General features: G+C 41.0%; 1 protein-coding gene across 1 annotated transcript; it reads right to left on the bottom strand.

Moving 5' to 3' along the window:
* Nucleotides 1-35,487: 35,487 nt before the first annotated feature.
* On the bottom strand, nucleotides 35,488-56,025 carry uqcc1 (ubiquinol-cytochrome c reductase complex assembly factor 1). The gene is made up of 9 exons (XM_071521643.1): nucleotides 55,837-56,025; nucleotides 54,104-54,211; nucleotides 52,124-52,231; nucleotides 48,844-48,916; nucleotides 46,041-46,098; nucleotides 45,480-45,588; nucleotides 40,662-40,739; nucleotides 40,240-40,353; nucleotides 35,488-35,820 (listed from the first exon to the last, which is right to left on the bottom strand). The coding sequence occupies exons 1-9, from the start codon at nucleotides 55,909-55,911 to the stop codon at nucleotides 35,686-35,688; spliced, it is 858 nt and encodes a 285-aa protein (XP_071377744.1). The 5' UTR covers nucleotides 55,912-56,025; the 3' UTR covers nucleotides 35,488-35,685.
* Between the last annotated feature and the right edge of the window lie 16,064 nt (nucleotides 56,026-72,089).

The raw sequence follows: 72,089 nt of genomic DNA on the forward strand, positions 1-72,089 counted from the left end.
GATGAACACAAATGTTCACAAAATCCTATTTTTAAACTGATAATAATTTAAAAAAAATTATAATAATCATTTGTTATCATACTGCCAAGCAATATACTGTATAAGCAGTAGCCAAACAAACTGCTAAGGGAAACACAAGTTCCAGTATGAGTGGTGATTTTCTGGTTTTCTGCGCATTAATATTTAAATTCATTGTTATTTGGTCACCGATGGTTTTAGTATTTTACAGTCACTTTAAATGTGATTCAGCCAATGAGAACAAAGAACTGGAGTTATCCTGTTTTATAATTAATCTTCTGATTTGTGGTATATTCAAGCCATTTTTCAGCGCTATGAATCAAGAAATGGTTAAATAGGTACTGTAAACAGTGTATACTGTAAATATATACTACACTGTATACTGTAAATATGTATTTTTACTATAATAAACTTAAATTTTTATCTTGCCAATATTACAAGCAACCAGCCAAACCTCCTAGACAACAGATATAACAAACATGTAGGTGTCCCTATAATTCACAACAGAAAAGGGCTAGGTAAAGAAATATAAATATTGTGAATTTGCTCTATTGATGTCAGAGAAAGAGAGGGCATTTGAAGGAGGAATGGGAAAGAGAGAGTAACAGAGAAGAGCTCGTCCTCTGCTCTGTCTCTGCTCCCCAGAGCAACATGACAAAGTTAATAGACGAGTGGAACATGTATCTGATCTTGTCTGTCCTGAATTATTCTCTAGGTTAATAATAATGAGTGCTAGGGTCAAAGGATCACAGCGTCTTGACAACATGTGTAACAAATCTTCCTGTGTCCCTGGAGAGAGTCAAGCAGTTTGTTTTCATAAGATCAGGTGCAAGTAGGAGGAAGGCACCTGATATCCTTAATGGCTGTAAACATCCGCGAGGATTGCTAGTTAAAGCGTGACTTAATATTTACCTAACAGGGTGAGGTGCAGCTACTCAGATCCAATGCTAAAACTAATGTTTGACATAATCATCCTGCTGTGTTTGAATAGCAATTAGTCTTTGAGCGGCATGAAGGCTGCCATTTATTGCCATTTATTTATTGTATTTCCAAGTCATGAGGAGGGTGGAAAACAAAAGCAGACACACTCGATTGGCAGGTCCTCCTGAACTTAATGAGGCTAATATCTACCTACAATGGCATCGTCATACACGGTGAACCAAGCCTTTAGTTGGTGTTGTGCCCACTCAGAAATGTTGGCCAGGGTTGCTTTCAGGTGACGTGAGAGCTTATGACAATTTTTCTTCCCTGAATTTCCTGCAATTCTAATTCTAATTCCCTACCACAGAAAATGAGCCATGAGCAAGACACTGAACCCCTACCTGCTCACTCACTGTCAGTTAGGAGAGGTGATTCTTGTTTATTTATTTATTATTTAAACTTTTTTCTGGCAACATCTTTGTTCATTTGCTCATTGCTGTGGTGTTTCTGCACTGCGCTTCACAGAGATCACCTGTCAATCAAACAGTGTGGGCGGGACTGTGACGTCTTTTTCGTAGAATTTTCAGTTGATGCAGTTTGAGTTTCTCTTTTCTTTGTCTGTTCAGCCATGCTAACTACCCGGTTCTTCTTCTTCTGTTTATTCCAAACAAACCGCTATTGCTGCTGCTGGAAACACAAAACGCATCACTTCCTGTAAGACAAAGGATTTTTCCCGGGAAAGACCTAGCCTACCAGACACCAGGTGTTTACATTCGTTTCAGAAAATGTAAAAGCTTTCATGAACTGGATATAGGTTGAATTACAATTGTGTTATATAAATTGTCGATAGAGAGTAGCAAAACAGATATGTATTTATATGAAAATGTCACAAATTATTACTTTAATTTCCTTAAATGAACATAAATGTGACGATTCATCTCCATGCATTTGAACAGTGGCAATGTGCTGTAAGTCTCCAGTCAATGTTGTATGGGTCCAATGCACTTTCCCTTGATTCAACCTCTTTAATGTCTGTATCATTACCCAAAATTGTACTATGCTCAGTTTAAACAAAACAAAGTAAATTAAATAAAAAAAAAATGTTCCTGTTATTAATTTCCTCCTGTGTGCAGGTGTAAAGGTCACATGTCTGAGGTGAATCAGCCTCTTCACTTCAGTCACTAAGTACTCGCCATTATGGAAATTTCCGGTCTGATATGCATAACCTACAGTCATGACTGGCGGGCTGAAACTCATTAGTCACTGCTGCACAGGTCATGTGAGGCGTATCAGGGGCGGAGCTTACCGTTCATGCATGGTTCGCTGTCAACCCAACCATGTGATAGGTGTAATAGATCCAAAATAACTTTTCAGCATGAAATCACAGTTAGAATTCACAACTATTATGCTTCAGAAAATGCATAGATGATTCCCAGTGAGCTGTCAAAACAACATGAGTGTTTAGTGTTTTACCAATTCACATTATGTAAAGAAGGAGCCTCAATATCACAGCAACAACATCAATTTTTTTTCCAAGTCTGCCAAACTGCATGCACCAACCCTACAAATTGATTTTTCTTGATGTCATCTTTGCAAATTTGTCAATGCCTGTGTTGATAAAAGTTATAAGAGTGAATTGGCAACGGAAATGACTTTATGAGTAATTTTTTACCAATATTACTACATTACAAGGGATTCTCCATATTGTTGGCCATGAGTCACCCATGCAGCACCCAGAGGCACCCATTCAAATTCTGCTGCTGGTGAATAAGTGGGAAATCACCAACATGAGGGGGAAAAGGGTGAAACAGAGAGAGAGAGAGAGAGAGAGAGAGAGAGAGAGAGAGAGAGAGAGAGATGAAGGCAGAAACAGAGAAAGAGATGAGAGTGAGAGAAATACTAAGATGAGAACAGGCAGAAAAAAAAACAGAAATACTGGAATGCAAGTGACAGATACTATAGACAGAGAAAAAGGAAGAGTGAGAGAGGACAAGTTGACGTTAATGGCAGTAATAAAGATGACAGCAGCAGAAGTGGAAGGACTGGTTTCAAACTTCCCAACCAGTGAGGCCTGTTAAGTCTGTTCAAGACCCCAGTCACAAACATGAAGACTATATCCAAAGCATCTTGCATTACCATGAGTGCATACATGTTTCAGCGAGGGAGGTCCCAGTGGAAATCAAACCCCTAATCCTGGCAGTATTATTGCCATGTTTATACCCATTATGCTACAGTCAGTGTTTACTCCCTGCCTATACCAATAGTGCTACTATTTTTGTGCAATAATTCAACTGCAATAATTCAACTGTGCAATACTTATTAATTATTTAATTATTTACACTGGTGTATGTATATATTGGAGTATGATGCATATTGTACAGAATTCTTATTTCTCTTATTTCTATATTATTATTATTATTTTTATTCTCATTGTTATATATTGTAGTATAATGCACATATTTTACATATTTCTTACTTTCGTATTTCTATTTTTCTTATAATTTCTTATAATTTCTCTACGCTTGTATATATTCACTTCTACAATGTGAGCAGCTGCAATGTAACCCAATTTCCCCTCGGGGATCAATAAAGTATTTCTGATTCTGATTCTGATACTAGTAGGCTGAACAGCCAAAGTAAACACCTGAAGAAACTAGATACAAAGTTCACTTGAAAGCATCCATTTTCAAGTCATGACTAAAACCAGATGAAGCTTTATGTTTATTTATTTTATTTATTATTATTATTTATTAGCTTGTATTTAGGTAGACTAAGGCAGAAGAACAGAGATAAGATGGAGATAATACGTGAGAGAAATACTGAGATGAAAACAGGCGGAAAAAAAAAAGAAATACTGGGTGCTAGAGTCACACTCGGGTTGGGAAACTCTACCCAAAGAAGCATGTTCAGCCCAGCTATGTCCTTATGTTGGGAGTGGCACAAATATTTATCAATTTACAGATTCCCCACTGAAAAACATTAAAAATGAAGCTATAGTAACTAGCTTACTAGTTAACTAGCTAGTAAACTAGCTAAGGTCCTTTGTAGTTGTTCCTGAGACTGCTAGCTAATCTGATAACTGTTAGGTCTATCTGAAGTCCTCACCTGCGTCGTCTTCCGAGTAGCGTTTTCCAGCCCGAGTTTTCAAAATGGCCACCGTGGGATCGGTGAGAAAGAGAGAGCTGATGTTAATGTAGGGTGACCAGCGTCTCCGTTTTCCAGGGACAGTACCTGGATTTGATGCTTTGTCCCCAGATTTCTTTACTTCTCCTAGAAATTACTAAGGGGCCGTATCATTTCCGTCTTTGTATTTGTAATTTATGAATCACATGGCATCGATTTGGACGGTACTAGAATTTGACGAAGCAGTTCGCTGAAAAACAGTAGATTATTAACATTGATCACACAGGATTGAAATCGCTGATTCACTCCAGTTATCAGACGACCTAGTAGCCTAATATTGTCAGTGATTTTCTCCGGCTATCCTGGTAAAATGACTGGCTTAAATTATCTACCCACTGTATTGTATGAGAAAACTCACACAATTACCGACTTGTGCACTGGCATCTGTATTACATTAGATCTGGTCACTTTATGTTAATGGTAGTAATAAAGATAAGGATGCTTATTTTCCTTCAATAAATTATCTTTCTATTAGTCGTTACAAAGGAATTTAGCAACATCATGTCGTTTCCTCTGTCTTGGAAGTTACTCGTGTGTAATCAAAAGAACAGCGCTCCTTATCCAAAAGAAGAGCTAACACAACAAAGCAACACAAAATGACTCATTCTCTCCAATGTGTTCTGTTTTCACTTGCTTAATGGAATTTAAAAAATATAGTCTTCAATAAAAAAACAGGTCTTAACAGTTCTTACTCTGCCACAAAGACATTTTTCATGAACCAAGTTTGCAAACTGGTTTTTAAGTAGTTGCAGGGCTGTGGTTCCTAAATTAGGTCAACTATTAGAAGGTGGAGTCAAGTGTTTGAGCAACTTAATAACTGAATAGTTTGGCATGGGACCACTGTTCTTGTAAGAAAGATCAATTAACATGTCAGACTTTCTCTTTGTCTTGCTACATTGTTTGAACACATTTCGGCCGCTCAAAGAATTTGCCTTTTACAGTGACCTCGTTCCAGTGTATTAATCTGTTTGCGTAAAGGTAAGCACACAATAGCATTGTGTAAGTACTTAGACTTACACAGTACTATCTACTATAGACCCAGTGCAATGTCTTTAATTCAGTCAGAAAAAGCTTGTTATGGATTTGTAATGCGAGCAGTGGCATTGTTTCTGTTTTTCATGGTCCATGTAGTTTGTTGTAACAGCTTTATTGTCCCTTTCTTCAGGCCACTGGTTCTCAATCAGGAAAATAATCAAATCAGGGACTAATTTACGGGTGGAGTGCCACGTGAATACATTTAACTACCTGGCAGGATAGAAAACCAGCAGTTCTTCAGGCCCCAAGGACCAGGATAGCGAACCACAGCTCTTTGCTCTGCCAGCTCTCAGTAGGCTGCGGGGTGTGGCCTTGTCGGCTGGCATAGCACCGCCCAATATTTTGGAACATCATCAAATACTTTAAATGCCAACCGTCCAACTCCATGCCAAACAGAAGAGCCAAGGATTATCATCACAGAGGTCTCGCTCCCTTCTTCCTTTTGTCTCTGCCTTATTCACGTACCCAAACACACAGATCTGATCCCTCCCGCCAAAAATAACAATCTGGGTGTTTCTCATCGTTGACACCGGGAAGTAGACTGGATTTCTAAAAATGTGTGACTCTGTTGACCGGAGGGAACCAGAGGGATCGTTTCTCAAACAATTAAATTTCCACAGCGCTGACTGACATATTTTGAGTAATTTTACATTAACATGCACTTTGTTAAACAATACCATGAGACTAGGAAATATGACTCTCATTGCACTGGACCTTTAATGAAAAAATCTGCCTAATATGTAATGCAAGTTTATAGTTAAAATATAATGTAAGTTTTAACATAAGTATTAACAATTACGTCTATACACTTTGTACTTACATTATGCTCTTACACGCTTGTAAGTGCAGCTATATGAAGTAGGGGGATTTTTATTTGGTACTTCCATAATATTATTCTGGAGTTATAATACTTTCTCATTGGTTAATACACTGTAGCCGCACTTGTGGCTTTATTTACATTGTGAGATATTTGCTTTAAGTAATTTATTTTCACTCTGAAACATATTGTCTGAGCTTTTCATACAAAAGCTGTACATAAAATGAGTTTGAAATATATTTTGAGACTAGAACATTTTTTTCATCTGTAATGGTTGTAAACACAATAAAAAAAAATTCATACATATGTGAACACTAATGTGGCATCATCCATTCAAACAAGCACCGTCACATATTGAAATAGGATGGTTCTACTTGTGTTTTGGATGGATGTGATTATATACAAAGTGTGAATGATGTAAATGATGTTAAATGACTGAATATATATTTAATGTTTTCCCTTTCAAACATTTTCAAAGCAGCTCAGATCCTCCGGGGCTCATGTCACACCGTGTTAAACTCACTCCAAAGCTGCTGCATCAGCACATTTTCTCCTGCTGTGCAGTACAAGTAGCTACAGGTTAACCAGTTAGAGATGTTTACCAGTGACTTGGCCCACTTATTTTTTAACACTTTTATAGCTTCCCTGAGTGTATGTGAGTGAGTGAGTGAGTGTGTTTGTGTGTGTCAGAGAGAGAGAGAGAGAGAGAGAATATATATGTGTGTAAAGAAGGGAAACAGAATACGATGTACTGTAAAATAGAGAGAAGAGAGAAATAATGTGTATGTGTAAGAGAGACAGAGAAACGTGTGTGTTCTTGTATTGCTATACTTATGAGGACCAAGTATCCTAACAAGGATAGAAACATGGGGAAAATCCTCCAAAGTGAGGACATTTTGCCGCTCATCACTTCTTAAAGGGGCGATTTTAGGGTTAGGGCTTGGGGTTGAGATTAGAATTAGGATTAGGTTGAGATTAGGCACGTAGTGGAGAGGGTTAACGGTTAGGGGTTAGGGAATGAATGTTGTCAGTGAAGGTCCTCGCATGTATAGCAATAAAAACAAATGCTTGTGTGACACTGCTGGTGGAGCAGCATCCTCCTTTGCTAACTGACAGATCAGGTTAAACCTGCCACCGTTGACCCCTCTCTCTCTCTCTCTCTCTCTCTCTCTCTCTCTCTCTCTCTCTCTCTCACACAGACAGACACACACACACACACAAATGCCTCTCTCTCTTCTCTGTCTCCCTTTGTCTCTCCCCCCTCCCTACTTCCCTCTTTCTATCCCTCTCTCTCTTTGGGAAGTAGCTGTGCAATGTAACTCTATTCTCCTGCTAAATGGGTACATTGTAGTGTGTGTGTGTGTGTGTGTGTGTGTGTGTGTGTGTGTGTGTGTGTAAAAGACACAGAAGCGCTTGCGCAAGAGTGTGTGTGTGTGACTTTGTGCCTGTGTACAGGTATTTGGGACCTGCGCTCACACCCTAGCTCAACAACATCCACAAAGACGTCATGGTGAAGTCAATAGCCGTTATGTAATGAACATCAATCTAGTGAGACTCTGTGATGGAAGTGGTATCAGGCTTTAAGTGTTGGGAACATGAGAGGCCGGCCTGTGCGCTGAATGGCTGCATTTCATAAAGGAAACACTGATCTCTGTCCTTTGTCGGCTGGAAACAGGAAACAATTACGGCCTGTGAACGCAGTGGAGAGATATTTGAAATCTCTTTGTTGGAAATAAAGAGGGTCGCCTTTTCAAGTGAGGATGATACAGTTTGTAACAACCGCTCCGTTTAAAAGAAATGGGACAATGAGCGTCACTTAATCTAGTATTGAGTCTTATAATAACACTTGTTTCTAATGCAAAAAAAACCAACTAATTTCAAGACTTCTTCAAATGTCAAGTCAAATGTAATTTTCTTGATACTAGAGGAGTGATCTGCCTTGTTTCAAGGTATTGACACTTAAAGATAATCCTGAAACCACTGAAACTGCACTGGAAACAAGTGGAATTATTTCACCTCACTGGCAGAATATTTCACTTGTTTGAATACTGTTTTAAGCCTGAATATGACACTAAAAGACTTGATATTTTTTGCAGTGTAGGTAATGTTGCCTTCAGCGATGGCTTACTAAAACAGAATTAAACAAATATCAAGGAAACAAAATCAGTACATAAAGTAAATCCTGTCTGGACAGGATTAGTTTTCGAGGAAGTCAGGTGATTTTCACTGTTGAAATTCAGTGATATTTTTTTTCAGTGGTAGTGGCAGTTGCAGGACAAATAGCCTACTGTTTTTCAACAAACTCTTATATCCTTTGTCAACTTTAAAGCTGTGTGGATCAATAGTAAATTAATAGAAAATTAACAATACATTGCATTGCAGTCTTTACAGTAAAATGTAAAGAACTACAATATCCACAATGCCCTGTAATAATAATCCCATTTGGATGAGGCTTAGATCAGCAAAATGTAAAAAAAACAATGTTCATGTACCAAGGTGCAAGTACTAATATAAGAACTATGTCAAGCTTTTTTGTATATAACTGCCACAATAAAAAGGTCATTCATGATCATAACAGTGCAGCATTTTATTCAAGTTTTGGTCTTTTGCAGAAACCTTGATTCAGCAAAAACTTGACACACATGCATTCTTGACTTTTTACCAATAGTTTAGCTTGGCCTCTGGGTTGTGAAATATTACAAATGCATGGGAGGCAATGATATCTGACAGTTATGGATAAAATGTTTATGTCATAAAATAGGCATTCGCGGTTTCCGGAAACAACAGCATACTGTCTGGCCGTCTTTTTTGAGACAATGGAGAAAATGAAAGCAAAAAGAGACGTAAGAAGGAGAGTCCGTGTGGGATTTCACCTGGGGCATTCAGCCCTCTGGTTCCCACACTGAGGGTCACGGCTCCATCTCTCTGGGGAAATGTCACTCCTGAAGCCAAACATTAGATCTGTCTCGGATAAATCAAAGACAACTTATTCATGGAGGAGCTGAGACGCTGTATAGATCTTAACTCCTATTGTGGAGCATTGAAAGTATTCAGAGGGTCTTGGACAGTTCTTGACATGTTTTATCCCTGATGTTTAACCAGCGATGTTGACTGAGAGCACAGTCACAGTGACAGTAACGGCCTGGAGGAGCGGTTACAGAGGGGGAGGGTCACACACTCACACACTCACACTTGGGAACTGACATTTTCATTGACACTGTCCGTTCACACATCGAGTGAATCAGTTGATCGGTCGATTGCTCTACTCTGATCAAATGTGAGCGGTGATTGCATCTATGTATTGGTATCACGCAGCTACAAAGTTTTGAACAGGTAAATCAGGTATTTTCCGCAGCTTTGCCTTTCACAATGTTGCATCGTTTTAATGACTTAACATAGCTGCCTAATTAGTTAAGTGTTAATTAGGTAGCTTTAATCGAAAATAAACAGAAAAAAAAATCTATAAAATGATTCAGAGCTTAACATCCACCCCAAATACTGGATGCAGCCATTTTCCAAGCATCTGTTTGAGATGTTTTATTCCTGTAGTCAATTTCAAATAAAACTTGTAGAGAACTGGGAAGCTTTAAATGGCTGGAACCAACTTCTTGTCCACTTGCCAGGCGGAACTATCGTTCATGAAACAAAACCACATCGGTAGGGAAACAAGGAAGTTTGGAAATCATATTGGCTGTTGCAGATGACCGCGAAAAGTTCAGCCATGGCCAACTTTTCTCAGCTGAAAACTTGTTGATCGGCCAAGTTTCCCTGTTGGATCTGCTCCATAGGAAATGAATGGACTTCTGGTGACTTGTTGATCATGTTGCTTGCAGTGTGAACCGACAGTCTATTACTGTTGAACACTGAACAGAGCAGCTGCTTTGAACTGTTGAGCCTCCGGTCATAAGGTGCCTCTCTACCCTTCAGGCTGCTGATCATTCTGTTTGGGCCCTTTTGGGTTCAGGGTTCAGGACTGATTCGATTTTCCTGGCTGTCACTCATTCAGTGCATTTACTTGCAAATATTCCAATATTATCCAGGAGACTATTCTGTTCAAGAGTTGGCACCTGTTGACACCAGTTTCTGTTGACAATAGCTAGGATAAACTCATATCCTGACTATTACAATTATCTGAGATTTGAATATTTATGTTATATGTCAGCACTATAGGCAGGATACTGAGGCATATAAAAAGTGATCTTCAGGCAAAAAAGGATTTAAAAGTCCTGTATGACGGCCCAGATAAATGGTGGAGGACATAAACCTTAAAGTTAAGATTGAATAGTAAACTGGTCAAAATAACATCTGCTGTCTTCAATTCAATTCAGTAAAATCAATAAAGTGTTTGCTTTGAAGCAGCTCTATGGTTAGGGTTAGCTTCTATAAGTTGACATTTTGTTTGAACGCAGCAATTGAAATCCCGATGCAGGGTGAACATGAATGAGTAAGACAATATATCAAAATGTCTTCACGACTTGTTCTGCTATTTGCTTTCAACACTTTCCTCACCCACAGTCCTGACAGAGTGGCAGTGATGAAGTGCCGCTGGTTTTCAGTCAAAGGGCGCAGCTCATCCCACCGAGTGTGACTCTCAAGTACTGTCAAAAGACAATCTGTTCTCAGTGGTAAAAGAAAGGTTGAAATTAAAATAAACCTCACAATAGATCCCTTGTCAGGACAGCAGGACTCAACAGTGGACTTGTGATTTTTGAATAAATCCGACAATGTGGCTACTGTAACACCCACAGGAAATGTGTGAGTGACTCAGGAGATTGACACAGCAAAGCTTCTCAGAGTTGCTCATTACTGTAAATACATTAGCATGAAAAAATTAATTAGCATAACTGAGAGAAATTTAATTCTCCTACTGCTATGTTGGAAGTGGAGACAGATGTAGAGAAATAGAGGCAAGGCAAGGCAAGGCAATTTTATTTATATAGCACCATTCAGACACAGGGCAATTCAAAGTGCTTTACAAAGGCATAGAAATACATTGAAAATAGGACATTAAGATGACATTAAGATTGCATTTAAAGGACATTAAAAGCAAGAAGAAGTTAAAAGACAATAAAAACAAAAAACAAGCAAATAAATAGTTAAAGATTAAAAATGTATTTAATTTATTGGAAAGCCGCAGTAAACAATAATGTTTTAAGCCCTCTCTTTTTTTTAGCAGACCTCAGGTATTCAGGAAGCTTGTTCCACAGGTGGGAAGCATAGAAACTAAAAGCTGCTTCACCTTGCTTGGTTTTGATCCTGGGAACACTTGAGTAGGCCTGTACCAGATGACCTGAGGGGTCTGGGTGCTACTAGAGATACACAGAGAGAGAGAGAGAGACAGAGAGAGACAAAGAAAAAATCAGACAGATAACTGACAGGCAGAATGAAGAAGTGGCAGCAGCAGCAGTTCCTCTAATGTCCACTAGAGGCCGGCTCCAAAAAGACTCCAAACCGCCAAACTCCATGCAAGTCAATGAGACCACAGCCCAACTTCTGCCAAAAATATAAAGTCAATCGTTTTTTTCGACAAGAGGTTATGGTCTCAGTAGCTAATTTCACTCATTTCAAAATAATGGTGTCGTATAACGGTTATAAAACGGAGTTGTTTTCCTAGTGATTGACAGGTCGCCTGTCCAATGATGGACAGGTTGCTGATTATGGGTCAATAGCAGGCGGCGCCGTGGCTCTGCAGACAACATGGCGTTGCCTGTAAACAAAATCTCCAGGTTTCCAAACGGCCCTTCGGAAGCCAATGGGTGATGTCACACTCACTACGTCCATCTTTTTTTACAGTCTGTGGTTGTCCCCCACAAATGATGTAGTCCCAGATGTGTCACCATGTCCTGACCTGTAATTGTAGTGCCCCCCATGGGCCAATTGGTGTCATTTTGAAAACGCCACAATCTAAGATGCATAATTTCCCGAAGGTTCATTAAAATCTGATGAGTAGTGTCTGAGATATCACTTTTGACGGTATGTAGGCCTATTAATAGACAACGAATGAATGGAAGGAGACCGGACCATAGTCCTCCTCTTGATTTCATCGCGGAGGACTGAGTGAGACAGATATATAGAAAGAATGAGAGAGAGAGACCAAAAGTGAGACAGTGAGAGAGACAAAGAGACAGACTGTCAGATAGTCCGGCAGATAAAGAGTGTGAGAAAGACAGGGAGAGAGAGCAGAACAAAATAAAGAGAGAGAGAGAGAGAGAAGATCAAGGCCTTATTTCCAGAGAACATGCGAACTGAGCTCTGTGGAAATAATTATGATGCATCGACTGAATGAGTCATGCTTTATGAATACACTGTGTATGAAAATGTCCCAGCAGTGGAAATATGACTGAAATATTAAACCAGTTATTACACTGTAAACAAACACTGCTTGCCAGACAGCAGCTGTCATGTCAAATGAAGCCTACATTATGCACATAATCAAACGATATTCTATAATGTCATTTGGCAGATGGCTAACCTAAAGTTGTTTCTTATATGTGGAACATTAAAGGGACACATCAAGTTTTTGGGAGATTGTTGGTCAGCTTACCTGTTTGGTGATGAGAAAATAGACACCAAAATCATCCATGTGTCCCTGGGCAGATGATTCGCTCTGGTTTTCCATGCTAACACTTTAGCATTCACTATGTTGAGTGACAGGAGGCGACTAGCATAATCTCAAAGAAAGAAGAATGATTTTTTTGTGTTAAAAGTTGTTTGTTGTTCTGTTATATGGCTTGTGTTTCTCAATTTGTGTTCTTGCGTCCTCCATGACACGTTTAACATAATATATAATGGCCAGAATACTATTCCAAAACAAAACAACACAGAAGTACAGAAGTACAGAGGACAGATAAAACTAGATGTCAAGCACAAATCCTTGACTTTGATATTCACCTACAGTCTCCCATCACCCACCACCATGTTCACTTCCTATGTAAACAGATAAAATAGCGACTCCCACGTCTCCTCCATGCAAAAACTCCCTCTAAGAATGTAGACGATTACGGCTGCTGTCAGGAAAACTTTCTCCATTGTGCTCCATTGTGTTTTTATCTTGTTCCTAATTGGATGACAAAAGTTGATGGACCAAATGAAGACACGCGTGGATTCGCTGTAAGATTAGCCTATCACCACGCGGCACTGGCTCGCAGCGCTCAATTCAAACGGCCTCCCGAATACAAACTTTTTTTCAGACGTCCAGTCGAAGCTAGAATTCTCGCGAGACTTGACATCGGGCTACGCAAGATTTTAACTCCATGGTTTGCGAACAGGGCAGTACATGGACTTTTTACTCCCAAATGTTTGTTTTCTTTTTTTTGAAATTGACAGATGCTATCCAAACCAAATGGCCAATGGGATCCAAGATGGCGCCCTGCTATGGCGACATGGTGTTACTCTACCTGTCTGTTTGTTTGTTTTTTATGTTTTTGCGGACTGAACGTGTTGATTGCCAAATCAAATATGATAGGCTTGAGCTGCTACATATTCGACAATCCATGAGTAACATCCAACTAAAGCTGGAATACTCCTCAAATAACAAGAACATGCACTTTAATTTATCACTTTAAGGGCATGGGCCATATAGTTGCACTAATTGTATTTATTGTATTGTAATTGTGGCAGTGTGTTATTCTATGGACACTTCTTGTGTGTACTGTGTGATTATATGTTTTGCTGTTGTTGAGCGCACCAAAACAAATTCCAATCAACTGTAAGGTTGATATGGCAATAAATTATTGAATCTTGAATCTTGAATCTTGAATCTTGAATCTTGAATCTTGAATCTTGAGTCTTGAATCTTGAATTGAATCAAATTAAAAACTGCAGTGGAAAATAAAAGAAAATTACTATTTTTCTTGATTCCTGCAGCACTGAGCTCTTTAAGATACATAAATTTTTTATAGGACACCGAGTTGTTGCTGGGCTTTGCTCTCTGCTCTCTGCACGGTGCAGTGATATAACGTGTTATAATGCGTAAAGGAACACGTGCACAGGTTTGTGATGTGATGGCAGGTGAAGGGCCATGCCAAAAGATTTAGTGCAGTCATCGGGCGAAAACCTCGTACCCACAAAAGAAATTTTTTTTCAGGGATGAAGGAAAGAACAGGGAGGGAGGTTTATAATGTAAGATATATATCAGACAGGTGTAAAGGAGTTGGCAGGTGAGAAGCCCAGCAGCCAGGCAGGCAAAGCCCTGCAGGGAAGGCAAGGACCCATAAATACCTGTTGGAGAGAGAGAGAGAGAGAGAGAGAGAGAGAGAGAGAGAGAGAGAGAGAGAGAGGAGTGATATGGAGTGACAAAATCAGGAGAATGAGAAAAAGAATGAGAACTACATAAGATTGAAAGGAGGAATATGAAGAGTGAAAGAGAGAGGGAGAAAGTAAGAATGGCAGAAAAAAAACCCATCCTGTTTAAACTATAAAGTGAGAGAAGAGTCTGAGAGCAAGAGAGAGGCAGAAAAGGGGGGATATGAGGAGAAAGCAATGACAAAAAGAGAAAAATGGGAAACGAGGAATATGGAGTGAGAAAAAGCAAGTTCAGAGGGATAAAGAAGCAAAAAAGGAGAGATTGGAGAGGAAATAATGTGAGAGAAAAGACAGAAAGAGATAGAGAGAGAGGGGGGGGGGGGGAGAGAGAGAGAGAGAGAGAGGTTATGTCACCTACAAGATGCTTGTCTCAGCAGGCTTGTTGCACATGGCTGGAAGTCAACCACATTAACTAAAGAGGACCAACGGTTTTCCACTTTCCCAGAGAATGGCTTCCTTTATGCATGTGGTTTGTGTGTGTGTGTGTGTATGTGTGTGTGTGTGTGTGTATGTGTGTGTGTGTGTGTGTGTGTGTTTGTGTGTAGGTGGGTGGGTGTGAAGCTTCTGTTGTCAACACTTGTTTTCTCACCTGGAGCAGAAACCTAACTTAATACACACTGCAAAAAACAAAGAGTTGACAGCGACTGCAGTGTGTGATTATTCAGACAAGATGTTCTGTATGGAAGGAGATTAGTGCCAGTAGTGACTGTATTTGAATTGCATAAATGTGAATTTAGCATGCTCATATTGAACTGTTGAATTTAAAAAATGAATTTGTTGAATGAATAAATTCAAAAATTGAACTGATAAGGCACAAATTGACAGTGAATGCAATGGCTTTTGCAAGATTTGCCAAAAAAATTATAATAATCACATTAAAGCCATTGCATTCAATTACAAATTATGCCTTGCTGATTGAATATATTCAACACATATTTTTTTTCATTCAATGGTTCAATATGAGCATGACAGATTCAAATGAAATCCCCGCTAGCACTTCTCTCTTTCCACAGTTCTGGTTGTTGACTGGTGTTGGTTTAATTGATGCAGGGATTTTTAATGCTTTCAGACAGATGTCAGAAACATCTGCTCTCTCTGTGGGGATGTTCACATGCTCACAATACTCCAGTTTCTCCATTGTCAGATTAAGGTGATAGCTCCATTGAAACGCTTACATTTTTCCAAGTAATGCAGGTTGACAGCTGGGTTAGTGTACTCAGGAAAGGGCGTGACGCAGTGAAATGCAGCCTGCAGTCAATTCAATATCACACGAATATTTTGTCAGATCGTGTTGATGCACTTACAGAAAGCCATGATGCAAGCGGTATTATTCTCAGTGTTAGAAAGCAGAGAAAGAGACGCTGTAATGTACTCAAGCAGGTTTCCAAGTTGTCATTTGTGTAAACAAACACACCGCTACTGTATCCAACTTAACTCTGTTTTTTTTTATGGCACACTTTTAAAAAACTGAATGAAATCCAACTAAGATGTTTACAAATTGAAAGATTGAGCACAAACCTTGGTGTGTCAACCGGTTCATACTTACGATGATTGACATTATTGTGATATTATGTTTTTGTTTTTTTTTCTTTTGGAACCAGACAGCAGTGTGACTCATCATCAAAGAATTACAAAAACAAAGACAAAACGTAAAAAGCCTGGTGTAACGTTGGGATGATTCTAGGTTTTCCGGTTCAGTTTCTGATTTAGTTTATACTGTAGACTCTGTTTCTTATTTTTTCTAAGAAGAAGCTTATGAGTAAAGCCTTGTTGGCATGTTTATTTCCTCTGTACTGTTCTTCTGCCTCGCTCACCATGTTGACGCTCCAAAACAAACCAACAAACAGAAAGCTATCTGTCAATAATTCTGTTTTCTGATGGATCATTTTGACCGCTCCCTAATGTGCTTACATGACAATTGCTACAGTCAGCATATTGCCTTAATCAGGTTAAAATCCTATTATTAATTTGCATGTAAATTTACCCACTCTGGGATCCAAGTCATGAAGGCACAGAAACAATGTTAAGAACTGATGCTCTGACCTTGTGCAAAAGTGAAAATCCTGCTCACTGACCTTGTGCAAGAGGTTGTTAAACTTTTTCAGTGACCTAGATGTCAGGAATTGACTCGTCACCCTGGGATCCGGCGCTAATGAAATCACTCGCTGCTCTCGTCATGTGGGGACTCACAGGGAACAGGCTGGTGACCCACTTGGGGTCCTGACACACAGCGTGTATCGAGCCAAGATGTAGAGAGAGCAAAACACTCCTGCAGGGAAACCTGGGCGCTCCAGGTTTTGAGACTGTTAAGGTTCGAGCCAGCAGCCACAGTACAAGGCAAGGCAAGTTTATTTATATAGCACATTTCAGCAACAGGGCAATTCAAAGTGCTTTACATAAAACATTAATAGCATCGAGACAAAATGAAAAGGATAAAATTCAAATAAAAGACCAAGAAAAATAAAGTTCATTAAAGAGCTAAGAGAATAAACCCCCCCCCCCCCCAAAAAAAAAAAATAGGCTAAAATAGAATAGGACAGGTGTAAAATACAAGAATAAAGGTTACAGTGCAGTGTGAGAGATGAATAGTTATTTGATGTCATAAAAGGCAGCGGCAAACAGAAAAGTCTTCAGCCTTGATTTAAAAGAACTGAAAGTTGTAGCAGACCTGCAGTAGTACAGTATGCATGGATACAGGAAGTACATTTGAGTTGTTGATGGTCCAAATGTGTAAAACTGGATGCAAATTGAGTGAATTTCCTCTTTCCGTTGGACACGGCTCATTAAGACACAGCACACATGGTTTCTCTCGTTGTTGCCAGCCAAAGAACAGCTTTCTGCGCTTTTACACCAAGTGATTCTTAAACATTTTCAACCGAGTCTCCAGTTTCCAGCAGTCTTGTCAGAAACAGGCTCAAGACCCGTTCTGGGTCCCGACCCATAGTTTAACAAGTGCTGCCATTAGAATAGAGCAGAACAGGGACAAGATGTTTAAGGACTCAGCAGCACTTGTTTGCATGTCTAGACATTACACCCTCTGAGGTATTTTTCATTATTCATGTGCGATGCATAAGATGTTAATTTAATGCATAAAAAGTAGGTCACATAAGACATGCAGGGTGTGTGCTACTGTAATCTGTGTCATTTCTTAATGTGTGTCATTTCTTAAAGGCGATACCACTAAAAATCTGCATTCAAATTGTGTGATTTTACTTTATATCGCGACTCTAATCATGGTGAATTCTTGCAACTGCAATTTTGGTGTTTTTTTCTATGCTGAGTCTACTGCATGACCCTTGACCACCTGTAAAAACCCTGATGCATTTCAAAAATCGTCTTTTCCTCCTTCCTGAAAATTTTAATTTACAGATACACTCTAGCATATGAGAGTTGAAGAAGTAGGTTAAAGCTGCTCCTGATACTGTCTGCTTTGTGTGAAGTATCTTGCATGGGAGCGCAGCTGTCAATCATGCTAGATGTACAGGACTTGTGTGTTCATAAGTTACACCCCAATAATCTCTCCCTAGCTTTTATATTTGATCTCTTTCTATGTAAGCTTACTATATAATCTTACTTATAGTCTCTTGTCTTGTTGATCTAGGAATTGGAGCTTCTTCTACTGCTGCACCCATTGTAAATCACTGTGGGCAAGGCTGTGGGCTAAATGCTGTGCGACACAGTTCAGTTTGTAATGGTAAATGTTTACTACTGTTCCCTATGGCTGGAAAGAAAAGTTGTTGTTGTTTTTTTACCGCCCCTTCATACACTGCTTCAAAGATAATGACTAGAAAAACAAGGAAATGCAGACTCCGACAACACCAAGATGTGTTCTTTATTGCTCTTTCATGTTTAGGGACATTTATGGCCTTTGTTGCAATGTAAAGCACTTTGTGACAAACCTGTTTTATTAAAAGCATGGTACGAATGAATTTGGCTTGACAATCAGAATCAAAGAAAACCAATAAGGTTAGCCTATAGACTCTGAGTTGTCATCCATTTGAATTTATTTTCACATTCTCTTATTTTTGAGCTTCTAATGAATGGAATTTAGTTTCCTAAAACTAAATTGGCTCCTCAGTAATATTACCCTAAAACTCTGCATCCTGGCTAGAACTGTATTTGTCGTTCTGTAGTGATTTGAGTAGCATCTGTTTTTGGATAAAGAATATTATAAATATAATAATAATAGAATAAAGTACATGAAAGGAACTGAGATGATTTCAGAAATAAATCCATGTAACAGTGTGAAGTTTAACTAATGTCTGTGTATGTATGTGTGTGTGTGTGTGTGTGTGTGTGTGTGTGTGTGTGTGTGTGTGTTTGTGTATTAATGTCTTTGCATCTATGCTTGTGTTTGTTTCCCTGCATGCATGTGTGGAAATGTTTTTGTGGTCTTGATTAAATATGTTTGCACTCTTACGTCCATGTATCTATGTGTCTATCTACATTAGACTGCATGTATATTCATATATCCGTGTGTGTGTGTGTGTGTGTGTGTGTGTGTGTGTTCATTTGCAAGAATATTTGTGTGTGTGCATATTCCCATGGGATTCAACCTGATCTAGAAGGGCTGGGATCCTCAGGCGGGTCAGGAGCAGAGGAGGAACTGGGAAGACTGGGAAGGCTATCAGATCAAACTCATGTTCTACATTTGATATCAGACACCGGCATCTGGGACATACATGGGACATACAACACACACACACACACACACACACACACACACACACACAAAGAGAGAATAAGGTTTGTAACTACAATGTAAGGGAGGAAGAACAGGTTTCTTTATGAATAGATACAATAGTGGGGAGGTTAACCCACTAACTATCCCCTTTTCACAACACTTCATACACTGTACATCCAAAATCCAAAGTTACTTAGAGTTGGGAGTTGGAAACCTGCCTAAATATTTCCGAAAAATGGATCCCTCACTGAACTTGTGCGCCAACGTCTACAGCATGCATCAATATTTCACCAACCAAATTCAGTCCTGCAGGATAGAAAGACCTTGAAAAAAGTATTTCGACCATCTGACTCTAAAACTGAAACCGATACTAATGAAATGTGGGGCTTATCCTGGCTCTCCTGTAGCAGGGGAACCACTGCCACGTTGGGCTGCATCTCAAAAAGTTCAAAACTTTGCAAAGAGGGTGTGGGAAAGAAATGAAAAAGACAGAAATGTCTGTAAACAATAATAGCAGTGTTTTTGATGTTTGATGTTTTTGATGTGGCCGTTCTTGGCTCGATGGCTTTCTGCTTCACTGCAGACTTCCAGTGCTTCTGAAAACGTGCCTTCAACCCCTTGGAAAGAATGGACAAAAAAACTGTTTGACACACTCATTCGTACACTAAACTGCTTCACATGTTTCATAGCTATTGCAGCTATGCAAAAATAAGTGTCTTAGTTACTTAGTGATAGCGCTGCTATGTTGCAGTGCAGGTCTTTCACAGTGGCTCAGTCCAGGCCAGATCACCAAGCCCAAACTGATTTGGGCTCAAAGTGTTTCGCCTGGCTGGTGAATAATTCATAAATGATCGACAGAAATTTGTCTAGGAGGCATTAAGTGTGGACACATGCAGCTTTTACATTTCCTGGACTTCTAAGAGTTGTTGAATTCCACTTTGAAAAGAAGGTTAAAGACCCCATGAAATGATTTTTTTTTTTTTTACCTTTTTGCAGATGTTCCTATTCACCAATACAGGTAAAAAAGATGACAAAAATCACAGAACTTTTATATAAAAATAAACAGACTGTCTCTTTCCGGTAAACGGCAGATTTCTGTTGATGACTCAACCTGCAAAAATGTAATCCAATGAACGTTGGAATTATTCCCCCCCTCCCCTCACTATTTTTTTCCAGCATGCAGCTCAGTTCAACTGCAACATGGACAAAGCAGTGTTTATGGCTGCACTTTACCTAAAACTCTTTTCCCAGATGGAATATTCCTCCACAACTGAGTGCAGACTGCTGTCCATGTTTGAAGGGGAATGTAGAAACCTTTTTTCCCCAATCTGACAAGCACATGATGAAGAGAACTAACCTGCCGAAACTGAAAATCAAGTCAAGTTTTTCATTAATGCTTATGCAGTGCAATATTATTGATAGACAGGAGCCGTCACAGAACTTCAATGGATAGAACGGTCCTTCCACTGCTTGCTATGGTAATTTGGCTGGTACACCATAAAATGGCAACTATGGCATTTTAGGGGTTAGTTGCTATGGTGACAACACGAGTCTGGGCATTCAGATTTTTTTTTACAATTAGTTACAAGCATTTCTCAATACTGAGTTCACTTTTTCAAAACTCTTCATACAACTCTCTGCAGGAACATGGAGCTTGGCACAACAGTTAATATCCAAAATACACCAAAACCACCAAAACATTGGGAATGGGGATGGGAATCAGCTGCGGTTGGTCTCATTTACATAAATTCAATAAACCATTATATCTACTTCTTTTTTTTTTAGGATTTTGAATATATTTCATATATTTCAATATAATATTTGTGAATTAGCAAATTGCTATCCACTTGAATTTTGCATGTTAGGTGTTGATTGAACAATTGACACTATGTCCTGAAGCCCTTCACAGTGAGATGCCCTCTGCCAGGGAGGCATGGAGTTCGTCCCATAAAAAACGTTCAGGTGGAGAATGCACTCTGGCTGTTGTCCACTGACTACATGACAGTGAGGGATATGCTGGAGTATGCTAATCCAGCCAACTCCGGATTGGCACTTTGGAATAGATTGTTCATTGTACCTTCCGGTGCTCCCCAGCAATCCCGTACATCCCGGGCCTCCCGTGCCCCCCAGGCCTCTGGTACCACCCAGGTCTCGCGTACCACCCAGGCCCCACGTACCCCAAAGGCCTCCGGTACCACCCAGGCCCCGCGTACCACCCAGTCCTCCGGTACCACCCAGGTCTTGCGTACCACCCAGGCCCCGCGTAAACCAAAGGCCTCCGGTACCACCCAGGTCACGCGTACGACCCAGGCCCCGCGTACCACCCAGGTCTCCGGTACCACCCAGGCATCCGGTACCACCGAGGCCTCCAGTACCACCCAGGCCTCCAGTACCACCCAGACCTCTGGTCCCACCCAGGTCTCCAGTACCACCCAGGCCACTGGTACCACCCAGGTCTCCGATGTTGTGGTTGAAGATGACTTGACCCCAAAGGTGGAAGGCCCCTCTGCACCTCCAAAAACAACCATTAATGACAACATTATGGATAAGGAACTTGTTGTGTTGGCAAACAAACTCAGGGCTATCATTGAAAGAGCTGAGTCAGTTATGGCTTTGGACAACTTGACTCCAAATGATGAGGCGGCAGATGCCACTGTGGACTGCAGCATCTCTGACCTTCCTCCAAGCAACTTGGCCACAAACTGCCTGGGCAAAAACATCAGCAAGGCAGTTGAGTCGGATGACAGCCAAGTGCAAAGGGCAACAAAAGAGAAGGGTAGCAGAAGTTTTCCTGGAGGACTCCGGAAAGGCCACAGCAAGAGGGCGAAGAAAGAGAAGGGTAGCAGACGATTTTCTGGAGGACTCTGGAAAAGCAAGAGGGGGAAAAAGAAGCCTTGCATCGAACAGGAGGAAGATGATGCTTCAGACTCCTGCGATGAAGCCCATGGCAAGAGGGCAAAAAAGAAGAAGGGTATAAAGGGATTTTTCAGAGCCCTCTGGAAATCTCTGACCTGGACACCTGACATAGAAGACGACCATGAGGAAGTTTACTACGCTGCAGACTTCGCTTGGAACGTCCATGTTCAATCCCCCATCCAGAGGGCAAAAGCAAATGTGGTGGTTTGCATCCAACAGCAAGATCCCGATGCTTCTGCCTTCAATGATCGAGCCCACAGCAAGTGGGCAAAAAAGAAGAAGGCTAACAGAAGATTTTCTGGTGGACACTGGAAAACCCACGGCAAGTGGGTGAACAAGAAGAACCTGTACATCGAACACGTGGAGGACGATGACAAAGTTTACTTTGCTGTGGACTTCGCTTGGAACGTCCATGTTCAAGCTCCCAACCAGAGGGAGAAAACAAAGACCTGCATCGCACAGGACGATGACAATGCTTCGGCCTTCAGCAATGAAACCAAGAGGGCGAAGAAGAAAAAGGGTATCAGCAGATTTTTCAGGAAATTTCTGTGCTGCATCCCTGACCCTGAACAGTAAGACCACTAAGTCACTGTTCAAGCTCCCAGCCAGAGGGAGAAAACAAAGACCTGCATCGCACAGGACGATGACAATGCTTCGGCCTTCAGCAATGAAACCAAAAAGGCAAAGAAGAAGAAGAAGGGTGTCAGCAGATTTTTCAGGAAATTTCTGTGCTGCATCCCTGACCCTGAACAGTAAGACCACTAAGTCACTGTTCAAGCTCCCAGCCAGAGGGAGAAAACAAAGACCTGCATCGCACAGGAAGATGCCGATGCTTCGGCCTCCAGCGATGAAACCCACAGCCAGAGAAATTCAAGAACAAACAGTTACAGAAGATTTTCAGAGGACTCTGGAAACTTCTGTCCATCTGGCATAGAAGAGGATGATAACACCTACAGTGGAGAATAACATCACAGAACCACATCTAGCTCCATCTGTTTTCCTCTTCAAAATAAAAAAAATAAAATAAAATAAATATACATATTACTTTGTTGGTTATTTATTATTATATATATTCATTGCTTTTTAACATGCTTCATTTACAACCTAGTGCACAATGATGGATCAATGAGACATCATCTCTAAAAAGTGATAATACAGCATTGACCTTTACTAAGGATAATATAATATAATATAATGTAATACAACATAATGTTGAGTGTTTCAAAAGTATATATACGTGTATTATTTCACATGTATTCTATATGTATTATTTATTCTGTTGTTATTATATCTGTTATCACGCAGCTAATTATTACATTTAATGGGGACTATTAAACTTTTTCCATTACTGCACACTGGTGGCAGTGACAAGGCAGAATCAGAGTGGGTGTAGCAGAAGGAAAACCACTCTCAGATTGGCCCGGTGCTACTGAGCCGCAATACCGTCACAAACAACACTTTCATGTTGATTTTTGAATTTGAGACCGCTTGGCCAATAAGTGTTGGTTAGCTATAATGCTGGGAGGAAGATGTGTCAGAAAAAAAACTCTGAAAATTGTCAGTAAGTGGTCATGCAAGCTATGGTATTAGGAGAGTCATTTCAAAACAACAGCTGCATATTCACATGAACAGGCTTCAGGTGTGTGCAGACTCTGCCATTTTGTCCATCTTAATGCTGTCACAGACACAATTTTGTTATCCTGTAACCTTACCCTATTGTCAGTGGAAACTCCATTAAGTCCATATGAAAAGTTAACTGGAAGACTTTACAATTTCCCAGCCTATGGCGGGTGTCTTGGGGGTGGCGTAAAAGACAGTTTGAAAACCGTTTCGAGCGATCAGGCTGAGACGCATCTGTACAAATCAGATTTTTCAAATCACATACAAATGTGGCTTAAATCAGATTGGCAAAAAACGGTTTCAGTTTTGCTGTTCAGACTTCTCCAATCTTACTCCAATCTGGATATGCCAAAAAGTCGATTTGTGTTGGTAGTCTGAACATAGCCCTAGATGGAGGACGGCATCTTACAGCTACAATATGCAACTTTTCTCCTTGAGGCAGTAAGTGTGTTGTTAGTCCTGCCCTCCTCTCCTTCAGTTTGGCAAGTTCCCACCCCAAAACTTGTCACTCATCCATCATGTGGTCACAGGCGCTGAAGACGCAGACAGTGAGCACAGCCAATCTGCAAAAAACAAAAGCAACACTGATGTTCACTGTGTTTTTGAACGTTTAGCTTCGCTGTTCTTTCTTTTCCTGCTGCTTTCCTCCATTGTTGTCCTTGCTACGGCTTCCCTGCTCTGTGGCTGACAGTCTCACCTTGATAGCCACAACCAGGCAAATTTCAGAGAGTTTAGGGCAAGAACATACAGGATCACAGACACACACATACTGATAATGTAAAAATGGCATATCGCAGCTTTTTATATATATATATATATATATATATATATATATATATATATATATATATATAGATAGATATAGATATATCCCTCCTGTCTATGATTGTCAAATGTCTTGTGGTGACCTCTGTCTCTGTGTGACTTCTGTGTGTGTGTGTGTGTGTGTCACGTCCTTTTCAAAAGCACCAATGGCACCTCCAATCACCCATTAGAAACAGACATGACAATGAGAGAGTGAGAGAGAGAGAGAGAGAGAAAGAGAGAGAGAGAGAGAGAGAGAGAGAGGGGAGGAACAGGAGAGAGAGTGGATGATGATGATGGATGGAATGGGACGGGAGGATAGATGGCAAGATAGCGGGAGTAGACAGGCTGTCTGAGAGAGGTGGGTTGTGGCACTGAATGCACACACACACACACCCTCCTCTATATTCATCACTGTGTGTGTGTGTGTGTGTAATCATGCTGTTCGGTTGTGTATGTTAGAGCTACAGTAGGGCTGTACTGAGGGTCTGGGTTGCTTCCCTGAGCTTTTTCAGGCCTATGTGACCTAAACACATGTGTGCGCACACACACACACACACACACACAGACACGCACACACACACACACACACAGACTTGGAATTTGTGAATATTCTCTTCTCTACAACCTCATTCATACTTGATGCCACTTTCACAGCTTCCAACTCAAATAACCTCCAACTGAACCGATAGTATTTACAAATTTTCCGCTTTTACAGTTTTTTTATAATTGGTCACTGTCACAGCCCAGGCTCAATGGACTTGACAAAAAGGGACACCACACGTTTCAAAGTAACAAATGATTTATTGTAAAGTAAATAACTAAATTATCCTAAAAGGAAAAAAACAAGTGGGTAAGTCTGTAAAATCAGTAGTGAATGCATTGCAGGGATGAGTGCAAAGTGTGATGGGAGAATGTTGTATGGTGGGGAAAAGAGAACAAACCAAACCACCCAGAAGGGTGGAGAGGAGAGAGAGGGTGTGTTCCATGTGATAACAATTTCTCCTTTCCTCCTGTCTCCTCCTTGACTCCTCGGTATAGTATATCTTCAGTGTGCTCTATATTTGCCCTTTTTTTAACACACAGTCATTACAAAATACACAAAAGGAAAAGTAATGGAAACAAGTGATGTAGTTGATAGCTGGGTAGTAGTATCAAGTACCTGATGAAGAAAAAGAAGTACAGATCCTGTGCTAACATCACTTAGATACCACAGGTAACAACGTTACCTAACATTAAAGTTTATTGGGCAACGGAAGATGTGGATGTATGTAAATTAACAGAAGAGAGTGGGGCTTGGTGCAAACTAGTAAAATAAATAATGATAACTATTTATTTTACAACTGACCTCACTACCTCACTAAATAGTGATAACTATCATATCATGGGTGAGGTTGTTATACAAGTCACCAATGTCTTCAGTGCGCACTAATAATATTAATTCCCAGTATTTCCCGCTACAACGCGGCACGAGGCAGGGATGCCCAATTTCCCCTCTTCTATTTGCGTTAGCCATCGAGCCTCTCGCGATAGCATTACGTTCCTCACCTGAGATTCGTGGTATATCAAGAGGGGGAAGGGAACATAAGCTATCGTTATATGCTGACGATTTATTGTTATATATAACTGATCCCCAGAGTACTTTACCCCGCATAATGACTGTACTAAGTCACTTTAGCGAACTTTCTGGGTAAAAGATTAATGTTTCAAAAAGTGAGCTCTTTCCTGTAAACTCTTCTGCACAATCATTTTCCTTTAATTCCTATCCTTTTAAGGTGACCACTGACAGCTTTACTTACCTGGGTGTAGTTGTGGCTCGAAAGATCTCTGACCTCTTTAAGCTTAATTTTGCTCCTCTTTTGGAGCGCACTAAAGTGGCCTTCGACAAATGGTCTATGCTTCCTCTCTCATTAGCAGGCAGAATTAATCTAATTAAAATGAACCCTTTGCCCAAATTCTTATACCTGTTCCAAACTATACCAATCTTAATTAACAAATCTTTTTTTTCGCATCTCAATAAGATTATTTCTGACTTTATTTGGAATAAGAAACCACCTCGTATCCGTAAGGAATTTTTACAAAGACCTAGATCAGTGGGTGGTATGGCTCTACCACATTTCCAATTATACTACTGGGCAAGTAACCTGAGAGCTTTGGCATACTGGCTTCAAACCTACGGCAATGATGAGGCTCCTGCCTGGGTGCAGATGGAGGCTGGTTCTTGCCTGCCAACATCCCTCCCAGCTTTGTTGTATTCAAGAATGCCTATCACTCCGCACCACACTTCCACCACTCCCTTAGTTCATCAGTCACTACGTATATGGGCTCAGGTGCGGAAACACTTCGGCTGGCAGGGTGGCTCATTGTGTGCCCCGATTGTGGCAAGTCATCAGTTTCCCCCCTCACTTCATAATGACTCCTTCTTGGTTTGGTGTGAGAAGGGTATTATCTCATTTAAGGATCTGTACATGGCAGATGTTTTTGCGTCATTCGATCAGCTCAGAGCTAAATTTGATATACCAAGAACACACTTTTTTAGATATTTACAGGTTCGGGATTGGGCCCGTAATTATACCGGATCATTTCCGGCAATTCCTGAACAGCAGCCTATAGATATTCTATTCCCAACAGCTCCATCCCTCAAAGGCACAATATCTGTTATGTATATGAAACTTTCATCTATGCAGACGGCATCTCTTGATGCATTGAGGGAGGCGTGGCAGGCTGATCTGAATATACAATTTACAGATGCTGAGTGGTCAGATATATTCTCAAGAATACACTCCTCATCGATATGTGCCAGGCATGGCCTGATTCAATTCAAGGTGGCACACAGACTTCATCTGTCTAAAGTCCGAATCTCAAAGATGTATCCATCGATTGATGATTCTTGTAATAGATGTAAAAACTCACCTGCAACACTAGCTCATACATTCTGGTTTTGCCCGAGGCTCTCGGGTTACTGGTCCTCCATTTTTGATGCCCTATCCAAGATACTTAAAAGACCAATAGTTCCAAATCCTCTTACAGCCATTTTTGGTATCCAACATGAGGATGATGATCTTCCTAGGGCACAGTCGAATTGCATCGCTTTTGTCACTCTTTTAGCCAGAAGACTCATTTTACTCAATTGGAAACAGGCGACCCCTCCCTGCTTTAAACACTGGATCAGAGATACACTACAGTTTTTGAAGCTAGACAAGATAAGATTTGCCCTTCGAGGGCCTAAGGATAATTTTAGCAGCGTATGGCAACCTTTCATTACATATCTACTTGAACAGCTATGAGGTTGTGGGATTGTTTGTTTTCAACATTTGCTGTAGAATTTGTTTATTCTAAACTGTGCGCACGCTCACACACACACGCCTTGTCTATTATTGTTGAGTTTGTGTTGTTTTTGTCGTTGTAATTTTATTTTATCTTATTTGTCTGTTTGTTTCCTTGAAAAAAAAAAAATGTTTTTCCTGTACTTTGGTATACGTAATGCTTCTTTTTTAATTGTGAAAACTAATAAACAAAGTGGTGAAAAAAAATAGTGATAACTATTTATTTTACGACTAATATTTATGAATAAGAGTGAATTTGCATATGTATGGTACACACTGGAGCAGAGCGGAGTAAAATTACTACACTGTGTATGTACAGGTAACAGGAGTCACTCCACTCCTCCGATCTCACAATGGCTGTAAATAATGTCTGTAACCATAGTAACGTTTACTTCAGACCAATATGGCGGCCAGACCATTGCCTGTATTTCACTTGTGTATTTTCGGTTTACTTGACACCAGTAGCACCAGTAACCAGAGGCATCAATGTATCCATAAGATCTTAATAAACCACCACTGTCTTCTCTTTTTCCACCGCATGAACTTGATACTTTTAACCGCAACTTTTGGGCCCAAGACCGCAGAACAGGTAGGAACAACTGCAATGTTGAGGAAACAGACTGGATAGACTAACCGAATCCGCTCTCAAATTCAGTAGTCAATACCTGATTTTCAGGTAGTGAGGTCAGTTGTAGAATCCAGTTCTCTCCTTAATAATCGAACAGTGCGAACTTAATAGGATTAAGCTCCAATGTGGAGTCACAACCGTAATCTGTTGCAGTGTAGTGGCATTTAGCCCATAGACTTAGTCAGAGATGCCCTCTAGAGGCCATCTCACAAAGTGACATCTCACTAAGCGTTGACTGACTGACTGACTGACTGACTGACTAACTGACTGACTAACTGACTGACTGACTGACTGCCTAACTGACTGACTGACTGACTGACTGACTGACTGACTGACTGGCTAACTGACTGACTGACTGACTGACTGACTGACCTGAATTTGGCTCATGATGCCCTTGGCTGCGCAGTGGGAGGAACCTGCTGAAACTCAAAATGCCAAGTTTTTCATTAATACTAATGCAGTGCAATCTTATTGATAGACAGGAGCGGTCTATTAAAGTTTAATGGGCTCACGGCATTGTATTATGATTTGATTTACAATCATGGGCAGTCTCACAGGCTGCAGGTTCAGGACACATCAGTACTCCTGTTCTGTTCTTATTACTACACACACACTTATTATTACACACACACACACACACAGACACACACACACACACACACACACACGGATATTCTCAACTCCAGCAAACCATTTACATGACAAGTTACATGTCACATTAGTAGTTTAACCTTTAACCTTTAAAAGTCACTTACACGCAGCTCGTTTATTGGACAGTTTTGGTAACCTGTCATCCTGCCAGGTTAATAATAATAATAATTATAATAATAACAATAAACTTTATTTATATAGCACTTTTCAAAACCAAGTTACAAAGTGCTTTACAACAACAAAAATAGTTTAAAAAGTCAATAAAACATCATATGAGATAAAGGACTTCAAAATAGAAAAGAACACCATCTAAAAGAAGGAATACCATGAAATGGAATACAATAAATGATAACAAGAAAAAAATTAAATTATAATGGAATAAAATTTGTTAAAAGAGAGAAGGCCGGGTTAGAGTTTTTGGTGGCTGTGGAGAGTCAATACAAATCTGATTCCACTCCAAGCATGATGGTCTTGTCTGTCTCTTCTTCGCTGGTGTTCATACCAGGTAAGAACACATGGAGAAACATCAGTCCTGACTTCAGTTTGCTCTCAGTTCATTTTTTTTTTTTAAGCATGAGGAACTGCTGGCTATCAGATGTCAACATCCGTCTCCTTCTACCCATAAACCCTTGTGCTTTGGGGTAATTTCCTGTCGTCGGTTTGGATCATGTTCTCTGGATTCTGTTCTTCTGGATTCTGTTTATGTTCTCCCTCTTAATGAACCGCACCCCAGTTCTCTTGGAAGAGGACCGGGACCCGCAGATCACGAATAAACCGTTCCAAAAAAATTGCGGAGAGCAGAGTAGAGCAGAGCAGATCTGAGTAGAGTAGAGCAGCAGTACAGTAGAGCAGGACAGCAGGTGACATGAAAGGAGGTGAAAGTAATGGAAAGGACAAGAAAGGATGAGAGACGTTAAGGGGAAAGAGTAGAAAACAACAGAGCATGAGAGGAGGAGAAGAAATTCAACGTGTATTTTACTGAACACCAATATACAGAAGTTCCTCTCTGTCAGCACATGACTAATTCTGACCGTTTCCCCATTCAGCTCCCTGGCTGTTTGGACTCTGCTGTTATAAATAGCTGACAAAGTTGTGCTTGTAATGTCCTGAGACACCGATGAAGGCCAGTGGGTTTTTCCAATGCCTGGGAAAAACACTGAGGCAGAGAGAGAGAGAGAGAAATATGAAAAGAGGAAGCCAAAGTCAATCATTCTCTTGTTTCCCTGCGTCATTTTCACATGTTCGGCCCCAAGACCTCGACAAACATTTCCATGAGCCGCGGCGCACAAACCATTAAGTTTGGGCAGCAGAAGCTTAAAAGTTATGCATGGGTTTTGCAATTTTCTGAAAAGCTGTGCGCACGCTCAGCAAATCTTCCCTGGTTCCAAAGAAAATATAAAAATAAATAAATAAATAAATAAACGTTACACAACTGACACAAAGAGCCAGGCAGCTGTCAAACAGGAGTTACAGTAGCAGACATCATAAATTCACTTGGCAGCTATAAAAGATAATACAGAACTGCCACATAATAGATTGCTTCATCATGTGACTGCTGCTGGCTGCTATTGTGTGTGTGTGTGTGTGTGTGTGTGTGTGTGTCAACGATTCAGGTCATGGCATGGATGCAAACAACAGGTGGCAAACTTGAATGATCATTTCATAGAGATAGAAAGATAAGACAGAGTGTGTGTGTTTGTGTGTGTGTGTGTGTGTGAGAGAGAGAGAGAGAGAGAGACCTGTGCACTGGTCATATGGAAATCATGTGTTTTTCTGCATGCCAGTTTTAAAGCTGTGCCAGGCAAGATTTTTTATGGAAAAATACACTCATGTTATCAGCCTAAATAGAACTTTTTCACAAACATGGCTTGACATACATGACATACATGGTATAGATCTGTTCTCATCATCACCAGCAATGTTAAGAAGCCAACTTTCTGTCTCCGACTGTCTGTAATCACTTATGTTTCAACTCAGTATATAACACAATACAGCTGTTGGCACTGACATATCTTTGTGTTTCTGTTGTCAGACGGCTGCTCCACTATAAATAAATGATTTGATCGAGGGTCATAAATTGGCATCTGTTAGCATTTTGTGACCCTCGATCACACAAGAAACAGACCTTTTTCACAAACATACATATCTTTCTATTACAAGTTGAGGCTGCAACAGAGAGCGTCCCATCCTCATGTAGATTTGCCCTGTTTGCCCAAATTAATTTCGCTCGTTGGGTCTGGTCTGTGGCAGGAAATCTTCTTGGTGACGGATTGAGACTCGAGTGAAATACAAAACTTTGCCCTAAACAGCAGTGAGTGAGTTTCTATTTGGGTTGAATTTAAGTTTGGGGTTTAACTTTGAGTTGGATTAAATAAATAGTTCTAGTTTTTAGGATCCCATAGACTTCCAGCAATTGAGCTGTTCCCAATCCTTCAAACTGCATGCATAACAATTGCATCCATGATTTCATCTGACTAGCTAAGTAGGAAAAGAATATATAGATGAAATAGATAAATCCCCCAATAACTGAACTATGCCTTTAAGTGTTCAGGTTAGGCATGCAGGACTAAAGAGACTAAAACAAGGAGTATAGTACTTTAGTTTACATTATCACATGGTTATCACATGGTGTGTCTTTGTCTGAGTGTGTGTGTGTGTGTGTGTGTGTGTGTGGTTCAGACCATGCTCAGATGATCCTTTCATTCAAAAGACACTTCAAACTTACATCAGCACTGTTTATTGTTTCACTAATGCTAGAACTACACACACACACACACACACAAACAGTATTACTGTACTTGTGACTTTATACCACCAACTTTACCAACACACACACACACACACACACACACACACTTGAGTTCATGTTGAGGCAGATTCGTATAATTATTGTGTGGTTTATGTCTTACTTGTTGTTCCTTTTCTCTCAATCAGACACAACACAAACACATCAGACTATACCGTCCCATCACTCGTTACTACGGCAACGTCTCCCTGCACCCACTTAGACTGACAGCTCGTTATTCAAAAAGGAACAGGAAGGGCAGTGCAGGCTATTAGCAGCATGGCTTTTACTGCAGTTAACATGTGTATGTGTGTGTGTGTGTGTGTGTGTGTGTGTGTGTGTGGGCTGAAGTCGGCGTGTTAAAAATAATCTCAAGATGTTGCAGATGTTGCATCAAGATTAGCCGGCTGGTTTCATTTAAACAGTGGAGAGCAGCGCCCTCTGCTGGCCTGATGCAGCTGTATCTCACCAGTAAAAGATGAATAGGAGGAATCAGAGCTGTGTTTGGTACGTTCACCTGTTGAATTCCACCCTAAAACTAAATTTACATGATATTAATCCCATGGTTTTAGTTCAATTTGGTGTTCACATTCACAAAACAAGACTTAAGTGTCCAAGGTAATCTGAATAACAGTGGACTTTAAAATTTCTCTCCAACTTAACATTCACCGAAAAAACATACTTTCTCTCTCTCTCTCTCACACACACACACACACACACACACACACACACACACACACACACACACACACACACACACACACACTCACACTCTTATGGGCTTGCTAAAGGAGTTCTGTCCAGCTCTATCACACACACTCTTTCTCATATATATATATATACACACACACACACTCAAACACAACACTGTGATGTTTCTAACTGGGGTCTGTCCATCATCTTACCTCTCTCTCTCTTTCACACACACACACACACACACACACACGCACGCACGCACGCACGCACACACACACACACACCTTTGGCCCTTCTATTAGGCTCACAGAGGAAAGTGAGAACATACTGCTGACACTTCCTCAAACACTCCTTCACTCTCCTTTCACACACACACACACTCTCTCTTCAAACGGTGCCGCACATGCCACACACACACCGCCAGCTTTGTCCCTGTTATCGGGGTCACACAGATAGACCAGATAAGACTGCTGTGGGTCTGTCATTACGGTGTAACCCGACACCTTTGTCACCATGGTAACTCTACGGCCTCCATTCATTCTCTAACAAAGGTCCCAGCTGATTAGCTGGTGGGATTCTGTAGCTGTTAGCCGGTTTGACTCCAGGCTTCCAGGTGGAATGAGAGTGGATTAAAGAAATACACCCAACTTTTTTTTCAACTTTCAACTTCCTGTTATGCATCCTGAATACTGGTAGCAGTTTCACCTGTGTGTTCAGTATTTCAGTAGTTTGGTTTCAGCTGGCGCAAACGCAGCTTGTACAAGGTTTGACCGATATGGGATTTTGAAAGCCGATGCCAATATTTTTGGTTTGCAGCTGCCGATAGATCATACTTTATGCCGATAATCAGTATCTTTAGATTTGACCATTTTGATGCTCCAAAAATTCCTTCATTCCTTCAGTAAAACTCTCCTTTGAATAAGAATTAAGACAAAAATAAAACAGTTTTAGGTGGCTTAGCTGCTCCTTAAGTGAGGTTGAGGCAGATTTATGATTTATTTAGGGACAGTGCATATTAACAACTGTTGCCAATATTCTCATTGCAAAATTGATTTTAGACGTTCTCACCCCTCTCCTGTCAGTACAGTGATTGATGGCCAGAATATAGAAATAGTGGAGTCCTACAAGTATTTGGGAACTATACTAGACAATAAACTGTCATTTGAGAGTAATACTGACACGGTGTACAAGAAAAGCCAGCAGCGTCTCTTTTGTCTCAGGAAACATTCTCAGGAAGTTCCAGGTTGACTGGACCCTGATGACCAATGTTTTATCGATCTTTTATTGAGTCTGTGCTCACTTTCTCCTTTATCTGCTGCTATCAATCTCTCAAGGTAAAACACAAAAATGTACTCAATAAGGTGGTTAATGTCTGTAGCAAAATAACTGGCACTGCACAGGAAACTCTGCAGGATCTTTACAACAAACAGTTATATAAGAAAGCAGAATCCATCCTGTCTGACTGTTACAATCCTTTACATCAACTGTTTCAGTTTCTGCCATCTGGTTCCCTCCTCAGACTTCCACTAGCTAAAACAAACAGATACAAACACTCCTTCATACCCTCTGCCATCTCCCTCCTAAACTCTAGGAGGAAAAGGTAGTTATTTGCATAATGTTCTAACTTTTTAATTGACTGAGTATTTTTACTGTGTATTTATGTCTTTTGGTCTAGTGTTGTATTTATGTGCCCTGTGTTTTGTGTGCTAAATGTTGCGTCCCACTGCTGCATAACCAATTGCCCCACCGGGGACAAATAAAGTTATTGAACTTGAACTTAAAATGGACGGCTGATCAAAGAGCCTCACTAAAAAGTCAAAGTCAATGTGTTTCCTTAATCCGTTCCACACGAGTCACTTGCCCACTTCAAAAAGTCCCAAAAACAGCACAAGGAAACAAACCGAGACTCAGTCGTATTATACATCCAGAGAACATTTTATTTATTCAGTTTTTTAAAACAAAAAGCCTCATTGTTTTTATTTAATACGGTGACGACGTCCCGAGTCTGGGACGGCTGAGCTTCCTGTACGGTTCTGAGAGCATCATGGGAAAACTGACAAGAGAGAGACAGACGAACAGTTGCACCATACAGAGAGACAGACGGACCGCCCATGGACAGGAGCAGAGCTGCTGAACTAAAGACCTCTGACAAAGTGAAAAGGAACTACAACCGTCTTCTCTTGTCACCAGGCAACATAAGGTCCTTACACAGACTATTCATATGAAATGTTTAACCCACAGTGATTAATGTCAGAAGTCTTAGCTAACAACTCTGCGGGAGAATAGTGTGTAAACGTGTAGGTACATAAAAAATACTTTATAAATATAAGTGTGGCATTCAAGAAACAAGCGAGACAAATATAAATATAGAGAAGCAGCGTCGTTCTCTTCTTGTGTGTGTGTGGTTTTCTTTCCCGCAACAAGTGCAACAGTTTGGGGGGGAGGAAGTGGGAGGGGCTCTCAGAAGCGACAGGACAACGATGATGATGATGATGATGATGATGCGTGGTGTTCCCTGCTTTTGGATTGGTTGGTTCGCTGGTTGGTGGGGTACGAGGTTGTCAAGGGTGTGTGTGTGTGTGTGTGTGTGTGTCTATGCGTAAAAATCAGGTTTGAAAATCCCTGACTGCCTATCCTGCCTATATTGAGCGTCCAGAAACTGAATTCTGGTAGACAAATAATTTGAGAGAGGAAGGAGGAAAGGAAGAGGAGGAAGGTGCAAGAGAGAGAGAGAGAGAGAGACAGAGAGAGAGAGAGAGAGAGAGAGAGAGAGAGAGAGAGAGAGAGAGAGAGAGAGAGAGAGAGAGAGAGAGAGAGAGAGAGAGAGAGATGTGTGCCTGGGGAGGAGAGGAGGAGACAGAAAGGAGTGAATAAGAAAAGTGAGGAAAAAAAAAATCTTTTCATAGCCTCCTTGTAACCGTGAGAGAGAGAGAGAGAGAGGGATTGAAGAGGAGAAGACGCGGGAGTGGGAGAGAGAGAAAAGGAGAGAAGTGAAGAGAGGAGAGAAAAGGAACAGACCCTGCTTCTGTGTTAAAATCCCACCTTCTTACTGGATGAGGGGAGACGGGGGGGGGGGGGGGGGGGGGGGGGGGAGACAGGGAAGAGAGACAGGAGAGAGGAGAAAAAGGAGTGTAGCGCTCCATCTTAGAAGCTAACATGAACATAGGTGGCGGGAAAAGAGAAGGAAGAAAGAGAAAACAAAAAAAAAAATCAGGGAAGTGGACAGAAAGACAGGAGGGAGAAAGAGGAGGGGAAAAAGAACAAGAAGAGGAGGACTGTGGGTCTGGTCTCTCCGTCTCAGAGTCCGGTGTCGTTGTAGGTGGGCGTGGCCACCTTCAGGATGCTCTGTGCGTTCTCCTCCACCAGGGGGCGCCACTTCACCTCTCCTGTCAGCAGCAGGTCCTCCCCGTCCAGGGCGTCGATGAACTGCATCTGGACACAACAGCCTCAGTTTTAATTATCTGAGCGATCACACCACGGTTTCTTTTTGTCTTGGTATAATTAATGACATACGTTTTCACTGTTTTTCTTTCTTTTCTTCTGCCTTCTCTCTTTATTACTTAGTTTGTTTGTTTGTCTTTATTCCATTTGTTTTCCTTCCCTTTTTCTTTCCTTTTCATATTCAATTACTTATTTTCTACTTTTTTGCCACCAGTATTATTTTTATTTGTTAATATTGCTTTGTTTTTTTAACTCTAACTTTCGTATATTTTGTTAAGGGAGACACTCCATAAGGCCCTTGGGGTTTCTTCGGTCTTACTTGCACATGCTCTTCATGATTATTGATCACTTGTATTTTTGCTTTTGTTGGTATATATTAACATATTATGGGTATTTTGTATGAACTACACTTTTGTGCTACAATAAAATAAAATAAAATAAACTAGAAGGGCACTCGGAGAGCGCAGACCTCCGCCAAGGTTCGTGCTATTATTGCTTGTTCGTGAGTCGGATCCGGATCCGCTCCAAAATTTAATGGGTTCTTCCTTGGCCCATGCTACACCCTTCCACAATGTTTCATGAAAATTGGGCCAGTAGTTTTTCCGTAATCCTGCTAACAGACAAACAAACAAACAAACAAACAGCACCGAAAACATAACCTTCTTGGCAGAGGTAATATGACTGATTGATTGATTGATATGTTTATTTGAGTGTCCTGCACCATTTATGGTGCCCAGCCCATATGGGCTTACAAGACACTAGACAACAACAGTCAGGATGGCCACATGACACATCATAATATACAGTTCCACAAATTCAAAAAGAGAACACTTCATAAACATTCAATTTCCATGACAGAAATGACCTATGTTGGATACAATGTTCTCTGTCTTGGTTGCCATGCATTTTCTATAAATCTTGCTAAAACAAAAATCTCCTCATTAAAGAGCCAACTCAACATATCACCTTCAGACAACCAAAACAAATCAGGGTTCTTCAACTGAATTTTTTCAAATAGATGATTCCTCAAATCGCTGTACATAGGACAGTGAAACATAAAATGAAATTCATCCTCAACAACACCAAGATCACAGAAAACACATAAACGCAGCTCTTCAGGAATACCTTTATATCTGCCTACCTCAATTGCCAGTGGTAAGGTAGCAGTTCTTAACCGAGCACATAAGGACCTCTGCCCTCTCTTTAAATTAAATGTTATATAAGGTTCTGTGAAGTAATCTTCTTTAATCTGAACGTAGTTTCTGAGCTTTGGCTTCTTCCAAATCTCCTCCTTCCATTGTTCCTTATGGATCTTTAACAGTTTTTTATAATAATAATAAATCACATTCACATTTCAGACATTTAAATGACTCTCTCACAGGGAGAGCAACAAGTAGAACACGCTTCAAATCCTGGATCACCAACGTTAGGCAATTAATAGTAAGGAGGTCAAGGGTCAGAGCCGTAGTGCTCTAACAGTATTCCTGTGATTCCTGTGATGTAAGAGTGAAGTGCTGGGAAAAGGGAAAAAAAAGAGAAATAAGAGCCTAAGGAGAGGAGAGAAGTGTATGGGATTTTTTTTCCCACCTCAAGATAAGAGTGAGTAGAGGAGGAAGATATGGGAGAGGGGGGATATGATTCAGCAGGGAGATGAGTTTCAGCCTACAATGGAAGATGGGATTTAAAAGGAAAATACACCATAACGCACTTCAACACCATTTACTATGTTGTTTGGTGGTGTAATTTTCTTAATAACATCTCTTACTGGCCAAATGTAGAGGACGTGTCATGTTGTGATATTTTCAGAGCTACAATAGAGTTCGACAGCAGAAAATGTTTCAGCGATCTAAAAGATCATCGGTAAACGTCAGGTTTTGGTGTCAGTCCCTCAGAATCAAAGAGCGAGGGCTTCTTTCTAGAGCCGCCATTTTGCACCAAGAGACGTTCAACAATCATACAGGGAGAAATCCATCATAGAGGAGGAGAGAGACCAATTTCTCCACTGATAGCAGCCTCAATAGACCAGAATGCAATGCAACTACAAGAGAAGTTGCGTTTGGAGTAAGAGACACGCTCTCACTTTTTCTCGACTGGAAAAACTCGCTCTCTTGCTCTTACTATGGGTAACGCTATCGCTCTCGCCACTTAACCGTATAGCACACAACTAAATGCAATAAGTTCACGCCTGTTCTCTGGGGGTTGTCGAAAGGCATTGTGGGAAACTTAGGCAACCACTAACTGAAGTAAAAGTAGACGAAGCAGGTTGAGGGAAAGTGGGTTCACCAAGAAAGAAACACTCCATAAGAAAATAACTCCGGGGATGAATTTAACATCATAAATTGATGATACATAACAGTGTAGGAGTATCTGTGGGTGGAGTTTTCCTTTAATAAAGCACGGTACTTTTTATAGGATTAAAGGTCATTCTCCTCCAGTGTACTGATGTACTGCATCTGGCAATAAGTAGAGATACAAAACAAATTAATAAATGAAGGGCCAGGCTTTCCACATGCTAAACGCCCACCACTGATGTAATAAAATGCCTGAGGTGAGGCCGTTTGCCAAAAAACTTGGAGTTTTCCAGCGAATTGAATGGGAGTTGGGGTCAGTATTTTGTGGCACTGCGAGGCTGGTGTGCTGGTGTGTGTGTGTGTGTGTGTGTGTGTGTGTGTGTGTGTATGTGAGTATATGTGCAGGCATGTGTAATCCTGTCACCAGCCACAGCGGGTTTATACGCTACACTTGTGACAGCACAGTGACTCTGTCCTGATTGACTTGTTTACTTTGCCTGCGGATGTGTGTGTGTGTGTGTGTGTGTGTGTGTGTGTGCGAGAGAGTTAAGAGAGACTGTATTTCTAACACACATGCATGCATGCTAAGACGCATACACACGCAACTAGTGAGTGTGGCGACCATGTCATTTGTTTGTTTTCTGATGTAAGACTCCAACTGTCACAGCTTTGGGAGTCATGTGCGGCACACACACACACACACACACACACACACACACACACACACACACACACACACACACACACTCACACACACAGCAGGGGACACTTCGATGGCTGATTGAGTTGGACATTGCTTCCATGACCTTTGACACACCTGCCTCTGAGAGTGAGTGTGTGTGTGTGTGTGTGTGTGTGTGTGTGTGTGTGTGTGTGTGTGTGTGTGTGTGTGTGTGTAGCCAACCAGGTCCTGTTTGTCTGGTACAGTGTGGCTTTTCTGTTTAGTAAAGGAAGAGGAAAAAGGATAAAACAGAATATGGACATGTTTAGGCGGAGAGAGAGAAAAGTATAGAGGGGAAGAAAGAATAGTAGAGAAAGAAGGATGAAAAAACAGAAGTCTGACACAAACACATTAAGAGAGAGAAGCACGGAAAGAGAGAGATACAGAAACAGAAAGAAAGTGAGAGGAAAAAGGAGAGTTGAGGTCCTGGACCAGACGGCCCCGGCAGCAGATGGAGGCCTGCAGGTGTTTCTAAAAACCAGGAGAGTGTTTTCAATCTCACAGAGGGAAAGAAAATATACAAAGAGGAGAGGAGAGGAGGGAGGAGGGGAGTCGGTTAGAGGTAAAGGAAAAGTGCCCGGTGGGGGTGGGAAAAGCGGAAACGGGTAGAAAAGTGTCAAATTTTAGCACTGGGCAAATACTCCCAAAACTGACATCCAGCATTTGGCCTCATATTGACCCAATATCTACTAACAGCATTGGATTTAATTCCTCAACCCATGTAGTGTGTAAGTTTGAGATGTCCAATGTGCTTTCTCGATCTCATTGCCATGTATTGTACGCCCAAAATCTTGACTAGCTGCGATATGGTGCAACACACATCAATCAGTCACTACAACACTCAACAATTTCTATCAGAGCAGATTTTAAAAAAAATGTTTATTTCTCTCAATTGCCATTAGTGCTTTTGAACAATTCTACTTGATATTTGGTGTCAATTGGCTTCCGTTGCCGAATTAATCTGTCTGTTTTTATAAAGATGCTTGGGGTTTCTTTCTGTGTCTTATCCATACTGTTTGTATTCCTTTTTTTCTTCCTCTCATTCAGTTTTAACCATTACTATTTGCAAATTAAGTGTACCTAAACCTGTTCCACTTGTCTTCCTAAGAAAGCAGGGAAGAAGAGGGAGAAAAGGAGCTGGCTCATGGTAAACACAATATGAAACAGCAGGAATCTGTTTTTTTTTTTACCAAGACAATCTCTTACAGTATGAATCAAAGCACCGTCTCTGAAAACGAGACAATTTCCTTCAAAAAGATGAAAAACAAACCACACGCAAATGTAGAAGAGGTAGGAAGACATTACACACAAAGACATGACACACACACATATAAATGGAGCACACAAACACACAGATGCTCACAACAAATTGACAAACACACACACACACACACATACCTGTTTGCGTACGTATTCCACCATGAGTTCTAGCTGTTTGGGGTCTTCACACTGGCGATTGAACAGGTTCCTCCACAGAGCTGCTGCTAGCACACAGTCATCAGATAGGATTCCCTACAGGTACGTACACACACACACACACACACACACACACACAGGTTGAACTGAATGTATCACTGGCTCCCCATGCCTTGGATCCAAAGATTCTCATTCTCTGCCACACCCATATTTAAAGAACTTGAATAACAGAACATACATAATACACACAATACAAAATTACATAATACCAATATTCAAATTTCAGTTGAATTTGACTCATGTCAGTCCACAGTCACATTATACTTTTAGGTGAAATTAATAACCCTAATCCATACCTGCAATTGAACAAATTTCAAGCACCTTTTCCCAATTTCGTCTCTTACCTCATCATATCCAAATATAGCTGCATAGAAGGTCTCTGTCATCGCTTTCATACTTTCCTTTCTATGGATGGCATCAATCTACATCAGAGAGAGAGAGAGAGAGAGAGAGAGAGAGAGAGAGAAGCATAAACATGTATTGATCTTATTGAATACTGAGATGCTTTAGGGGATGATTGCCATCCATTGCAGTGTTGGGACGACCCACACCATCCTCTCCTCTTGCATTTTCACACGGTAGTCACGTTCCTTTGGGCCACTGTAGCTTTGGGCACTAATACAGCTCAGCCTATTAACGCACATTTAAATTCTAGCTAGAGGGAGAACAGCTGCTCCCATCAAAAAGACCTGCAGCACTGTTGTCAAGAAAACCTGAATGACTTGCCATTGTTGTCTGGACCTCATTCAACTTGAAAATAACCATTCACTATATGTCCGTGAATGGAGGGGGACTTGTAGTTGCCAATGTAAAGGTCCCCCTCTATTTTATTTATTTAACTTTTATTTAACCAGGTAAGTCTCACTGAGATAAAGAAAAAAAAAATCTCTTTTGTAACAGAGAACTGGCAACATGGAGGACATACTGTACATAAAAGTTGCTTACAAGAACAAATTAAAAAGACAAAACTCTTAGATAAGCATAGTCACACAGCACAAATAAATACAATTAAGATTAATAGAATCAATTGAGTGTGTGATTTAAACTGAGCAGAAACATTGTTCAATACAGTTACTTTCTAGACATTTCTGAATAGAAGAGAATTCACCAAAGGAAATCATATCAGTTCCATGCATTTGTCCTGCATCTGCCCCATAATAACACTGCACACAAATACAGTAGAATCAAATAAATGTACTGCAACACAAAACTTAATTTTTCCAAACTATTTATCTTGGGGACAGAGCCAAAGTGCAGCAGCAGATCAGCAAGCATGCAGTGAAAGGGGGGGACGGCTGTAGAGTTTGGTTGGTGTCAACTGGCAGTGGCAGCAGGTACGAACACGGAGAAAATGACCAATGTTTTCACTGCTCCTTACCACAATTAGCATGAAACCTAAGAACAACTGCAATCACTGGTCCTCTGTGTGTGTGTGTGTGTGTGTGTGTGTGTGTGTGTGTGTGTGTGTTGTAAAAATATGTGCTTGATTATGAACATTTTGTGTGGGCTGTAGGCCAGGTTCTTCCATTTGACACACACACACACACACAGAATAGATATGTCTTTGTAATATAACTTAAAAAATATACTTCCCTAAAACAGAGAAGTTTACTCCTTTACTCATAATGTTCATGGTCCAGTCCTTCAGAAAGGGACATTTAAACATAACAAAGAATAATATCACATGACACAATGTTACAGTGTCTGCACAAGGTGGGACACAGCAGGGGGTGGATAGCGAGAGGCAACTGTAACCCAAACCACAGGTGTATGTTTTCCAAAATAAATTGCCTGGAAAACATGCTTCCATAACAGGTCAAAGTCTGTATATAATGTGATACTTTATTGAGCCCCATAGGGAAATTCTATTTTCTCTTGTGCCACCTCTTATGGAGGTCAGAGGTCAGGGTCAGCTACAAAACTCAGAATGACTACAACTGTGTGAGTCTGAAGCAATTTCACAAGCTCTCCATCCAAATTATATTATTGTCACTTTGTAATGACATTTTTTAAATTGTTTACATTCTAGCAAACCAATGCCAGTGCTAGAAAGATTTGTGTCTCAGAAATAAACATAATTCTGCACAGTCAGACTTTGTTGTCATTGAACTTCTATTTATCACATCGTATCGAATCGTGAACCCCATATCGTATATCGAATCTTATCGTTATAGATAAGCATATCGTCCCATCCTTACTGGTCAACTTTCCCTGGATAAATAAAGGTTAAAAATGCCTCTAATTCATGCTACATTTCTCTTCAAAGATAGAACATCAGATTTTTTTGCACTCATAAATTGTGTCCATCATGTCTGTCATTTCCCTGGCCCCATGAGGCAAAAGGCTTTTAATAGGAGAAAGTTTAGAGTTGAAGTTAGGGTTAAGGTTAAGGTTTGGGTTAGGGAGTTGATGAAGATGAGATTTTTTGAACTCTTGCAACTTTGGTCGTATGGGTGTGTGTGTGTGTGTGTGTGTGTGTGTGTGCACGCGCAAGGATATATGCATGTGTATGTACGTATGCTGACAAAAAGCAGTTCACATGCACAGCTGTGAAAACACCTGCAGCGCCCCGCCCCCCCCCCCTCCCCCACACGCACTCTCTCCCCCATGCTCCGCCCATTACACACACACACACACACACACACACACACAGCAAGAGTGACCTCACAAACTCCACAGTAATTTCTCATCTCTGACCCCTTTCTGTCACGCGAGGCTAAAGGAGTAAAACTAAAGACCTCATAGTAAATACTGAGCTTGACCTTGGCTCCCATCCAACCATCCTACTTGGTTAACATCAAGCGTAATATAGAGAGATGTGATTTTTCTAGTATTTACTCGTCAGCCTTTAAGCCATACTAAAGCTCACTTCAGTCAGCGATCCTAAGTGACTTGGATTATATATATGTGGCGACTGGCAGCATGGATGTGTTTTTATACGCAGGCAGGGCAGGAAACTTAACCTTTTCGTCCACCAGCCGAATTGACTGGCGTACCCCAAAACTCACCTGCCACTTTCACTGGTTCACTGTTCACCAGCCAACTGTAATTTCAGAGTGAGACCGTCAAATGATTGTTTTGTAATCTGCCGCAGTGGCTGGTGAAGGAGGCAAACTTAACAGCATTTGGCTGGAGGCTGGTGTTAATTTTGCACCCAATAATGCAAAGCCAGTGTATTCTGACTAACCTGTATGGCTAAAACTCAGTCACAAGATGGAATAAAGACTTAACCTGTGTTGCAGTGAAAAGTGTGAGGCCAGGATTACAGGGCCACTACCAGTCAAAAGTTTGGACATACCTGATTGAATGTTCTATGTTTTTCATTATCTTAAATCCTTTCCATCAAGGCAAAGGGCGGCTACTTTAAAGAATCTAAAATATAAGATAGTTTTGATTTGTTTGGTCGCTGCATAATTCTTTTTGTGTTGTTTCGTAGTTTTGATGTCTTTACTGTTATTCTAAAATGTGGAAAATAGTAAAAATAAAGAAAAATGTGGTGTGTCCACACTTTTGACTGGTAGTGTAGATTTAAAAAGGCCCGGGCCAGGCAGCAACGATGAATTAACTTCTTTTTTTTTTTTTCCATGTAGCTGTGTTCAGGGAGGAACCTCCGTCATATTGGCAGTGGACGACATGACTGGCCGATATCCAATATTTAATAAAAGGCCAAATCGTCCTGATATATTGGCAAGCCAATATATTAGTCAAAGTGCAAGGTTCAGACCCCAGAATGATCATATATGACAAATGTGGTTCAGTCAGAAGTGAGAAAGTAAGGAAATAACTTTCACTTGCACCAACAAAAAAAAAAAACCCTCTCCCACCCCCACAGAATTACAGTATGTTTTTTTTCCCTATGATCTTTGACAGTTAAGTCTAGATTTGTGTACATGAGAAAGTCTTTCTGAAAGCTACACGCGAGAGAGGCCAAGATTTAAGTCTGTGATGTCAACAAGCGACACTTCCTGGAGCTGCTCCACTGAGAAAGAATAGAGGAGCGACTCTGTGGACGCAGCGACAGCCGCCAGGCCGACTCTCCGGGGATTTGGCTACACTTTCTGCTTGAGAAGCGTTGGCACAATTATGCCGGTGTAAAACTTAAAACAAACAAATCGGCCTCTTATTCAGCATGCAATAGAGCAACTCCACTTTGCTGCAATGCTGTTTCACCCCCAAGAGGAATTGTTTCTACAGTAATGAATTATTATTAAACAGAATGATGTTTTGTTCTGTTCTCATTTGCCAGAAGGCAGGAGTAGCAGTTTGGAAGTTAGTTTGGAAGTAGTTTTTTGAGTGACCTATGTAGGAATATGCTTATTCTGTCACACTGTACAACTGTACAGCTACTATGGCTACTGCAGTGCTAATGTAGGATAAAAGCATGAAGGGGGACTTCAATGATGCTGTTATACTGCTGTGTTGACACTGTGGCTTAAAAAAGTCAATATCCATCAGCTGATTCTGATAAATAAGAGGTTAAACCATTCCATGTGTGTTAATGCAATAAAAAACGATCCGTAAAATAGAATGGTGTGACACTTCATTTTCAATTATTAATTTAAAAAAGTACAATATGTTATATTTTGCGTGAATTATTAAATAGGATTTCCACTGTGAAGTGGAAGCCTAGCAGGGAATTTGAGTAGCCCAGACATCTTTTTCTACCGGACTATAAAATGGACAGAATTAGAAAACTCTTGTACGTATGTATGTGCATCCATTTTGCTCGACTTTTCACCGTCTGCTTTGTCTTCACCGCCACGGTAGAAGACAAAAATCGGGAAAATTCAACTTTTGTCAAGTTCCGTCTGCAGGCTCATTATGCGTGACTTTCCACCAGCGCTGACGGACTTCACCGTCGTTCTCCTGCTGAATGCTGCATATGGTGGAATTACTGTAATATGATCTTCTTATGGCCTCAACATGACTCATAAAAATGCTTTAGGCTGCTATAATTAGGATATACTTATCCGGTGTGTTGTCTTAGACATGCTGTGCATCAAGCTATACATGTAATGTAATGTATGTACAATATGTATGTATGGTGGAAATGCTGTTACATGATATTGTGGGCTTATTCCTGCTGAGTGACCTGATGATTGCCCCCCACACACACACACACACACACACACACACACACACACACACACACACAGACTTACCCCCATGATCTTGCTCCTCTGCTCCACATCCTCCCACATGGAGTGGACAATGTAACGGCACATGTACTTTCCTTCTCGGCCCTCCTGTCGCATCCGCACCAAACACATCCTAGTGGAGGGAAGGGGGGTGCGGAGAGGTAAAGGGGGGAGAGAGAGAGAGGGAAGGTGGACAGAAAGAAAGAAGGACAGAAAGGGGAAAGCAAAAAAAAAAGGAAGACAGGGAGAAAGTGAGAGGAAGCAGCATCAGAAGCCAGGGGTGGGGGGGTGGGGATGAAAGATGGAGAGAAATGAGAGAATGATTAAAGGGGAGAATAAAGAAGAGAAAGAGGATAGAAAGTAATCAGAAGAAAAGACGAGAGAAGGGAAAAGAAAGACAAAAGAAAAAGAAATTAGAAAGAGAAAACAAAGGAGGGATGGAATGTGGAGAGAATAGTGGAAAAGAAACACATTATATGGGGCAAAAGAAACAGAAAAATGTCGACACTACTATCCATGTACGTATATATGCTTGTGTGTGTGTGTGTGTGTGTGTGTGTGTGTGTGTGTGTGTGTAAAACTCACCATACATGCAGCTGTGCTACCAGGAACCAAGAGTTGAGCGTGTCGGGGAGGGAGCATTCTGCAACACACACACACACACATTAACGTTACAAAAAGTGGTTGGACAACTGACACTTACACCAGTCATTTACAGTATTGCGCCCTACAATAGTACCTAGATGCACAGACCATGAACTGCTTTTGTTTCAGCCAGCTTTTTCTTTGTTTTCACTACTCTCCACATTCTAGTGTTTTCTTCAGTATTGGGTTGCAGAATTTTGGCGATTTCTTGCCATTCATGGTTACATTTTTTACTAGCTATAAGATGGGTCACAGAGACGCCGGTACCAGAGAACTTGCTCCGCTAACCTCTCTCTTCAAATCGGTCCATCTTGGATGAGCTGAATATAACGTCGGAAAGGGCGTGAGATAGTGTTTTCCTCGTAAATCCTGCACAGCTACTCTGATAAGCTAATCAACCTCTCTGCGGCCCCTGGCGTGTAGTTACATTCTTCTAGATGTGCGCAGCGTGTCTGTGGACCGTCTCTGTGAAACTGTGGCCACTGCAGACTCCCCGTGCAGCTCTGCAACCAACGTTAACGATCAAGCATAGATTAAGCATCACTCTCTAATCCCAGGCCAGTTTCCTAAAACCTTATGTTCCTCTTGCTGAACTATGTTTGCGTCTATGCTACAACTTTTAAAAATTTTGTTAATTTACTAAAAAAATGACAACTATTTATTTTAATCATTATAATTCCATTGAGCAATGTGTAAATGAAGGTTTCTTAAACTATCAGTCTGGACACAAGATGTTTGCCATGTGAGTCTCCCTGTGACAACTACAGTGATAATGAGCCTTGGTACCAGGCTATACATTTGGATCCCATGTAGAGCTGAACAATTAATAAATACAAAATCAAAATTGCAATATGAACTTCTGCAATTTCCAAATTGCAGAGGCTGCAATTAATTGCTTAAGAGAGTGAGGTGTTCAAAATGGACTAATAAACGAGGTGTTTTAGTGCTGCAGGTAATTTTTGGTCCATGAATAAAGTACAATATTGGCAAAAACCTTTCATCATACTCAAACTCAGCAAATCCTGCACACTGACATCTATTTTTTTTATATATAGATATTATTCACAGTTTAAAACGCAATTGCAATATTCTGTCAAATAATTGCAATTACAGTTTGTCTAATCCCAGGTTGAAAAAGTCTAAAAGCCACTGGTGTAAAGAAGCAGCAGCACCAGGACCATTTCTGAGAAACCAAACCCACATCTCTGAGTCCATGTACGGGGGGACACTGCATACTGAACATGCATAAGCGAGCTTTTGCTGGAGCAGAAGGTTTAAAATGCAGTATGGTACAAGCAGCAGGCTCCAAGTGTGGGTGGGTGTGAGCAATAGAGAGAGTTTGTGTGTGTGTGTGTGTGTGTGTGTACGTGTACATGTGTGCCAGGCAGTAAAGTGTCAAATAAATGTGTCAGGCAGGTGGTGACAGTGTCCCTGAACGCCCATCAGCTCCATTTGGACTGGTCCCACTACCAACGCCTTACTGTTTAGTGCAAGTGTGTATGTTTGGATCAGGACTAGTACCAAACCAATGCTGAAATGTGTGTGTGTGTGTGTGTGTGTGTGTGCTTATGTATATGTATACTTTGGCCTTGTCAGGATGAGTACCAGTGCCAACAGTGAACCGAGTGTGTGAATGTGTGTGTCACTGAGGGAAAGTCATGCCTTAACACAGGGAGTGTTTGGGTCAGGTTCAGATCATTAACATCCCAGGCTCAGGTCTCTCAGTCAGTTTTATGTTGGTATACGAGTCTCATTTTTAACTCTCATGAATTGAATAAATGCTGACCACGGACCTGTAAACCAGTGCTTTTCAAACTCTTCTCTCGGGGGACATAATATTTTTTCAAAAGTTTTTTTCCCCCCTACAAACACTGCAGGCTTTCTATCAACGTTTGTCATATTTTTAAGTCTACTAAGCTGATATCAAATCATATTTTGAATATTACTTTGACAACGGCATGAGATTGATACCGATTTCTCCCGAATACTTTGGGGTGGAACACATAGATCTGTCATGGAGACATTAAACAGGTCCCCCGAGTAAAGAACACATTGCTGTAAATTATCTAATAACTAATTCTTTCTAGAGAAAGTCATCTGCTGACAGGCAAATGATAAAAAAAAAATACTGGAGAACTTTAATATTTATAGCACCATACTGCTATGAATATTAAAGCACACTGCACGCATTTTTAGCAGAGCTGACACAACTTTTCCAACCCAAATATTTGGATATTCAGAGAGTTTAGATACCCGCGTAAACTTTTAATTACCAGGACATGAGAAATAAGTTTCAATCAATCCAAATCGACTGAGGAAAAACTTTTGCTAAGGAAGTTCACCGAGTTCACTGAGAAGTTTGTCTTCGACCCACCAGGGGAACCAACAAAATATCTATCTTGTTTCTCCAGGCAGAAAGCTGGTAGAAGCGTTGCACAATCAATATCATCTTCTTTGGCCAAATGGATTTGTTATCGCATGGTGACCCCTGCGCACATTTGCATAAATGTAACTGAATTTCAACTTTTGCCCGACACCTTTCCGTGCCTTGCGTGCTTAAAGGCATCCCAGCATGCACTGTGCAGGGAATTGCCTGCTTTACATAGAAAATGAACGGAGGCAGAACCGGCCACTTCACGTATCACGTTTGGTGTGGCTTCCCCGTAAGAAACCTCTGACCCTGACAGTGTTGGTGTCATGCTGTCGATTGATTTGCTCTTCATCAGAGCCGTTTCAGACTTACTGTCAAAGAAGTCGTCATAATTGATTCTCTCTACACAGCATGTGTACATGCGCAAGGCAGCAATCTTGATTTTCTGCGAAGACAAAAGAAAAAGAGAAAACATCATTAGCAATTCGATTACCCAACATTTTTTACAGACATGTTAGGGCTATACAATTAATCTTATATTGAGATTTAAAGATTCCACAATTAATAAATAATAGGATGTTGGCATATCTTAGCATATCATAAATATTAAAATATTTCATTTTACTTAGAATGCCAGCTGCAGTCGAAAATGGTCAAGATATTGATACAAGATGCAAAAATGGGAGTAAAGATTTTTTACTCAAATCTTGATGATTTGAGTAAAAAATCTTTACTGACATTTTTGCAATGAATATTCATGATCACAGCATGTAGCAAAACAACAGGGATTGTCATTTAAGCCATAGCTGTGTAATCCTAACATCTCCATTCTGGCTTCAGGGAAACAGTGGTACCAACATTTGTTGTTACTGGAAACTCGTGATCAGTAGCTAAAAATATTGTCACACAACGCAATGGGTATTTATGTCGCTGCAGCTATATCTGTCCTTGTAAAATTAAAACAAGCACAAACCTCTACAAACTTAGAGATAACATATTGAACGGTTAAGATCAGTGGTATTTCCCTTCAACCAAATGCCTTCAACCCTCTCCTCCATGCTCATGATTTTTCACTGAATTGTTTCAGGGTTTCAGGATGTATCAGTTACTGTTTGTAATGGGTCCGTCTGATATCACGGAGGGCTGAAACAAACAAATCAATTTAGATGCAGCGCTTGCAGCGAGGGAACAGGCAGCACGGACCTCGGAGCAGAAACAGGATATGAGGTCAGAGACGTGTTCAGCTCATGCCAAGCCGGCCTGTAGCCCAACACTTTGCCAGATGACACACCAACCCGCATTCCTCCGCACTTACACCACCTCCTAGACTCTTTGGCCAAAAAACTCCCACACAACCAAACCTTCGCCATGACCATAAAAAATCCTTTAGGCTTTTACGATGTGCGAGTTCTTGGGAAACGTACACACTACAAGGGTGTGATGAGACGAATGTGACTAAAAAAGATGAAATCGTGAAAGATCCTGAACATACTAACAGCACTTCAATAACTAATTTCTGTGCATCTTACCCATGATGCCAAGCACCACAAACAACCTTCGAGCTCTCTGGGAAGGCACTGGCCATAAAGATCTTATGAGTTTTCTTTTCGTATATTAGCATGATTTTTTCAGCCTGACACGTACCCCGAATTAATTTTATTTCTGGACAATATTTGAGGAGGCTGCGATCCAAACGAAGATGCTTACAAGTTTGGGGTGGTGTCACAAGGCTGAAATGTTTCCCACTGGAATTTGAAGCCGTTGCAGGTTGGTGAAGAAGTGTCACAAGAGTTTCCTAATCCTTTTTATCCCGAGGTGGCTCACATGCAGGTTGGGAAATTACAGCACATATTGCACGCTCAGCCGTCCCGGTGGGGGATCCCTATTTGACTCGGCCCGCCCAAGGTGTCTTCCGGTTTTTTTTTCCTAATAAAGGTTTTCTTGGGAGTTTTTCCTTGCATGCACTGAGGGTCTAAGTGCCAGGTAGTCTATGTGGGATAGGTAGGCTTGCCATGTCTTGCTAAAACTTGCTTCTGTGTCTTGTGCTTTGTTTTGCTTCTTTGTGTTTGTCTTATATCATTCTGTTCTATGACTGATTTTTGATTAGTTAGATCTAGTTAGGCTCATTCTCTGTAAAATCCTTTGAGACTACTGAATGCTTGTGATGAAGGACTATATAAATAAATTAACTTGACTTAACCCTAGCCACTGGCCAAATGCTTATCAATTTTTGTGACTGATAAGTTTGTCACAATACCAGCCATTTTAGTAGGACACATATCATAATTTAAAGGTTATTCCTATCCCATTGACTGGTAAAATAGTTCAAACAGCTGATGCATTTTGGAATTAACGAGTCACTGTGGCAAGATCAAAACGATCAGCACAGATACAGCAACCTATCAAGCCACTGATCAGAATGGAAAATAGAGAGAATAGATATGGTTTTAATGTGTGTGCAGGTTACTTTCTTTCACCAATATTGGCTAGCCAAGGCAACGTCCTGTACAGGGCCAGCAAGCGCATTGTGTGTTTGTGTGTAAGAGAGGGAAGGCATTTATTTGTGTGTGTGTATAAAGGGAGTGATTGTAACAGAGAAAACTTGTCAAGAGTCTTTCTGTGTGTGTGTGTTTGTGTGTGTGTGTGTGTGCGTGCGCGTTTATGTGTTGGGGAGGAACATTCCTGGCTGACAGACCATAATTTAAGCTCCCTGCTGGGGGGACGGGAGCTCTCCTGTCCCCCTCTGACCACCTCACCTCACACACTGGAGTCATGTAACTGTCCTCCACACACACACACACCCAAGTCACAATTGTGTTCTCTATACTGGCACACACACTCAATTTGCATATCAGCCAAATTAACACTTGCCATCAATGAAATACTGGTCAATTTTGGCTATGGCAGGTAAGTTTCTCTACCAAAGTTTCTCTTAATTTTTAGATTAGATTTTTAGTACTAAAAACCGCGGTCAATGGAAAAAAAAGTTTGATTATTGCCCTGTACACGAACACACAATTTGCCCATGTGTCACTATTCTCACACACACATGCACATATTTGCCCATGTGTCATAAGGAAATAGATTATTTGCCTATTTGACTTCTTTCCCCACACATACACATATACAAACCTATCTGGCCACTCTATATGTATGTACACACAAACCAATAAACACACACACACACACACACCACAGATATCTGTTCTCTATTACACATGCATCTGTCATCTCTCTATAAACATCAATGCGTAACTGTAAATCCTACTCCCATGCATGTGTGCTATATATTCACGTCCAATGACCTTTGATCTATATACTTCTTTCCCCACTCCCAATGACTTGTGGGTTTGATTTGCCCTGCACCATGCCTTCCCAATTACTTTCCTGAATAATATGATGAAAATTTGAATTGTGATTCATGTAGACATTACTTTTTATACATGAAAGAGAAAGGAGGTTTGCTAATGTTTAGAATTTACAAAAACCCACTTGTTATATATAAGGGGTCCTGTGAGGTGAGGACAATTGTTTGGATGAGTTTGGTGTCCCCACTCCTTTGTTTCCCCCATTGCTCTCTAACACCTTGCATCCCTCCATCACTCCTTCCCTCTTTCCCTCCCTCCCTGCTTCCTTCCTTTCCATCACTCACCCATTTGTTGTATTTGAGGGGTCCTGTGAAGCCCATGGCCTCAATGAGCTTGGTGAAGGCCCCGACCTCTTCCTCTGTGTGCTGGGGCGTCTCCTTCACATGACAGAGCTGGAAAGAGAGAGAGAGAGAAAGAGACAGGGAGGGATGAAGGGGGTGAGGAAGGAAAGGAGGAGAAGGGGTAGGAAGGAGGAGTGAGAGGGGGTAAGGAGAGACACGAGAGAGAAGGGAAAAGGAAGGAAGAGGGAGATAAGAAATAAGAGGGAAGGGAAGGAGTGAGGGAGATGAGCGGCAGAAAGAAAGAAAGGGAGACAGGGAAGAAAGGATGAAAAAAGAGGGAAGGAAGGGAAGATGACAGGGGAGAGAGAGGGAACAGTGGATAGGAGGGAGGATGAAGGGCATGATGGAGGGAGAATGGAGAGAGAGTTAGGAGGAAGAGGGAGAGTGACAACAACCTTGATAGCGATATCACAGCAGCTCCTAAAATAGGTTTTATATTCTGTGTACATATATCCTCCATTACATCAACGGCACACAGACACACACACACACACACACACACACACACACAACTGATGTTGTTGACACACACCTGCAGAACTTGGCCTTTACTGAGAGAGTGCAGCTGTTGAGTAAATTAATAGTCTGACCTATTCTCAGCTGTTGGCTGCCTCGCCTCCATGCCTTGATGTCTAAATTACTGCCTCCATGACCCAAGTTGCCCTTCATCAGTATGGGCAAAAGTGTATTTGGAAATGGTTTCAAGTAGATTCATTTCTTGTGGTGAACTTGATGTGCATACGATATTTTCATTGGTGTAGTTCTATTGTCAAGATGCAGTAAAATGCTGGCAAAAGCTACAGCTGTTACTACCAGTAAGTCCAGTGATGAGTGCCTCATTCAGTTTGGGAGTTGTGTGTCTTATTGTATCGTAGGGATGGGACGATATATCGAAACTCAATATATCGCAATACAAAAATGTGACAATACGCGTCATGGGGCAGAAAAATGAATCGTGATATTAGCTACATTTTATTCTGCTGCAGTAATCACAAATGAGATGGTTTGCTCATCACAATTTCACAATCTCTCCATCAAAAATTATATTGTCCGCACTTTGTAATGACATTTTTAAATTGTTGTTTACATTCTAGCAAGCCAGTGCCATCACTAGAAAGATTTGTGGCTCAGAAACTAACATAATTCTGCACAGTCACACTTTCTTGTCATTGAACTTTTATTTATTAAACCGTATCGTGGTTGTATCGAATCCTGAAGCCCATATCGCGTATCAAATTGTATTGTGAGATAAACATATTGTCCCATCCCTATTGTACAGTGATAGAAACCCTTTCTCGAAGATGGGCAAACGGCCTCAAAAGGTGCCAACATCACTTGAAAATTAGTAAAATGAGTAAAATGCCCTTCATGTGTTGTGAAATATTTGAAATCATATTCAGCAGCTAAGCCATTTGATTCAGTGCCTGTCTTGGGTGCATGTGTGTGTGTGTGTGTGTGTGTGTGTGTGTGTGTGTGTGTGTGTGTGGGATGGGGACTGATTACATGTTTACATGGCCTGTAATGAGGACATTTGGTAGTTGCCAATTAGTGAGTTCAGCTAAATTCCTACTCCAATATTTTCCATATTCCTCCCTTATTTTAACCATCCGTCACCTCTCTGATTTGTTCCAGTTTATTGTTCCAAGGCTATTCCTGGGTTCCTTTGTGTAAGCATTTTCATACATTTTATTTATGACCGCGATGAGATCAGCCAAAATTCTCATCTTCAGGGTATTTGTGTGCATGTACTTGTATGCATATGTAACAGTGAGCGTACTGTGTGTGTTTCAGATGGGATGTTTCAGTCATCAGCCACAGCCAGGAATGATCAGTTTGAAAGACGCAAGTTTTGCGTAGCAATACGCTTACATTGGTGTGTTTTGATATCTGTGTGTGTGTCTGTGTGTGTGTGTGTCTCCTTACCTGTGTGGTGATGTGCAGTGTCCGACATGGTGTCTGACAGGGAGAGGAGGTTCTGGCCAGTTGGCAGGCTACTAAAGCTCTGGCAAAACAAGCTTCTTGATCTAACACCTAGATGGAAAGAGAGAGAGACACAGAGAGAGAGAGAGAGAGAGAGAGAGAGAATGAGTGAGACAGAGAGAGAAAAGAGAAAAGAGACAGGAAAGAGAGAAGACAGAGGAAGCAGAAAGGGAGAGAGTGAGAAGGACCATTGTTTTTGCAAGACTAAATCTCTGACAGGCATTTGTACTGATAAGCAAACATTTGTTGGCAGAAGCATGTGGTGAGATTACAAAGTAGGGATCATCAAAAATGTTATGTAATGTAACTTTTTGCATGGCGCTACAGTAGGAAGTAGGCTCATACACCACATTTCAAGATAAACTGTTGTGGATCCACACAGTGGTATGATATGATATGGTATATGGTATGATATAGGATTTATGATGGAAATTGAACAATAGACCATGAATGAGAGCCACACCATACAGGTTTTGTTAGCACAAAATGACAAAATCAACTCATCTCACACTGAAATCTGCATTTTAAAACCCAATTTCTGTCAGATAGTATTACTCTGTCAAGAATATAAAGTGATTCTTATAAGACTTTGTTCATCCATCTCATTATAGTTAAGAGAGTGATTTGTTGAGGGTTCAGGGAATTAATATGGGATCTCTCTAGTTAACACAAATATTAATTTCTTTCTCTATAGAATTTGGGTCCACTGGAAGAAAACAACACTTTATCTCTTTATCAACTCCTTATTACATATTAACAACCACTGCAATAGTATTCAATCCCATTCATCATTTCCTGAGTAAAAATATATATATAACCTTAAATCATGTTTTGAAAAAAAAAAGAGCTCTCAGATAAGCTTAGCCCCCAGACTGTTATCCAAATTTGTGTTACATCGGATGGCCTATTAGCCTAATCTAAAATGTTCATTGGTTTTCCCTGCAAAATTAAAACTCTTAGGTTGCCCACTTTAGTCTCTTTTAAATGACCATATTGACCTGAACAAATGCGTAGCCTATTGTGTGGGCCTATTTTGTATAATTTCCTTGCAACAAACATTTGTTAAGAGAATAAATTCCAGTGCAGCTTTTTCCTAAATCACAGATTGTGAGAGGCCTCTAAGGCTCTCAGTATTATTCCTAAAGGTTGTTCAGTGCTGTGGAAAAGCCAGAACATAGGGTTAGGGTTAGTTCAAGTGAGTGTTTTAGAGCATCAGTGTCTATTTGACTTAAAAACTGTGAATTCAAATCCATTTGACTGCTTGAGAAATATAGGTCACTGGACTTTATTTCCTTTGAGAAACATAGGTCATTGGACTCATTGGTTTTGACTCGTTTCATGACAGATAACTTGAGCAGAAGTAACGGTTATTAAGCAGCACGGTCAAGTTCACCTACAGACACCAACTGACACAGGTAAGTAATCGTATTAACTAGTTAAGTTCGCTAGCTAGCGGTGTTTTGATTTGATGATGCCTCAAACACACACACATACACGTCGCCATGCCGGCCAGGTTTGGGAGCTTTCATTTGATTTTGTGGGTAATGTTATTCTCTTCAGTCACTGTTTATTTGCCGAAATCCAACTAGTTCTTATCTACCAGTTTATATGCAGTGCTACGTGTTGGCTGGCTAAAGGCTATTATTAGCCAGCTAAGCTAACGCTAGTTCTGTTACCTTTCCGAAGGCTGCTCTGGACGCTGTCACATTAACAATGTTTCTGACGGCAGACTGCAGCGGCCGCCGATACATGACTCCGCTTCAAAGTCACAATATCCTAATATTTCAGCTAAGGAGCGGGCAGCCACTTAACTGCTCCCCCCCCAATTAAACCTTCACGTTTTGTAACGCCTGTACTGTCCCACCTCCTCCTTAGCAATGTCAAAGGAATCTGTGCAGCAGCGAATAGCCTCCGCTCAGAAAACAGGCCGGCGCACGAAGGGTCCGCTTCGATACAGCACTAACTGACTGAACTTTTTTTTTTCTTTTCTTGTCATGATAATTTTTCTCAAGCTGTCCTACAGTCTGTTACCACGATTCCTGAACTTTTTCAACCAAGAAATGTAATTTTCTGCCCTGGGACGCAGGCTTCCCTAATGAAAAATCACTACAATGTTCCTATAATATTCCTGCATAGGGACTAGTGCGTCTGTAGTACTTAACAGTGGGTGTATAGCATAGACTGTGATGGTGTCACTATGATATTCATAAAATATTGCAATAGGTACTCAAAGTTTTTCCGATATATGATATGATATGATGAGTAGTAGTAGTTTAAGAAAACAGGTGATTAAATTGATGTTTCAGTGTTTTCATTGCTAACCCTAACCCTAAGCAACACAATGTAAGGAAATGGAATAAAATGCTTTTCATAGTAGCCCAGTCTAAACATTGACATACAATAAGATTACAAAACTGAGGGAAATACATTATAAAACAGAGGAACTTGTGTGCCTAAAATTATATCACAACATCAGGAAGTTAAAAGGACTGTAAGGACACTATTTTTCTCTGTTGTTTCTAAGTATAACACACATTCTGTTCTATCACCATAATTGGGTTTCAGTCTAATTATAGGCTGTCAGAGGAAGAAGGAGTAACCCTGAAAATCAACATTATAAAGCATCAGTTATATGCAAGGGGGACCCATAAAATATTCCTACACCAGACTCCAGCAGCAGCAGCACAGTGTTTCCAGTGCCGCAGAGTAAGCAGGGCCATGCATGGCTGGCTCCGCAGATTGTTCAGAGTCATCCAGGCATCCGGCTGTTTTCTGGCCCGGCCCTAAAGCCAACAGTCACACAAAATGTAATACACTTCTGCATGAGGGATCTGAGAAAATAAATGCATCAGTCTCATCCTCACACAAAAACACGTATGCAAAAACACAGGCGCACATACAGTACAGACAAGAATGTACTTCGATAACCATAAATATGTATGGAAGTGCTTTCACTCATGCACACACATCCTTTTTGCTGCTATACTTGTGAGGACGCTGTTATTGAGGGTAAGTTATTCATACCTTAATCACTAACGCTAACTAAAAACACTCACTTCCCCATGCAGCACCCTGACTGTAACCTCAAAGGAAAAATCCAGCCTAAAAAATAACTTTAACACTGATAAAAAAAATTAAAAAAAACAGCTATAAGTGAATATAGGAAACACACCGAAAATCACAAACTGATGATATCTAACAGTGTAAGTAATTTTAATTCCAACTCTAAAAAAAATACCCAAACCCCCTAATTAAAAAAAACAAACAAACAGCCATTTCCTAAAGAGTTTCCCCCAAAAAAGTTATCACAAATTACTTGTCTGGGTTTTCTTTTCTTGTGGAAAGAAGAGTTGATGAGTTTGAGTCCAAAACGAAGCATCCATCATGAAAAAAAATGACACACACTCTTGTTAAGCCAACAGCAGCACAAAATTAAAACAAACATTTTGGAGGGTAGTAGTCTTTGGTTGGAAAATGTATAATGCTTTACAGATTTGATACTAAATCATGAACTCCAGGTCAGGTAATGATTTTGTTTTTCCAAAATGGATATAATAGAGCATTTTGGAAATTAAGTCTTTATTTGGACTTCTTAAGATAATAAAAACCAGGTTCACACACACACACACACACACACACACACCGTTATGACTGTGAAGTTGTGAAATGAATGAAACAGCACAGCAGCAGCAGCAGAGGCAGGCTGGGTTTGTGAAGTGGGGATGTTTTCCTGGTCGAACAGAAGGTGAGGTAATGTTTTAGTTGCCTCCGCATCGCTCTCTAACATGTTTAATGTGTCATTTGTGAGTGTGTGTGTGAGAGCGTACATACATGCATAATATGTGTTTGTGTAGTCCTTTGTGTGTGTGTGTGTGTGTGTGTTAAAAGTAAGACCAATATGTTACTGTTAATGATTGTGACCTTCCTGACTGTGACATGAGAGAGAAACTCCACTCTGAAGGGGGGAAAACTTGTCACCTTCACACACACACACACACACACACACACACACACAGACGCACGCACACACACATACTCAGTGTTTATGTCACTAGGAAAACAGGCTAGTATTACGCCATGCTTGGAGTATGGGCCCATACTGCGCATTGTCTAAATATTGTTCATGGGCACGTAGTGAATTTGTAGGTTAGGAGGAAAAGGAAGGATGGAAGGACAGAAGAACAGAAGGAAAGAAAGAAAGAAAGAAAGAAAGAAAGAAAGAAAGAAAGAAAGAAAGAAAGAAAGAAAGAAAGAAAGCAGGGAAGAAAGAAAGAAAGTTTTATTTAGCCAAACACACAACTAGATCCCTGCTTAATAACATTCCCAGAGAAGTTAATATATTCTGATTTACTCTAATTCCCTTAGTTTCCCCTATTTTCAAATTATGTCAAAATGAACTTTCCTGGCACGCATGGAAGAGGATCCAGTCTAGGTAAACCACATGAGTCTGGAATAATCATCCTATTGTTATTATTATTATTTTGTGTTTTTCTAATTCGGCCTGGGTAGCCCTTTAACTCTGAGTCACAGTTATGGACATATTCAATCAATCTTCTGATTAATGGAATGAGAAAAATTGCGAGAGAGAGAGAGAGAGAGAGAGAGAGAGAGAGAGAGAGAGAGGGAGAGAGAGAGAGAGGCCGAGAGAAATAATCAGAGTGAAAGAATGAGAAAGAGAAAAAACTAAGAGAGAGAGAGAGAGAGAGAGAGAGAGAGAGAGAGAGAGAGAGAGAGAGGAATGAATGCTTTGGCAACACATAACTTATTCTTGTAAAGCCAACTTGAATTTAATTTAAATTGGGGGAGAGACAGAGGGAGAGAGAGAGAGAGAGAGAGAGAGAGAAAGGGGAGAGGCAGAGGGAGAGAGAGAGGGAGAGAGAGATAAACAGAGAGAAAAACGAAGCGAGACATAGAGATAGTGACAGAAGAGGGGCAGAAATAGAGAAAGAGAAAGAAAAAGAGAAAATTAAAGGTTTGAGGAGACAGACAAAGGAGAGACTGAGAGAGAGAATCAGAGTTTAAGAGAGTGAGGAAGAAAAGAGAAAGAGAAGTAAACAGAGAGAGAGAGAAGTACTGAGAGAGAGAGAGTGGAAAAAACTGGGAGAGAGCGTGGAAGGGAAAAGGAAAAGGTCAAGGAGAGTTTTCTGGACCAGCAGTCTGGTCAAGACCCAGACGTTTGTGTCCGAGGAAATGAAATCAGAGTTTTTAGATTGATGCTGAACGTGAACAGTTATAATAATACTGCAGCGCTGAGTTATGAGCCTGGGCTGAGTGGGGTAACGTCAGGTCTAGTCACTGCTATTTCCTCGGCAGCCAGTCAGATGCCGATGCTGTACTCCCTTGCAGTGACCTCACCTCTCTCCCTCACACACACACACACACACACACACACACACACACACACACACACACACACACCACTTCCCATCCATGACCTCGGCCCAGCGTTGAAATCCTTTCCCAGGAAGCGACCAAAAATCCGCAGCAGTCTGCCTCTGTTCAGGACTCCAAATGTACGCACCGAACAAAACTCACAACACACCAGCCCTCAAAATGACTCCTAATATATTGATCAATATATTGAGCTGAAGTCTGCTTCTTATGCTGTTGTAATCCTGTCTTATTTTTAACTGACCAGGCTTTTAAAAGTGACAGAAAACTGAATCGATCTCAGAGAGTTTAATTTTGCATGAAGAAAATTCTGTTTGAGGGTTTTTTTTTCCATCCTGGCAAAATTAAAATCATGGGGGAAACACTGAATCTTGCTAATTTGTTTGGCATGAAAATGGTTCAATTAAAGATATAGAATAAAAGCACAAAATATCCTCTCTCAGAAGCTTTAATACACAAATATCAATATCGGTATTGGCCTCCAAAAGCCCATATTGATCAAACTCTAAGCACTATACATTACACAGAAGTCACACTTTTCACTGCTTACCTGTTGAGCTCCACTACTGCTGCACTTTGGCTCCATCCCCAAGAAGAAATGTATATTTTCAAATTGTCCTCTCTTGTCAGTCTGGCTAGTTGGTGCTTGAGGTTTCAGTTATATTGATTACTTTCTTCTGTTGAATATTCAATAAAGAATTGTCTGCAGCACTAATACAGGACACATAGCCTACTGTACAGGATAAAGGCATGAAGGGGGACTTCAGCTCTGGCATTGAAGGATAAGTTCAGTGATTTCTGACCTATATATAATTGAATGAATGAATGAATGAATGAAATTTTATTATTGTGTCGTGCATACAATTGTATGCCCAGCCCGCATGGGCTTACAAGACACTATAAATCAAGCCAGGACAAGAGTACAGTGTTGTCAAACAACAGAGAAAGGAAATAAAGAAACTAAAGCATCTTTCACCTTCAGATCTTCAGACCATCATTGAGTAGGGCAGAGTAGGTCAGATTTTAAACAATTGCACATGGAGCCAGGTAGAGTTTAGTAGAAGTGAAATATAAAATATAAATGCGTTGGTCGGTCGCCATATCGTTTTCACAAACTCGCTTTTTTGGAGATATTTTGACAAACCCCATTTGTACTCATCGTTAGCATCATTTCAACCAACAGCTGACTCTGAAGCCAATATTGTCTGCAGGTCCAAGTGCTATAGGGAAGTAAGAGACAAATTATATACACATCCAAAATTGCTGAACTTATCCTTTAATATCCAAGAGGCATTCACTACCGTAATTATGGGTATGGTGTTGATGAGGTTAGGGTGCAGGGAGCATCTGATATCCTCACTAAAATAAACTGGAAGTAACAAAACTGTTCTGCTTTATGTTTCTCAACACTTTGTCTCCAATTTCCGAGCCACAAGAATGTCAGCTTCAAAACTAAACTTGATGAGTCAACCTGAGGCCTCGCTTCTCTCTCCATGTGCGTGTGTGTGTGTGTGTGGGTGTGTGTGTGTGTGTGCAAGCCAGTTATATGTTGCTGTGTGCCTCTGTGAGTGTGTGTCTGTGTCTTCCATGCATGCGCCTGTGTGTGTTTATATGAGCCTATGCCTGTGTGTGTATGAGTGTCTGTGCATGATTGCCTGTCTGTAACTGTGTCTATTTCCTGTGTGTGTGTGTGTGTGTGTGTGTGTGTGTTTGTATTAATAAAGAGTGATAAATGGCCGGCTCAGAGGAAACGTTGGATTCCTGCTCGGCTCCTGTTCCTGTGAGAAACCTCGCTAAAGAAAGCAGACATAAATAACGGCTGCCACCCCACCATCCTGCCCCGCAATACTACACTCTGTGTGTGTGTGTGTGTGTGTGAAAATGTGAGTGTGTTTATGTGTGTGTAGGTATGTGTGTGCCCACTCTTAACGCTATCCCATTGGAGAGAAAGGGCAAAGAAAACAAAGGTCAAGCATACTCTCTCTCTCTCTCCCACACACACACACACACATACACACACAGACAAATGCACACACTCACAGGAGCGCATGTACACACACACACACACACACACACACACAGAGAGAGAGACACATGCACACAAAAGCAAGAGAGTGATGGCCCTGCCTCTCCTCAAAGACACATAGTAAAGTGTGTATGTGTTTGCGTGTGTGTGTGTGTGTGTGTGTGTGTGTGTGTGTGTTGTGAACCTCTCTGTTCCATCATCTGCCCCTGCTACGGGGCAAAAAGTCAGCGAGCGTCCCAGTGAAGTGTGTGAGTGCCTTGTTTCCATCAGTCCTAGCTACAGTACCCACATGGCCCCTGTTTTTAAAGAGTTGTTTCTGAAGGAACGGAGCCATTAAGAAAGCAGCGTTATTAGCACTAAAGTCCAGGAGCCATTAAATCGACCCGTAACAGATGATTGCAGCTTTAGATTAGATTCAGAGGCAATTTACTTCATAATGGAAACGGCTGTATTAACCACATGCTGCTCGTAAGGTAATGGCATCCTCACTGGGAATAAAAGTAGACTTAGATTAGATTCAAACTTCATTTTGTTCATAAGCGGAGACAGATGGGGGGCCGTCCTGGTGGCTCAGCGGGCTAAGGCGCAGACCGTGAGCCCGAAACGTTGCAGGCTTGAGTCTGACTCGAGATGTTTGTTGCATGTCGTCGGTTTTTTTTTTGGCCCGGGGTGTTCACACACACAGTGAGCAAGATGATCAACAAGTCACCAGAGGGACATTTGTTTCCCGCAGAGCCGAGCGACCGGGGAAACTCAGCCGACGGTCGGGAAAAGTTGGCCGCGGCTCAACCTTTCACGGTCACAACAGCCAATCAGATTCCCACACTTCCTCGATGCCCTACTGATGTGATTTTGTTTCATAAACAGTGATTCCAGAGCGAGATGGACGCAACTGTCGAGGCGTTCGCTCGAGTTTACATTTTTCAATAGGGCTGCAACTAACAATTATTTTCATTGTCGATTAATCTGTCGATTATTTTCTCGATCAATCGATTAGTTGTTTGGTCTATAAAATGTCAGAAAATGGTGAAAAATGTCGATCAGTGTTTCCCAAAGCCCAAGATGACGTCCTCAAATGTCTTGTTTTGTCCCCAACCCAAAGATATTCAGTTTACTGTCATAGAGGAGTAAAGAAATCAGAAAATATTCACATTTAAGAAGCTGGAATCAGAGAATTTTGACTTATTTTTCTTAAAAAATTACTCAAACCGATTAATCGATTATCAAAATAGTTGGCGATTAATTTAATAGTTGACAACTAATCGATTAATCGATTAATCGTTGCAGCTCTATTTTTCAACGAAATTCACCTGACGCATTAAAGCAAAAGCCAATCAGCTCCAAGCTCTAACTATATCCAGGTGCCTGTAAATCCCCCCCCCCCCCCCTACCTATTTACATTCAGAAAAATGTGTATTAATACCCACAGGCTATTTGTGAGCAATAACACAGACCAATGACATCAGCACAAAAAAAGCACGATTCCCCAAAGTAGACATTTGGTGGGGCTGCCAAACCTGCTGCAACAGGATTACAATGCAAGAATGATGGAATAAAAAATAAAAACAAGAAATCGACATTGTCTCATCATTCCTCACCTCACCAAAAGGACTATCGCCCCGGCTACTTTCTGGTGTGTCAAGCGGTATCATCAAACTGGCTTGGCATGTCGTCACGCCAATTTCACTCCCTTATTCTTCAAGAGCGGGACACAGTGAAGGAAATAGACAGAAAGATAGATGGAAGGGTGAAAGAGGGGGAAAAAATAGTGGAAAAACGAGATGAAACGCAATACAGAGGTATGGAAGGGTGGATGAGAAGACGGCAGGATGGATGAGCGCTGAGGAGGGTGAAAGATGAGAGAGAGAGAGAGAGAGAGAGAGAGAGAGGGCGAGGAAATGAGAGGAGAGGAAGAGAGAAAAGGGAGTATGAGTGTGTGATGAAAGAGGAGCTCTCAAGCTAAGACAGCCTGATTTCCTGAGTGTTTAAATGGCGCGGCTAAAACAACACCAGACATGACAAGTTTAAGCCTCAGGTTATGCTAACACTCCACCTCTCTCTTTCTTTCTCTCTCTCTCTCTTTCTCTCTCCATCCTCTTTCTTCTTCTCTTTCAATCCCTCGCTCTCCCATATCCTCACTCTCTGCCTTTCTTTCGCTTTACCTCTCTCTCTGACTGCAATCTCTTTCTCTCTCTCTCTTTCTCTCTCTCTCTCTCTCTCTCTCTCTGGCTAGTGTTACCACTAACACCTATTGACGCAGGACAGGGTACCAGCCTGCTGTACAAACTGATGATCTAACCGCCACAGCTGCTGTGTGTGTGTGTGTGTGTGTGTGTGTCCAAGTGTGTGTGTGTGTGTGTGTGAGTGTATGTGCGTGTCCATGGTCCGTGTGTATACATATTGCAAGTGTGGGTGTGTATATTCATGAAACATAATATACCTTCCGCTTTAGCAATGACAGCACATAGAACAGAACAAGTGACACTTTAAGAGCAGGAAGTTTACTCTGCAGCAGACAGAGTTTCTCATTTCAGATGGTTTCTGTTTACTTGGCACTTTGTACCCACTAACCTATTCTATTCTATTCTATTCTATTCTATTCTGGTGAATTTCACTGTCCCAGCAGACTTGGGAAGAACGTTTTCCACTACTGAATACTGAATTTGAATTCTGGCTACTGATAAATGCTTTAAAGTAGGGCCGGGCGATTTGGTTGAAATCAATATCACGATAATCATACAAATTTTTCTCGATATCAATATATATCAAGATATGGTTCATGTATGCAAAATCACGTTAAATAATCAAATTAATGTCCATCTCATTGAACCGAATGGTAATGTTAGGTGTGATGTCAAACAAAACAGAAATATTCAAATAATATTCCTACCATACCTCATTTTATCAGAGCTTAAAAAGTGGATACAGACAACTTTTCAACTTTCCCCCCGTTGTCCCCCTCTAGCGTTTCCAAGTGTTATTGTTGTTTGCGCTGCTGTTGCAAAGACAACCGGATCGCTTTCTGTTAGAGCCTAGCTCCCTGCAACAGAACAAACCATCTGTCTGCTTATCAACTCCTTGATCATAACACAATATAGTAACTTTCACCACTGCTCATTTTAGAAAGGCCACTGCAAGAAAACGTGTTCTTTGTTTAGATTATCAAACGGACAATGGATCATTTGTTTGTTTCTGGCTGCTAGCGTTAGCGTTAGCAACATGGCTAACATTGCTAACGCTAGCTACAATAGCTAACGCTAGCAGCCAGAAACAAACATAGTTAGATGTTTGTTTCTTTTGTTCTAGAAACAAACATAGATGTATGTTTCTGGCTGGTCCTGGCTTCCTTGTAGCTCTTGGTTTGTTTTCTGGCTGCTAGCGGTAGCGTTAGCAACATGGCTAACGCTACCGCTAGCAGCCAGAAACGTTAGCAGCATGGCTAACGCTACCACCAGCAGCCTGCTACTGTCCAAACTACTACTGTCCAAAGCAAGAAACAATCCCAATTTAGAAACCCCGATCTCAGTGCTATGATAGAGGGTAGAGTTTCCACCGTCCGCCATTTCCGCTACTGGGGATAGCTACCTTTTTTTTTTTTCTTTTTTTTTAAACTGGGGATAGCTACCGGACCTCTGTTGGTTGCGCAATGGATGACGCATTTCCTTTGTGCCGTAAGTCGAGCCTTCCTTGTCCCGGGAGATCGTGCCCGGTGGCAGACAGAATTGCATAGTGAAAGCGAGGCTTATAGGAAACCAATCTAAACGCCGATGGTGTCATTATTCTATAGCCGTTACACTGTGCAATCATCATTTACTTCATAATGATAAGTTAAAGCAAAAAAGTTGTCTATAGAGTCTTTAAGTAAAATTTGCTTGTCATCATCAATTTAGACAGCAGAAATGTGTGTCACAATATTAAAATATCTTCATATCATCACGATATGATTCCACTGAAAGACGATAAACGATAATATTGAATTATTGCCCAGCCCTACTTTAAAGTGGTAATCAGCAATATCCATGTCTTTTTTTTTTGTCATAAACGCCACTAGCCGTTTATGACTTTGCGATGCAGTGTTTCCCATACAGAAGCACAAAATCAAAAGTTGCTCACTGTATAGAAATAGATCTAAAATGATCTCTAATGCGCCTGATGTCGCATCACGTCATGTCTGTGATTTGGAGATGCACGGACAGCAGACTGAACTCAATCCACTGAGTCTCTCGGTGTGAAAACAAAAGTGAAACTTAACTTTCCACAGTCAGTAACGGGGATTTGCAGACAGTAACTCGTCTTCGCTGCCCTACAAACTTTAGCAGTCGGTGACGTCATCTTGTGGTATTTAAGTAACGTTAGTCGAATCAGGTAATTTAACCGTGTCTCAGTGCTTCAGTGTCATAGAATTGAACACATGTGCCATGGGTCTGTACAGGATCTGTGCTCGTCTTTGTCTGTTCAGCCATGGTGGCTTTCGCTGCTCATGCTAACTACCCAGTTCTTCTGTGTATTCCAAATAAACTGCTGTTGCTGCTGCTGGAAACATAAAAACGCATCACTTCCTTTTGCATCAGAGGATTTTTCCTGGGAAAGACCTACCAGTCCCTCAACCGGGTGTTTAGAACAGCGAGTGTAAAAGCTTTCATGAACTGGATAAACGTGGAATCACTGTTGTGTTACATCAATCGGTGATAGAGAGAGCAGCAAAACGGACATTTATAGGAAAATGTCACAGATTATTACTTTAAGTAACTGATCAGCTACTCAAAGATAGCAAAGACGACAGATCTGCTTATGTGGTGAATCCCTACTCCGTCTTACGTGCTTCCTCTGCATCGGTGCAACAGTAAAGAGTTCCTGACCCCAAAAAGTTCCAGTATTGCAGGTTATTTGCCCTTGCACCCCCCCTTCCTGCAGCTGGTCTGATATTTTATCCTTTGTGAACACTGACTTAGGAAAACACCAGCCGGAGGAAACACTAGAAGGCTTGGAGCGGCGGACAGGTAGAGACGGTAATGTGCCGACAGTAAGGTCTGGAAACGGTTCCATCTGTATTATGTGAGAGAGAGAGAGAGAGAGAGAGAGAGAGAGAGAGAGAGAGAGTGAGTGAGTGAGAGAGAGAGAGAGATGGGTTGGATTGAAAGAGTGAGGGAGAGTCAAAGAGGGAGAGGATGGAAGGCAAGTGATGAAGACAGCAAGAGAGAGAGCGGGAGTGGGAAGACTTAAGAAAATTACAATAAAGTGAGTGCAGAGGTAGAGAGAGGCAGAGGATGAAGTGAAAGAGAGAGAGAGAGAGAGAGAGAGAGAGAGAGAGAGAGAGGTGAAGGACTCACCCAGAGGAGTGAGAGTGCAATGAAGTCAAGTTCTAAGTTTCACTAAAGTGTTTCCTGGCAATACCGTGTGTGTGTGTGTGTGTGTGTGTGAACGTGATTGTACAGTTTCTGTGTCTGTGCACATTTGAGCTTACACGCATATGTACGAATGTGATTACATATATATGCATGCCTGTGTGTGTGTGTGTGTGCACGTGCGTTTTTATAGACCCCCCGCCTCGAGGTCCCGTGGCATCGGATCCCTCTGGCTCAGACACACCGGACTTTAGGCCAAGGTACACTTTCATTTTTATCAAAGATGAAGTGTGGGCAGTCAAGCCTGATTTCATATTCCCGACTTTATGACCCAACGCCAGCGCAACGCTCCCGCATCTGAAACAGGTCAACTTTTCAGGAATACAGAGAAACGAGTTGATGTTATCGTCCATTTGATTACTCCCTACAAGCCTCCCCACACTCTCCCCTGGATACTTTTTTTTTTTTTTTTTACATTGAAATGCATTTTCAGTAGTTTGTCTTGGCCGCAGGGTTGTTATAATATTTTCTGTGTGCGAGAGACAATGCCAGCTGTCGATTACAGTAAAATAACAGAAATGGTAAAAGCAGAGCGGGGAACTTGGACATCCTGGCGGGCTAAGGTGCGAGCCATGTGCTCATGTTCTCATCTCAAATCTGACTCGAGACCAGCGGTGGTCTTGCTGCTCAAAAAACGTATTTTACGTTTGGGACAAAAGTAACGTTTTACTTAATTCCTAAAGTAATAGCAGTTATACATCCACCATTGACTGAAAGCAGCAAGTTAACACCCGTTCTCTGGGGATTATCAAAAGTTCAAAAGTTCAAAATCAGTAAAGTGAAGTAGAAGTAGACGAGGCAGGTTGAGGGAAAGTGGAAACACCAAAAAAGTAAATTACAACACTTCACAAAATAACATCACAGATTGATCATATCTACCAATGGTGGATGTATGGGCATATCAATAGCTTGAAAGTGTGATCAGCTGTGGGTTATACTTGTCTATGCCCCATGCCCCTCACTCAAAACACAACATGTCTTGTGGCTGCGTTGCTACGGTGACCAGACGTCCCGGTTTGTCCGGGATTGTCCCGGTTTCAAGATGGGTGTCCCGAGTCCCGACAAATATCTGTAAAACACTAAAATGTCCCGGTTTTCAACATTCACTACCAAATTGTCCTGGTTTTCACCACAATTTTAAATAATAATAGTATTATACTTGTTTTCAGCGCTTATATAGACGTTTATCATGTTCTGTCCCGCTCATTATTACCTAACCCAATCAAAAAACATAAACAATGCACCACATAAACTATGTTTTGGTGGATTTTTGGAGACAAAATTTCATTTTTCGTTTGCTGAGGCGCTGTCCATGGTGTTGAAAGGTGCAGTCACTAGGTGTGCTAAGCGCTGAAATAATTGTCCCCCATCCTGATGAAAAAGCCTATGGTGCGTGCATAAGCGCTTACATGTGAGCGTGTGGTACACTTAAGGGTCCCGGTTTGGGGGTTTGAAAATGTGGTCACCCTATGCATTGCATTCTGGTCTATTTTCTGCTACTGTCAGTGGAGAAATTGGTCTCTCTCCTCTTCTCCGATGGATTTCTCCCTGTATGGTTGTTGAACGTCTCTCGGTGCAAAATGGCGGCTCTAGAAAGAAGCCCTCGCTCTTTGATTCAGAGGGACTGACACCAAAACCTGACGAACTCCACTGCATGGTAAATCCCTCAGTGTGATGTCACATCGTCCCAACCTGGTAGAACTCACCAGGTAAAAAACACGGCATCCAACTTCACCTGTTCAGCCACCAAACCCTCCACCAAGCAGCTTTTTAACCTTTTTCACACGAGGCAGCAGGGTGACAGACTGCTGTCAGAGTGGGCAGGGAACCGCTGACAGAAAATATGACTCATTCACTACTGCTCCAACGCACGTACATGTATGTAGCTGTACTAACACGCAACGACACATATGTTATGTATATGTCAGCACACAGGCAAAGATAAAATGATGCGTGCACATAAACCACACTCCACACACACTTACACAGTCTCTTTAATACGCACACACACCCTCAAAAACACACACGAAACACGTTTTTGTCCTCTCTTAAGTTCTCTCTCTCTCAAACACACACACACACACACACATACACAGACACACACACAAGCATGGGTACAGTTAGTTTGTTCAGTGTTTCCTGGCCGAGGGCAGGTCATGCCTAGGTGGGGAAACTGTGACATGTCAGAGACGCCCCTGATTATAGCCGCTACGGGAACACAGCCAAAACTAACACACACACACACACACACACCGCCGCTTGGCCCCTGGTGTGTGTGTGCCAGTAGCAAAGACCCATGGGAACCAAAGCATCTGTAGGTTTGGGGCTCCGCAACAAAAGGATCGGAGGGCGCCAGTGTGGTAAATCTGGCCAAATGAAGAAGGAAAACAAAATCTGTGACGACCTTTGTAGTAAACTAAACAAATGGAAAACTTCAGTTACACTTGATGAACAAGTGAAAAAGGAAACATTTATTCTGTTAAAACCAATGTGTTTTGTCACGGTCGCCCTGACAACCCAGATGCTGATGAAGGGTGTTATAGTGAGAGCGCACGCTGCAGAATGAAAACATGGCAGACGGTAGCCTAAAGGTTAGAGAAGTGGCTGGAAAGTCGCCGGTTTGCAGCACAGGATTGACTGGGGAAAACCTGGCAGAGGCGGTAGAAGTACACAAACTCCTTACTCAAGTAAAAGTGCAAATACTCATCTGAAAATATCCTCTGGTAAAAGTTGAAGTACCGTTTCAAATCCTTTACTCAAGTCAAAGTATAAAAGTACAGTTTTAAATTTACTTAAAGACTCTATAGACAACTTTTTAGAATAACGGCTATAGAATAATGACACCATCGGCGTTTAGATTGGTTCCCTATAAGCCTCGCTTTCACTATGCAATTCTGTCTGCCACCGGGCACGATCTCCCGGGACAAGGAAGGCTTGACTTACGGCACAAAGGAAGTGCGTCATCCATTGCACAACCAACAGAGGTCCAGTAGCTATCCCCAGTTAAAAAATTAAAAAATTAAAAAAAAGGTAGCTATCCCCAGTAGCGGAAATGGCGGACGGTGGAACAACCGCAGTGACAGTGGAAACACTACCCTCTATCAACAGCCCACAAACATCTCACTATGTTTGTTTCTGGCTGCTAGCGTTAGCTATCATAGCTAGCGTTAGCAATGTTAGCCATGTTGCTAACGCTAGCTAACGCTAACGCTAGCAGCCAGAAACAAACAAATGATCCATTGTCCGTTTGATAATCTAAACAAAGAACACGTTTTCTTGCAGTGGCCTTTCTAAAATGAGCAGTGGTGAAAGTTACTATATTGTGTTATGATCAAGGAGTTGATAAGCAGACAGATGGTTTGTTCTATTGCACAGAGCTAGGCTCTAACAGAAAGCGATCCGGTTGTCTTTGCAACAGCAGCGCAAACAACAATACCACTTGGAAACGCTAGAGGGGGACAACGGGGGGAAAGTTGAAAAGTTGTCTGTATCCACTTTAAAGTATAAAAGTAAAAAGTAGTCCTTTAAAAAAGGCTTTTCAAATGTACTGAACTGGTTCTCTGTTGAGTGTTCCTCAGAGTTTGCAGCTCAAATCACTAACATTAAATCTAGCAGCTGAATTCACGAACGTTAATTCTCTCTCTTGTTGCTTCTCTCGTCTTCGTGTTCTTTCTCTCTCTGTCCCGTTTCTTCCTTTTTAGTGTCGCTTTGGTCTGGTGCGAAAAAAAAACAACAAAAAAACAAAAAATCAGTTGGTGATTTCCAGAGAGTAACGAGTCTGTTTTGAAAATGTAGTGAGTAGAAAGTATAGATTTTGCTTTTGAAATGTAGTGAGTAAAAGTAAAAAGTCTTAAAGTGAACGAAAAACTTGAGTAAAGTACAGGTACTTGAAAATCTTACTTTGGTACAGTGATGAAGTATTTTTACTTTGTTACTTCGTGAAGCAGAGTTATGCTGCAAAAAACCTCAAGTGTGCTCAGTAAATCCCTTTCATGGATAAATAACGGTTAAGGAAATGGCCAAACCTTCAGAGACATCCTCAATATTCTATTAGCAACCTTGCAACTATCACTTTTTGAAAAATATTATCAACACCTTTCCGTACAATTTACAATAGAGAAAAATGAACAAACCTCTGTGAATAAAAGGGTATTTTTTTGTAATTATTCCATCCAACAGCCCACAAAATCAGGGTAAAAAGGAAATGTAGACTTTTCACATTTGGAGACATCCTCAATTTTCTCTTTGCAACCACTTTTTGAACAGTAATCCAACGGTTTGCTCTCTTTCAACAACCAAAACGATATTTTTACCAGTTACCTCTGCCTTTCACAAACAAGGAAACATGAGAAAAAATGAGATTTTAATGGTTAGTATGACAGAATGCTGTGGCATTTCTCCAGCGGTGACGATTTGGTTCTCCAAAAATTGTTTAGAAATCTGCGGGTGAGGTAGTGACATTTGTTGCGTTAGTCATTTTAACAGAACAAATGAAGAGTTTCATTCCAGTGAGATATCTACCATTTGAAAAAAAAAAATGACAGCTACATTTACAAAATGATTGCTGAAATGAAAGCAAAAGACTTAAGGGATTAGTAATGGTGTTATGAGTCATCTTTAGACCTCTGCTTACAAAACACTTCTGTTTCTGAGGATAGAATCATCTGTGGATGTTTCTTTTTAAATATTCAGTGATGAATTTCAGGCAACAGAGTCTTTCCAAAATGGATGTGTGGTGTTTTGGAATGAAACCTTTGAAACCTTGTTTTCTTGTTCAAGTGTAGATTTCCACTTGATCAACATCCTATCAAGAAAGCATTCATGTTTTAACGGCTTCAGAAAAAAAAGCAGTTAAATAAGTAGAAATCTGGATGTTGGGCCTTAGCCTGTGTCTCTGTCTCTCATCTTTCCTGTCACTCTCAAAGCAAACTGCGATACAAACAATCGTAAAACAATTAGGAGAGAGCATGGTGCCTTATTTTATCCAAACTGTCTCTCAGGACAGCGAGTGTGTGCATTTTTAGTACAGGAGGAATTAAACACTACGAAACCAAACCCCTTCATTCAAAAAGTAAGGTTAGTATCACAGGTTTTTAAGGGGTTTATT

This window comes from Centroberyx affinis, unplaced genomic scaffold (genome assembly GCF_046629955.1).
Source record: "Centroberyx affinis isolate AG114_WGS23_722 - 3 ecotype Tasmania unplaced genomic scaffold, CSIRO-AGI_Caff_v1 ptg000905l_1, whole genome shotgun sequence".
NCBI lineage: Eukaryota > Metazoa > Chordata > Actinopteri > Beryciformes > Berycidae > Centroberyx > Centroberyx affinis.

Excerpts from the sequence above, each read along its gene's own strand:
- uqcc1 (XM_071521643.1), bottom strand. The coding sequence starts at position 55,911 with ATGTATCGGCGGCCGCTGCAGTCTGCCGTCAGAAACATTGTTAATGTG. Across the intron at positions 54,212-55,836 it reads CCAGAGCAGCCTTCGGAAAG|GTGTTAGATCAAGAAGCTTG; the intron begins GTAACAGAACTA and ends CTTTCCATCTAG. Across the intron at positions 40,354-40,661 it reads CTATATTTGGATATGATGAG|GGAATCCTATCTGATGACTG; the intron begins GTAAGAGACGAA and ends ACGTACCTGTAG.